The 72,089-nt window shown below is 38.9% G+C and overlaps 1 non-coding gene and 2 pseudogenes across 1 annotated transcript; 1 reads left to right on the top strand and 2 right to left on the bottom strand.

Moving 5' to 3' along the window:
* The first annotated feature begins 20,206 nt into the window (after positions 1 to 20,206).
* LOC126011771 (eukaryotic translation initiation factor 2 subunit 2-like) lies at positions 20,207 to 21,291 on the top strand (annotated as a pseudogene).
* A 23,439-nt stretch (positions 21,292 to 44,730) lies between these two features.
* On the bottom strand, positions 44,731 to 44,865 carry LOC126012589 (small nucleolar RNA SNORA51). Its single transcript, XR_007497043.1, has one exon. It is a non-coding gene; the product is annotated as a small nucleolar RNA SNORA51 (small nucleolar RNA).
* A 3,395-nt stretch (positions 44,866 to 48,260) lies between these two features.
* Positions 48,261 to 48,406, bottom strand: LOC126012788 (uncharacterized; annotated as a pseudogene).
* Positions 48,407 to 72,089: the final 23,683 nt, after the last annotated feature.

Here is a 72,089-nt window from a genome sequence, read left to right as displayed (position 1 = left end):
GACACACACACGCACACACACACACGCACACATGCACACAAGTTTGCACAGACCCTAGAAGCCTCGTGTCAGAGCATGGAGTCGTTAATAAATGCAAAGACTGCCAGCAGGCATTCCCAGAGACTCGCAAACTCACGCATCTAGGCAAGGTGTCCCTGCCCGGCCAAGGCGCCCAGCGAGGGAAGCTTTCTTGGGGGAAGCTCCGGCGCGCCTGGGAGCGAGAGAGCGAGCGAGAGAGCGAGCGCGGGGCTGCAGCTACCAGCCAGCCGGGCCAGGAGTCCCCGCGGGGCGGCCGGGGCGTAAACCCAGAAGCCCGAGGCACCTAGGCAACCTCCTCTTCCTGCGAAATCTTCGCGCCGCTTTAGCAGCGCCGCCCGGAGACGGGACGGGACGGGACGGGACCAGACGAGACGAGACGCGCCTTGCGGGACGGGCCGCCCGGGCGAGCACACACGCGGCGGGGCTTTGGTGGCCGCGCGTTTTCGACCCGAGCATCTTCTCTTTAGCATGCAAAAAAATCATAATTTGTCGGGGGGTGCGTTTTCGACCCCGGGATTTCTTAAGAAGTAAAACGTTCGGTTTTGCAGTTTTGCTCCCACACTTTTGTCTTGCGCGCGCGCACACACACACTCACACACGCACGCACACACACACACACACACACACACACACACACACACACAATTCAGAACTAGATATGTACAGGAAGGGAAAAGGAGGGTGCTCCGGGGTGCCTTGGTTCTTAATAATGATGATGATGATCTTAAATAGCCGATTTCAAATCTAACAGCAGCACCACCCCGGGTCATCCATCCATCGCCCTTCTTTGGGGGGTATAATCAGCAGTTTTCTCTTTTGGAAAGGAGGTCGGGTTGATGATTGTTGGCCCAGGAGGCGACGATGCTATTTCCCGACGGATTCATGAACCGCAGATTGTGGGGTGATGCGCGCCGCCTCCCAGGTAGCCAGCCAGTCGCCGCTGCTGCTGCGGTGTGGGAATATGGGACCGCGCCAGGGCAGTGCATGTTGGCACCAGATGCACAGCTCGCTCGGGTTCCCCAGGCATAAGCCGCTTCGCCGCCTGGGCTCGGCTCGGCGCGGTCTTCCCGGGCACCGCCTGGCCTGCGGCGCCCCCGCCTGGCACCGTCTGCAAAGGCAGCTGCGGGTGCGCGCACTGCGGAGGGCTCCAGCTGCACACAGTAGCCGCCTGCGCGTCGGGGTGGGAAACAGCTGGAGCGCCTGGGGAAGCTTGGATTGGGGTGGAAAGGAACCCAATAAGCAGGATTACGAGTCCAGCGACTCCCAGAGAGATTGCTGGCTTAGGAACAGAACCTGGTTTCCTGGGGCACAAATCTCTGAACCCCTGGGAACAGGCACAGAGAGAAAGGCTACTGAGATTCTGTTCCAGGACAAAGAAAAACTAAGAAACTAGCTTCCAAGGTTAAATAGGAATGTGAATCTGGGGGCTGGGGGCCTATTAGAATGTAGGTTCTGCTCTGCAGATCTGTGTGCGACCCTATGAGTCTGCATTCCTCACTGCTAGGTCAAGTGGTTGCTTCTCGAAGTGTGGTCCCAAGTATCAGCACCATGAGGCTTCATCTGGTCTTTGTTAGCGATACAAAAAACTCTCCAGTCCCAACCCAGTCTTGCTAAATCCAAACTGTCGTTTTTAACAATGGATCCACTTGAACATCTAGGTTTGAGAAGAAGCACTCCTCTCCAATATGCCTGTCCGGGTTTCCTTTCGTCTGTATGATCAGGATACTTCCATGACTAAACCTCTCTGCAAATCCTGCTTTCAGCCTCTCTGGAGAGAGTGGTGTCATGAACTTGTCTATCTATTTTCAAAGCTCTGCTGGCCCATCTCCAAAAGGCTTGCTTCCTTCATCATTGAACACAGCATCATAGGCCAAAGGCCCGGGAAACTTCCAAGAGCCTGGTCTGGTTGTCACCCCCTTCCCTCCCTAAGCTCATCAGCCTCCACCACTTCTATTATTTACTGACAAATCTCTGGCATTTATTTCCTTACATTAGATTGCTTTGTCCACTTGTCCTCCTTCTCTTCTCGTCTCTCTCGGGCTACCTGAAGGAATTGCCTTATACTCTCTAAACTTTTTAGCCTATACAGCATAGAAAAAGCTTAGTTTCTTCTCCCAAGGGAGTAATGCTTTTAAAATACTTTGTTACCTGTAATGCTAAAGTTATCATCTCTCTTTTTTTTTTCATACCTTAGCAAGTCTCCCCTAGGCCAGTTAAAATCTTTTTTACATTACTAGGCATTTAGTATACTCAATCTTGCAAGATTCTTAAACTCATCATACATTTGATTCAATTTAAAGCTCGTATGAACACTAGAATCCTAGTTGTAAGATCCCCACTAGCTCTATAAAATTCTCGAGAGAAACATCTTTAATTAGATTCAAAATAATCCAAGTAATTATGGATTATCAGCATATTCATTTTTGTTTGTTTGTTTGATTTAGGTTTTTGGGTCACACCTGATGGCACTCAGGGGTTACTCCTGGCTCTGCACTCAGAAGTCACTCCTGGCAGGCTCGAGGGACCATATGGGTTGCCGAGATTCAAACCAGGGTCCGTCATGTGTTGGCCACTTGCAAGGCAAACGCCTTACTATTGTGCTATCACTGAGGCCCTATCAGCATATTCTAATTTTGTGGCTCCAATAGTTGACCCTAGACTCTGAAAGCTACCAGCATTCTAAATGGTTTAAAAAAAAATGAGATCTTCAAGTTAAAAGTAAAATTCTAATAAGTAGAATTAATTGACCCCCTTTCAGGACCTGTAAAAGTAACAAAAACCTCCAAAAATTCTGAAAATCCTAATTGTTGTTGTTAGCTTTCATAGTTCAGGTCTATTATACTTTAAATTCCCTGGCAGAAAGGTACAATTAAAAAGGGTTCATTTTTTACCCAAGCTAAAGTCAATAACAATAGAATCAAGAGACCCAAACTGTAACAAGCTAAGCACAAAATGGATCTGTTACACTGGTAGACCCAGGGCTAAAGGTGGAGGTACGCCATTACGCGATGCATGCTGGGAACTCTGGTAGTGGGAGATAAACACTAGTGGTGGGAATGGCCCTAATTCACAGTCACTATATGCCTGAAATAAAACTGTGAAATACTTATAATTCACAATGGTCTCAATAAAATATTTAAAAAATTAAAAATTAATAAAAGCTTTATTTTTGAAAGACACCAAGTCAAAACTTTTGACATTCAAATTCCAAGTCTACCTTTTTTTTCAGCTGTATAACCACAAAAAAGTTACTGAATGTGTCTGGTTCCTCTCATCTTCCCACTCCTACTCCTCACCAGTACTCTTTTCTTTATTTCTATTATCAACGGAACCTAATCATCTTAATTTTATTATCAGTGTCTACTGATTTGTTTGGGGGAATATGCATATCTTACAAAAGTATTCTTTTTTTTTTTTTTTTTTTTTTGGTTTTTAGGTCACACCAGGCAGCGCTCAGGGGTTACTCGGCTCTATGCTCAGAAATTGTTCCTGGCAGGCTTGGGGAACCATAAGAAATGCTGGGATTCAAATCACCGACCTTCTGCATGCAAGACAAACTTCTTACCTCCATGCTATCTCTACAGCTTCCTACAAAAATATTTTTAAAGATGTATGTATATAGGGGCCAAAGTAATAGCACAGTGGATAAGGCATTTGCTTTACACACAGCCACCCCAAGTTCAATCCCCAGCATCCCATATGGTCCCTCAAGCCTGACAGGAATGATTTCTGAGTCCAGTCCTGAGTGCCACTAGGGGTGGCCTAAAATTAATTTTTAAAAAGATGTATGCATATAAAGATTTAATGTATATAAAATATAAGGTATATAGTGCCTTCTATATAGGAGATATCTGAGAAACAAAATTAGTAGAAGTCTAGGCTTTATATTTCTCTTAGTGTTTGGATTAGTGTAGTGGGGGGTAAGGGGATTTGAACACTTCCTTTTCAATTCTTGTTTGTAGTGAAATAGTTTTCCTTCTTGGTTGTCAAGAAGAAAAACTATTTTTACTCTGTGGAAAAATAGTTTTCCAACTATTTAGGAAATGGATCTTATTCCCAGACTTTTGTCTTCACGTACTAGATCTTAACATTGTGGTTTTAATGAGCACCAATATGTATGGATATGGTTGGGATTTTTAGCTATATATTTTAAGAAATTTTTGCATGCTTGTATCTACTTTCAAATTTTCCATAAGAATCAGGACCATATCCTGCTTATTCTCATACAAACAGGATCCTGGCAACATGAGGTAATAGGGCTTAGGCCCAGAGACTGAAGAAAGAAATATTACTCCTCCACTCACCACCTGATTGCAAGTCCTTCTGGTCAATTCATACAAAGTCATAAAATTAAGATACTTTATATATTTATTTCTCTTTACCATCATACCATCTTCTCTCCCATGCAACAGAAACCACACATACATAATGGTCCACCAATGCTCTACAACTTATCTTCTTGGTCCTAAGAAAGTGGTTTAGTGTGTGTTCTTTCTCTTTAAAATACATTTTTATTATAATCTCGCATTCCCCGAACTGTCTATGTAAGCCTGGTCTCTGGGCTGAGATCTTTGGAGCTTTGAAAACTGGGGGTAGACTAAGATCCTGCCCAGCTGAGAAGCCCAGCATGTCACCCACACCCACACCCACACCCACACTCAACATCCTCCAGCATTTAAACAGCCTAGCCTCACAGCCCCACAACAATTCTGGAAGAGATGCCAAGCTGCTGAATTGTCCCAGTTCCACAACTCCTGGAGCTATGGCCATGCAATTCCTCCTAATTTCACAGTTCTGAAAACTCAGTAGGAGCACAGCAAAGTAGATGGGAAATTGTGTAGAAGCCCACTAAGTTCAGTGATTGAAAACATTACAAAAAGCTCAACTAGCACCAAACAGCTCAATAAATCCTCAGACAATGACTTTAGTATCACTATTGTGTGATAAATATTGTAACAAGCAATGTAAAGTAAATTGTTTTGTGCTTGCTAAGAGGAAAGGTTTGGGGAAGAGGTGTGGGAAATTGAAGACATGGGTAGAGGGAGGATCACAATAGGGTGCGATTCGAGTTGGAACTAAATACCTGAAACAACTTCATTATGAACAAGTTTGTAAATCATGGCATTTAAGTAATTTTAACATAAAAATAAACATTTTTATTGTTTTATGTACATATTTGTTTATGTTGTGTTTTTAAAATAAATTTTGGATTTATGAATCTGGCTATTGTTGCCTTTACTTTTCAGAATATAAAATCATTGCATCTAGATTCCTGCCCAGACACAAAAGGTTTGTGTGTTAAGTATTTTAAAGTGCTTTCCTTGAACAAATGGATATGTTTTACATTTAAAAAATAGACAATATCAGGGCCCAGAGAGATAGCACAGCAGTGTTTGCCTTGCAAGCAGCCTATCCAGGACCAAAGGTGGTTGGTTCGAATCCCAGTGTCCCATATGGTCCCCTGTGCCTGCCAGGAGTAACCCCTGAGCACCGCCGGGTGTGGCCCAAAAACCAAAAAAAAAAAAAAAAAAAAAAAGACAATATCAGAGCAAATTAATTTTCTTGATGTTTCAAACTCCCAGATATTGCTGATTTTTCATATTTTTTTCAATGTAAAAAACTACAGAATCTGTGCTTAAATGGCTTATAAAAGAGAGGATCTTGTAACAAGGTCTTTGGGTGTCCAGTAACTTAATTTTCTTGACTTAGGTCCAAGGCAGACCTGGCTATCCTCAAACTCAGCTATAGAGTCAAGTACCATACCTTGACACAGGAGTGCCCTGCTTTATGAAAAGCCACATCATAACATGATTATTTGCTCCATGCTATTTTATTAAATAATGAGTTCCCATGGGACATTTAAAATATGATTTGACTTACAATGATTTGATTTATACTCACTTTTCCCAGAAAATGCCCATGAAGTTAAAGCTGTTTTTTCAAAGGATGATGCATGCCCCTTAGCTCATGTTTTATAAGCAGTCCCTTTCCAAAGGTTAAGACAAGGAAGCATACCACATTTCTAAAATTGAGAAGAAACCAATTTCTATACAGAAATCAAATATATTGCCTAAACACATATAAAAACTGTATGAATTAAACTATTAAATTATCTACTTTGAGGAATAAGGTAGATGTACAAAAATCTTGACACAATGTAAGCTTTGTACTTGAAATATTTTAAAAAATACAATGTGTTTGTTTAGAAAAAAATTAATCGATTAAAGTCAACAAAACTCTAATCAACTCTATAAACACTTTTAAAATGCTTTCAAAACTAAGGAATTTTCTTTTGCATAGAGAAACAAAAGAACAATTCAAAATTTGTCTGGACTTCATATCTCTTTAGAAATAATCATCAACGAGAAAAATTAGGCCTCTGACTCATATTCAGGCCTGTTGCCTAGGTAGTTGACATTTGAAAAGAGCTCTGAAATTGGATACTTTTAAGTCCTCAGGACATGCAGTATTCTTGATTTTGTTTATTTGTTTGTTTGGAGACACATCTGTCAGTGCTTAGGAATTTTAGATTGTGAGTTTGCCTTTAGAAAAAAATTTTCAGTGAGAATAATACTTAAAACTACTTGAGGTCATCTTTCCAGAGTGATTTTACATTTATATTTGTCAGATACCACAGATATATAATTGGTTCTAAAATATATTTATCAGTCTGGGTTTTTCCAAGCTGTGGTAGAAGTAATTTGATTAATATTAGGCTGTTGAAAAGATATATAAGGAGGAAAAGTTCTTTTTAATCTAGAGGCCAAGTGACATGTAAAGTTTCTTTTTATCTTCTGTATTCCTTTAATTTTACATTAGGCCAACCTAACCTAACAAGTTACTAGCCTAACATATAAGTCATTCACCAGAAGTTGATACTAGCTACTGCCCAGAGAGCCTGCAGCCTAATGAACAATTGTTTGAGAACCACTCAAAAACCCAGTCCAGGCTTGAATGCTAGTCAATCTTTGTCTCTCTGGACTTAATAATTTGCATTCTGGCCTCTCTTTAAAAGAGGCCAGCTCTTCATTCACTCCAGCTGTCCTATCCAAAGTGGCTCTTCTTAGAGGGATTGGTTAGGGAATAGCATCACTAGACTCGGCTTCTTCTCCCCCTTTTCTATTAAAAAAAATTACTTAAAAGATTACTTTAGGGGCCAGAGAGATAGCATGGAGGCAGGGTGTTTGCCTAGCATGCAGAAGGATGGTGGTTCAAACCCCAAGCCTGCCAGGAGTGATTTCTGAGCATAGAGCCAGGAGTAACCCCTGAGCGCTGCCGGGTGTGACCCAAAAACAAAACCAAAAAAACTATTTTATATAACCACTGTGGTTATAAGGTTGTTTAAAATACAGTTGGATTTTTTCCCTCATAGTCCCAAAATTTTTCATGATTGAGTTTCAGTCATATAGTCATATACTCTTCACCAGTGCACATTTCTCTCTCTCTATCACTATCTCTATCTCTATCACTATCACTATCTCTATCTCTATCTCTATCTCTCATGCCTCTTCCTTTTTGCACTTTTAGACACTGGTTTGCAATATTGTTACTAATGGGATGCCATGCATTTTGTTTTATCTCTTTTCAGCACCCAATTCTGTCCAGAGTGATCATTTCCAACTACCAATAGACAGCCTACTAATTGTATTTAATGTCCCCCAAGTTTTCTAATAGCAAACTGTTACAAAATACTCAGGCAGAATAAACAATGTGAAGCAGTAATTACCAGAAGGAAATCAGGGTTCTGGCCAAGACCAATGGCAAAGACCCCCCAGAACTCTGGGGCCTCTGTGCTGTTTTGTCTGTAATCTATACCAAGCCTCACATTGAGAAGTCAGCAGGGACAGTTAGTATTCTTGCTAGGTCAGTGCTGTGCTGTGCTATGGGGCTTCTGTTTTAGTTGTTATGTGAGGAATCCAAGCCTGGAACTTTGATTCTCCAGTGGATCTGGAAACTGCAAACCTTCTTTCTATACACCTTTTATGCTTAAACTAACTAGAGTAGATTACTCTAGCAAATTTAGCAAACAGAATTGCCCATACTCCAACATTTTGTGATCTTATCAGACAGAAAAGCCTAGCACCATTAGCAATGTCATTTTTTATAGATCCCAAAAGAGTACTATTAGATGTTGAATATCTACCATGAATTCTAGTAGAATTGTAGTAGAAAATTAATGTGTTCCAGGCAGTACTGTTAATACAAATACCAACCTGAGCCTGAAAGATGGCTCAATGGCTTAAGAGCTTGTGGTAAACTGAAAGTTCTGAATCCAAATCCCATTGTCAACTTACATGGCAGTTATCCTGACAATGTTTTTAGGCTACCTTTAGAAAAGATCCAGAAGATAACTTGGTAATCTAGAAAGCACCCAGCCAAAAAGTAGTCCTGAGATTAATCCCCAGAGCCATACATGTGCCAAGATAATGTTGGCCTCCTATAATTTGGGGGGGGGGCCACACCTGGCGGTGCTCAGGGGTTACTCCTGGCTGTCTGCTCAGAAATAGCTCCTGGCAGGCACGAGGGACCATATGGGACACCGGAATTCAAACCAACCACCTTTGGTCCTGGATCGGCTGCTTGCAAGGCAAACGCCGCTGTGCTATCTCTCCGGGCCCTGGTCTCCTATAATTTGGGATCTCTAAAGTAATACAAAAAAAAAAAAAAGCCCAGCACTGAATCAGATAGAATATATTTAAAGTGTTATTTTTATTAAAAGTAGTATTACTTTTACTAAGTAATAATGTAAAGCAATGAAAGTATTACTATGGTTAAGAAAGTGTTCATGGACCCAGAGAGATAGCACAGCGGTGTTTGCCTGGCAAGCAGCCAATCCAGAAACTAAGGTGGTTGGTTCGAATCCTGGTGTCCCATATGGTCCCCCGTACCTGCCAGGAGCTAATTCTGAGCAGACAGCCAGGAGTAACCGCTGAGCAAGGCCGGGTGTGACCCAAAAACCAAAAAAACAAAAGCATTCATTGTTAAAATATTAATATACTTTAAAAGTTTCACCTTTAGATCCCTTTTGATATTTTTAATTGGAGAAATGTTATATAATAGATATATTTTAGAGTAATATTCATTTTAATTTTGTGGGTATTCATTTTAGTATTAGATATTAAGTATCCATTTTAAATACAGGAAAAATTAGGATTTATTTGGTTTCAATTGAAAGCCACTGCTGTGAATTTCAATATTCCATTCTTAGAGATCTTCAAGCCATCTAATAGAGTAGTTTGTGAAAGTTTTTGATGGCAGAAATCTTTTTTTTTCTTTTTTTTTATTTAAACAACTTTATTACATACATGATTGGGTTTCAGTCATGTAAAGAACACCACACATCACCAGTGCAACATTCCCATCACCAATGTCCCAAATCTCCCTCCTCCCTACCCAACCCCTGCCTGTACTCTAGACAGGCTTTCTATTTCCCTCATACATTCTCTTTATTAGGATAGTTCAAAACGTAGTTATTTCTCTAACTAAACTCATCCCTGTTTGTGGTGAGCTTCATGAGGTGAGCTGTAACTTCCAGCTCTTTTCTCTTTTGTGTCTGAAAGTTATTATAGCAAGAATGTCTTTCATTTTTCTTAAAACCCATAGATGAGTGAGACCATTCTGCGTCTTTCTCTCTCTCTATGACTTATTTCACTCAACATAAAAGATTCTGTGTACATCCATGTATAGAAAAATTTCATGACTTCATGTCTCCTGGCAGCTGCATAATATTCCATTGTGTATATGTACCACAGTTTCTTTAGCCATTCATCTGTTGAAGGGTATCTTGGCTGTTTCCAGAATCTTGCTATGGTAAATAGTGCTGCAATGAATATAGGTGTAAGGAAAGGATTTTTGTATTGCATTTTTGTGTTCCTAGGGTATATTCCTAGGAGTGGTATAGCTGGATCGTATGGGAGCTCTATTTCCAGTTTTTGGAGGAATCTCCATATTGCTTTCCATAAAGGTTGAACTAGATGGCATTCCCACCAGCAGTGGATAAGAGTTCCTTTCTCTCCACATCCCCGCCAACACTGCTTGTTCTCTTTCTTTGTGATGTGTGCCAATCTCTGGGGTGTGAGGTAGTACCTCATAGTTGTCTTGATTTGCATCTCCCTGATGATTAGTGATGTGGAGCAATTTTTCATGTGTCTTTTGGCCATTTGTATTTTTTCTTTGTCGAAGTGTCTGTCCATTTCTTCTCCCCATTTTTTGATGGGATTGTATGTTTTTTTTTTCTTGTAAATTTCTGTCAGTGCCTTGTATATTTTGGAGATTAGTCCCTTGTCTGATGGTTGTTGGGTGAATAGTTTCTCCCACTCATTGGGGGCTCTTGTATCCTGGGCGCTATTTCTTTTGAGGTGCAGAAGCTTCTCAGTTTAATATATTTCCATCTGTTAATCTCTGCTTTCACTTGCCTGGAGAGTGCAGTTTCCTCCTTGAAGATGCCTTTAGGCTCAATGTCCTGGAGTGTTTTACCTACGTGTTGTTCTATATATCTTATGGTTTCGGGTCTGATATTGAGGTCTTTCATCCATTTGGATTTAACCTTTATACATATTGTTAGCTGGGGATCTAAGTTCAATTTTTTGCAAGTGGCTAGCCAGTTGTGCCAACACCACTTGTTGAAAGGCTTTCTTTGCTCCATTTTGGATTTCTTGCTCCTTTATCAAAAATTAGGTGATTGTATGTCTGGGGAACATTCTCTGAGTATTCAAGCCTATTCCACTGATCTGACAGCCTGTCTTTATTCCAATAACATGTTGTTTTGATAACTATTGCTTTGTAGTACAGTTTAAAGTTGAGGAAAGTAATTCCTCCCATATTCTTTATCCCAATGATTGCTTTAGCTATTCTAGGGTGTTTATTGTTCCATATAAATTTCAAAAGTGTCTGATCCACTTCTTTGAAGAATGTCATGTGTATCTTTAGAGGGATCACATTAAATCTGTACAATGCTTTGGGGAGTATTGACATTTTGAGTATGTTAATCCAGCCAATCCATGAGCAGGTATGTGCTTCCATTTCCATGTGTCCTCTCTTATTTCTTGGAGCAAAGTTTTATAGTTTTCTTTGTATAGGTCCTTCACATTTTTAGTCAAGTTGATTCCAAGATTTTTGAGTTTGTGTGGCACTATTGTGAATGGGGTTGTTTTCTTAATGTTCATTTCTTCCTTATTACTATTGGTGTATAGAAAGGCCATTGATTTTTGTGTGTTAATTTTGTAGCCTGCCACCTTGCTTATATGAGTCTATTGTTTCTAGAAGCTTTTTCGTAGAGACTTTAGGGTTTTCTAAGTAGAGTATCATGTTATCTGCAAACAGCGAGAGCTTGACTTCTTCCTTTCCTATCTGGATTCCCTTGATATCTTTTTCTTGCCTAATCGCTATAGCAAGTACTTCCAGTGCTATGTTGAATAGGAGTGGTGAGAGAGGACAGCCTTGTCTTGTGCCAGAATTTAGAGGGAAGGCTTTTAGTTTTTCTCCACTGAGGACAATATTTGCCTCTGGCTTGTGGTAGATGGCCTTAACTATATTGAGAAAGGTTCCTTCCATTCCCATTTTGCTGAGAGTTTTGATCAAGAATGGGTGTTGGACCTTATCAAATGCTTTCTCTGCATCTATTGATATGATCATGTGATTTTTATTTTTCTTGTTGTTGATTTGTTGTGTATTGTGTTGATAGTTTTACGGATGTTAAACCAGCCTTGCATTCCTGGGATGAAACCTACTTGATCGTAGTGGATGATCTTCTTAATGAGGCACTGAATCCGATTTGCCAGGATTTTGTTGAGGATCTTTGCATCTGTATTAATCAGCGATATTGGTCTGTAATTTTCTTTTTTGGTAGCATCTCTATCTGGTTTAGGTACCAAGGTGATGTTGGCTTCATAAAAGCTATTTGGAAGTGTTTCCGTTTGTTCAATATCATGAAAGAGTCTTACCAGGATTGGTAGTAGTTCCTCTTGGAAAGTTTGAAAGAATTCATTAGTGAATCCATCTGGGCCTGGGCTTTTGTTTTTGGGCAGACATTTTATTACTGTTTTGATTTCCTCAATAGTGATGGGGGTGTTTAGATATGCTACATCCTCTTCCTTCAACCGTGGAAGATTATAAGAGTCCAAGAATTTATTCATTTCTTCCAGGTTCTCATTTTTAGTGGCATAGAGTTTCTCAAATTAGTTTCTGATTACCCTTTGAATCTCTGCCATATCAGTAGTGATCTCTCTTTTTTCATTCCTAATATGAGTTATCAAGTTTCTCTCTCTCTTTCTTTGTTAGTTTTGCCAGTGGTCTATCAATCTTGTTTATTTTTTCAAAGAACCAACTTCTGCTTTCGTTGATCTTTTGGATTGTTTTTTGGGTTTCCACTTCATTGACTTCTGCTCTCAGCTTTGTTATTTCCTTCTGTCTCCCTATTTTTGGGTCCTTGTGTTGAGCACTTTCTAGTTCTATGAGCTGCGTCATTAAGCTACTCAGGTAAGCTCCTTCTTCCTTCCTGATGTGTGCTTGCAAAGCTATAAATTTTCCTCTCAGTACTGCTTTTGCTGTGTCCCATAAGTTCTGATAGTTTGTGTCTTTATTGTCATTTGTTTCCAGGAACCTTTTGATTTCCTCCTTGATTTCATCTCGGACCCACTGGTTATTGAGTATGAGGCTGTTTAACTTCCAGGTGTTAAGGTTTTTCTTCTGAGTCCCTTTGGAATTCACAAATAATTTCAGAGTCTTGTGGTCAGCGAAGGTAGCCTGCAATATTTCTATCCTCTTGATATTATGGAGGTATGTTTTATGTGCCAGCATGTAGTCTACCCTGGAGAATATCCCATATACATTGGAGAAGAATGTGTATCCAGGTTTCTGGGGATGGAGTGTCCTATATATATCCACTAGGCCTCTTTCTTCCATTTCTCTCCTCAGGTCTAGTATATTCTTGTTGGGTTTCAGTCTGGTTGACCTATCCAGTGTTGACAAAGCCGTGTTAAGGTCCCCCACAATTATTGTGTTGTTATTGATATTATTTTTCAGATTTTTCAACAATTATATTAAATATTTTGCTGGCCCTTCATTCGGTGCATATATGTTTAGGAGAGTTATTTCTTCCTGCTCTACATACCCTTTGATTAATATAAAATGTCCATCTTTGTCCCTTACAACCTTTCTGAGTATAAAGTTTGCATTATCTGATATTAGTATGGCCACTTCAGCTTTTTTATGGGTGTTGTTTGCTTGGATAATTTTTCTCCAGTCTTTTATTTTGAGTCTATGTTTGTTCTGACTATTCAGGTGTGTTTCTTGTAGCAGCAGAAGGTTGGATTGAGTTTTTTGATCCATTTAGCCACTCTGTGTCTCTTGACTGGTGCATTTAGTCCATTGACATTGAGAAAAAGAATTGTCCTGGGATTTAATATCATCTTTATATAGAAATTTGGTGTGTCTTTTGGTTAGTCTTGTCTTAAATTAGGTCTTTCAGTTTTTCTCTTAAGACTGGTTTTGTGTCTGTAAAGTTTCTGAGCTGTTGTTTGTCTTTGAAACCATGTATTCTTCTATCAAACCAGAAAGTAAGTTTTGCTGGGTACAGTATTCTAGTTGAAGCATTCATTTCATTCAGTCTTGTCACAATATCCCACCACTGCTTTCTGGCCTTGAGTGTTTCTGGTGACAGGTCTGCTGTAAATCTCAATGATGCTCCCTTGAATGTAATTTCCCTTATTGATCTTGCTGTTTTCAGAATTCTGTCTCTATCTGTGGGATTCGTCATTGTGACTAGGATGTGTCTTGGGGCATTTTTTTCTGAGGTCTCTTTCGGTTGGTACTCTTCGAGCATGCAGGATTTGATCACATAAATTCTTTAGCTCTGGAAGTTTCTCTTTAATGATATTCTTGACTGTTGATTTTTTTTGGAAATTTTCTTCCTGGGTCTCTGGGACTCTAATGATTCTTAAGTTGTTTCTGTTGATCTTATCATAGACTTCTATTTTCATCTGTTCCCATTCTTTGACTAATTTTTCCATTGTCTGTTCATTTGCTTTAAGTTTTTTTTTTTCAATCTCTCCCGCTGTATGGAATTGTTATTTATCTCACCTTCCACAGAACCAATTCTATTCTTAGCTTCTGTTACCTTGTCTCAGAGCTTATCCATTTTGTCATTCACTTTGTATACTGAGTTTTTCAGGCCTGTTAGTTGACATGTTATTTCAGTTTGGAGTTTTGTGATTTCTGTCTTCATATTTTCTTGGTTCTTGTTAGTGTTCTGTTCAACTCGATCCATGAGTTTCTTTGAGTTCTTTGAGCATCTTCCATATTACTTGTCTAAAGTCCTTATCTGAGAGGTTGATTAGTTGGTTGGTCATTATCTAGTCATCAGAATTGTCATCTTCATTCTCTATGTCTGATGCTGGCCTGCGTTGTTTCCCCCATTGTCACACTTGTATTGTGGGTTTTTCTACATGTTGTGGTTGTATTCATTGGTTAAATGATGTATGCAGCCACACTCCTCTGGCTCTATCCTTTCTGGGTGGCTTGACTTGCCTCCAAGGGAGGGGAGTCCTCCGTGGATGAAGCCTCACACAGGATCAAACCTTAGGCCCAAGCACGAAGCAGAGAAGACAGTCCGGAGAGAAATGCTGGGCTTCAGTGATCCAGCACAGTTCTTAGTGAGAATTTTTTCTTCTTGTTGCGGTGGTGTTCTTTCCTTAGAAAGAGCGCACGGCCACGTAGTGAAGCAGAGTGGCCATGCTCTTCTGGAGCCTCTTTTCAGCCCACTCCAAAGAGTTTCACATGACAGGACAGGAGACAGACACACACAGTCAGCACTCATGATTTTTCACAGTCGGGCCCCACTGGGCAGGCATAGTTTCGTAGATTTTTCCAGCCTGATGTCACAAACAGGGGGCCTGGCTTCTGCAAAGTACTGCTTATAGCCCGAAATAAATATTTTTAATAATATCTTTATTTAAACACCATGATTCCAAACATGATTGTAGTTAGGTTTCAGTCATAAAAATAATGCCCCCCTTCATCAGTGCAACATTCTCATCACCATGTCCCCATCTCCTCCCTCCCCCACCCCTGCCTGTATTTGAGACAGGCTTTCTATATCCCTCACTCACTGACATTGTTATGATAGTTCTCAGTGTAGTTATTTCTCTAACTGCACTCACCACTCTTTGTGGTGAGCTTCATAACTTGAGCCAGTCTTTCTGGCCCTCATCTCTGGGAATTATTTCAATGTCTTTAATTTTTCTTAAAACCCATAGATGAGTGAGACTATTCTGTGTCTCTCTCTCACTCTGACTAATTTCACTCAGAATAATAGATTCCATGTACATCCATGTATAGAAAAGTTTCTTGACTTCATCTCTTCTGACAGATGCATAATATTCCATTGTGTATTTGCACCACAGTTTCTTTAGCCATTCATCTGCTGCATCATGGTTGTTTCCAGAGTCTGGCTATTGTAAAAAGTGCTGCAATGAATATAGGTGTGAGGAAGAAATTTTTGTATTAGATTTTTGTGTTCCTAGGGTATATCCCTAGGAGTGGTATGGCTGGATCAAATGAAAGCTCAATTTCCAATCTTTTGAGGTATCTCCATATTGTGTTCCATAAAGGTTGGACTAGATGGCATTTCCACCAGCAGTGAATGAGAGTTCCTTTCTTTCCACATCCCCACCCACTGATTGTTCTTGTTCTTTGTGATGTATGCCAGTCTCTGTGGTGTGAGAAGGTACTTCATTGTAGTTTTGATTTGTATCTCCCTGCTGATTAGTGATGTGGAGAATTTTTTCATGTGCCTTTTGGCCATTTGTATTTCTTCTTTGAGTGTCTGTTCATTTCTTCTCCCCATTTTTTGATGGGGTTTTATGTTTTTTTCTTATTAAGTTCTGTCAGTACCTTGTATATTTTTAAGATTAGTCCCTGGTCTAATGAATATTAGGTAAATAGTTTCTCCCATTCTGTGGGTGGCTTTTGTATCTTAGGCGCTATTTCCTTTGAGGTGCAGAAGCTTCCTAACTTAAAATTTTTCCATTTGTATATCTCTTCTTCAACTTGTTTGGAGAATGCTGTTTATTCTTTGAAGATGTTTAAGAATGTTTAAGAACATTCAGGGGAGAAAAAAAAGCATATCTCTTAGGTGTTGTATATTCATTCACATGCAAAAAAGTGAAACCAGGCTATTCTTTTTTTTATGGATTTTTATTATAACCAAAGTGCATTACAAATCTTTCACTGCATCATTTATGGTACATAGTGATGATGAATGAGGGGCATTCCTACCACCAGTGCTGTCCTCCCTCCACCCCTGTTCCCAGCATGTATTCCATATCTCCCTCCGTTACCCCTCAGAATGCTAGTGCAACTGGTCTCCACTTTACAGCTTGTTGATTGAGCATCCATTCCACTGTCATTGGAAATAAAAAAAGGATAAGAAAAAAGGGAGAAAAAAAATTGGTAACAACTGCCAAAAAAAGAAAGAGAGAAATACAAGAAAAAAAGAAAGAAAAATGGAAGAAAAAAGAAAAATGCACCTGGTAAATAAAAATAAAAATAAATCACCAAATAATAACCACAAGAGTAAAAGAGAAAGAGAAAAGTGGAAGAAAAAAGAGAAGGAAAATAAAGTCAAAGACTAACAAATTGAAACAAAACAAGAAAAAGTAGGGGTGCTGAAGTGGCAGGGTTTGGCTTTCTCCCCACTTTTTTTTTTTTTTTTGCATAGTCACAGTAAACATTGGGGAAGAAAGGGAATTCCCATGGCCTAAGAGATTCAGGGTTTCTCCATCCTTGAAGCATACCATCATGGCTCCATATATACTCATTACCCCATCCCAAAGGCTTTTTTGTGGTGCCAGGAAACTTTCCTCTCAGTTGTGTGTGTGAGAAAATCAAGCCACTGTAGCTAGGGATCTTGGTATTTGCGCAGGTTATAGGTTAGGGTTTAGGATAGAATCTTTATGGTTCTAGAGGTTCCTATCCATCATTGTTGTTGTGTTCAGTCTTCTGTAACACTTGCTCCCTGTTTTCATTCAGTCCTTAAGCCGAAGCCTAGGATATTATGGATCCAAAGGTTCTGCTCAGTCTCTGTTGTTCAAGTTGGACCTCTGCAATAAGACATCTTATTGTTGTTGTTGGAGTCCTGGGCTACAGCCTAGGGTAGGGTTTTCCTTATTGGTCCCAAGGTAGGTTCTGTTCAGTCAAGGTTGTCAAAGTCAGTTTTGTGTTGTTGGTGCTCTTATTTTTCAAAGCTCAAAGGACAATACCTCTTCTGATTTCCATTTAGTGTTAGGTGATGTGATAGGGCAACCTGGTCTTAGGTCAAGTTGTCCATTCCTCGTTGTCATATCAAAACTGGCACAAGTTGGTGCCAGAGCAGTGTTATAAATCTCCCAATGGAGCTTAGTTCCTGGTGGTGTTGCCTGGAGCTGTATCAGTTCTACGCCTGGTATCTGGGGTTTGGGATTGGACTAACACTGCCCAATCTCCTGGAGACTGCGTTGTATCCACATGACACATGTTCAGCATGGGAGGAACCCTTCTGCTATAAAAAGTGTGAGTTCTTATCCCTAGAAGATAAGATCTTGTTTCTGTGTCTATGGTTTCCCCTTTTTTTTACTGTGCCCATACAAAAACGTATGGTATCATACTTTGTTGCTGGTGCTATTCTGGGTAAGGATGACAGGCTGGACACACAGTCTGTGATCTGGTTTTGATATGCGCTTTTATCCCAGTCAAGGCTTTTTGTACCAAGCAGTGCCAAAAATGGTAAGGATAGAGAATAAAATGTATATATTAAAATAGAACAAATAGGGCCAGCATGGTGGTGTTAGAGGTAAGGTGTCTGCCTTGCCAGCGCTAGCCTAGGACAGACCACAGTTCGATCCCCGGGTGTCCCATATGGTCCCCCAAGCCAGGAGCAACTGAGTGCATAGCCAGGAGTAACCCCTGAATATTACCGGGTGTGGCCCAAAAACCTAAAAATAAATAAATAAACAAATAGAACAAATAAATAAAACTGAGTTAAAAAGAAAAGAAAAGAAAACAAGTGGTGGAGGAGGCTACCTGTATATTTAAGAATACAAATCTTAAGATGTATTATTATACAGGTATTGAGCTTCCATAGGCAATATAAGACTCCCAATTAGGTCTTTTGATATATTCTTGTGGGGAGTAAAAGCCAAGGTACTTTTTGTATCACAGGCCTTGGAGTTCAGTTTGAGACATCCTTTGCGGCATTACAGAACCCTATAGTGTCCTTGAGCTGGGGGTTTTGCTGAAGCTGATTCCTGTATCATGCAATAGTCCACAATTTGGTGGGGGGTGACTCAAGCATGAGTCAGCAGGTGTGCTGGTTGTAGTTCTTTGCCGAGGCATGAGAACTGGGACCCAGAGGGTGTCTTTCACTGAGGAGCTGGAAGGTGGTCTTTTGGGGCAGGAGGTCAGTCTGGGTGCCTACAGAGTTAGGAACTAAGGGTAAAGAGGGTTAAATTAGGGGAAGATAATGGATCAGGATTGGGAGATGAGGGGGTAGAAGAGACACAGGGGTAGGAGAGAGGTAATACATGATAGGGGTATACACAATATATATATATATATATGAATTGTTTATGGAAACCAGGCTATTCTTTAATCCACATACAAAAATTACTTTTAGGGGCAGGAGAGATAGCACAGCAGTGTTTGCCTTGCAAGCAGCCAATCCAAGACCTAAGGTGGTTGGTTTGAATCCCAGCGTCCCATATGGTCCCCTGTGCCTGCCAGGAGCTATTCCTGAGCAGATAGCCAGGAGTAACCCCTGAGCACCACTGGGTGTGGCCCAAAACCCAAAAAAAAAATTACTTTTAAGTGTATTGAAGATTAGATAGGCCTCAAACCATAAAGCACAAAGAAAGCAACATAGAAGAATATGACATGATATTAGCATTAGAGATATTGTAATGGCATAAATGATATACAATGGTATAAATAGAGCAAAAAGACAATAGACTGAATAGGGAGATCTTGAACATCAGACTTCCCATAAGGGGAAATAAGCCAAGTTATATAAGGAGGCCACATTAACAGCAAACAACAAAACAAAATCAAACCCAAAAGTGAATAGAAATTTTGAAACAAACACTACTATAAAAAAAAAATATAAAGCTGCTGCCTTACACTGGAAAGCCCCTCATTCAGCCTGCTGGCAGAACCCAGGACAAATGCAAACACCAGTCTTTTTTGTCATGTAGGTGTGTGGAGGTTCTAATCCCAGCCCACTCACTGTCCCCACAACTTGTACCACTTCTCCTTGGCTCCCCTGCGTCTTGAAGCCTGCAAACCACCACCAGCCTCTCAAACCAAAACTACGAGGACACTAGGCTGTCTGCTAGACATTCTCCCCCCCCCTTCCACTCCACTAACTCCCAAGAGTTTCTGGTTCTGATCTCTTGCCTCAAATATGTCCACAATTGGGGCTGGAGAGATAGAATGGAGGTAAGGCATTTGCCTTGCATGCAGAAGGATGGTGGTTCGAATCCTGACATCCCATATGGTCCCTGGAACCTGCCAGGAGCAATTTCTGAGCATAGAGCCAAGAGTAACCACTCAGCGCAGCCTGGTGTGACCCCCCCCATCCCCAGAAAAACTATATATGTCCACAATTGTCCTCTAGGTAAACAGAATTACTTGTTATTCTCCTGAATGAATATTGTATGAAATGGAAGGTTAGGGCACTGACATTGTTAGATTAACAGATTACAGAGAGTAATTTTGTGCTTAAATATAAACAGTTCAGGTCTGGGAATCTAAATCTCAAATCATAGCACCCACAAAATTTTTTTGTTTTTGTTTTTCGGGCCACACCCGTTTGATGCTCAGGGGTTACTCCTGGCTAAGCACTCAGAAATTGCCTCTGGCTTAGGGGAACCATATGGGACACCAGCGGATCAAACAGCGGTCTGTCCTATGCTAGCGCTTGCAAGGCAAACACCTTACCTCTAGCGCCACCTCGCTGGCCCCATATCTTTAAAAATGATGAAGAAAAAAAATATTCACATGCTCTGGTAGACATGGTAGTGACCATGTCCTGCCAAGAAATAGAGCTCAAGCAAAGCCTGAGGAATTTAAAGCAATGCTCTACACAATGGTCATGAAAATAAGTCAATCATTAAAAAGAACAACTCAGCGGCGGCGGACGAGGTTGTTGACGGGCGGACCGACGGACCTTATGCCTGGACGAGGCCGCGCCGTGCCCGCTCGAGACGCAGCCATGTCGGGGGACGAGATGATTTTTGATCCTACTGTGAGCAAGAAGAAAAAGAAGAAGAAGCCTTTTATGTTAGATGAAGAAGGGGATGCCCAGACAGAAGAAACTCAGCCCTCAGAAACAAAAGAAGTGGAACCAGAGCCAGCTGAGGACAAAGATGTAGAAGCTGATGAAGAAGACAGTAGGAAAAAAGATGCTTCGGATGATCTAGATGACTTGAACTTCTTTAATCAGAAGAAAAAGAAGAAAAAAACAAAAAAGATATTTGATATTGATGAAGCTGAAGAAGGTATAAAGGATCTTAAGATTGAAAGTGATGTTCAAGAAACTGCTGAACCAGAGGATGACCTTGACATTATGCTTGGCAATAAAAAGAAGAAAAGGAAGAATGCCAAATTCCCAAATGAAGATGAAATATTAGAGAAAGATGAAGCTTTAGAGGATGAAGACAGCAAAAAAGATGATGGTATCTCATTCAGTAACCAGACAGGCCCTGCGTGGGCAGGCTCAGAAAGAGACTACACATATGAGGAGTTACTGAATCGAGTGTTTAACATCATGAGGGAAAAGAACCCTGACATGGTTGCTGGAGAGAGAAAAGAAAATTTGTGATGAAACCTCCGCAAGTGTTCGAGTAGGGGAACCAAGAAAACTTCTTTTGTCAACTTTACAGATATCTGTAAACTATACATTGGCAACCCAAACATCTCCTTGCATTTTTATTGGCTGAGTTGGGTACAAGTGGTTCTATAGACGGTAATAACCAGCTTGTAATCAAGGGAAGATTCCAGCAGAAACAGATAGAAAATGTTTTGAGAAGATATATCAAGGAATATGTCACCTGTCACACATGCCGATCACCAGGACACAATCCTGCAAAAGGACACCCGACTTTATTCTTACAGTGCGAAACTTGTTCATTCTCGATGCTCTGTTGCCAGCATCAAAACCGGCTTCCAGGCTGTCACAGCAAGCGAGCACAGCTCCGTGCCAAAGCTAACTTAATTTGCTGATCAACCACTGATTTTTCGAAGTGTGTTGTGAAGTTTTGGTGTCTGAACAGGTTTACCATCAGAGTGGAATACTTACCATTGTATTAAGGACAAGATAGAAATCTGCCAACTTCTTTGGCATGTGGCTGGTTGGTCCGATATCCTTGCAAGATGCCGATTTGCAAGCAGTTGACATACTCATTGCCTACTTTTAACAACTGTCAGAAACACGATGGGATAAGGAGGTGCTTTTTTAAAATCATTCGTTCATAGACTTCTGTAAGATGCAAAATAAATTAAAGTTATTATAACAGTGATTCTTTCAACAACAAAAAAAGAACAACTCAACCAAAAAGAGGAACTTAATCAGAGTATCAAAAAAGTTCATACAATATGGAGATTCCTCCAAAACTGGAAATCGAGCTCCCATACGATCCAGCTATACCACTTCCTACGAATATACCCTAGAACACAAAAAATACAATACAAAAACCCCTTCCTTACACCTATATTCATTGCAGCACTATATTACCTAGCAAGACCTCTGGAAACAACCAAGATGCCCTTCAACAGGCGAATGGGCTAAAGAAAACTGTGGTACATATACACAATGGAATATTATACAGCTGTCAGAGAGATGAAGTCATGAAATTTTCCTATACATGGATGTACACGGAATCTTTTATGCTGAGTGAAATAAGGTCAGAGAGAGAGAGAAAAACGCAGGAATGGTTCTCACTCATCTATGGGTTTTAAGAAAAATGAAAGACACCCTTTTGTAATTAATAATTTTCAGACACAAAAGAGAAAAGAGCTGGAAGTTTCCAGCTCACCTCAGGAAGCTCACCACAAAGAGTGATGAGTTTAGTTAGGGAAATACTACATTTTTGAACTGTCCTAATAATGAGAATGGTATTGAGGAAAATGGAGGAGCCTGTCTAGAGTTTACAGGCGGGGGGTCCGGTGGGGCGAAGGGAGACTTGGGACATTGGTGATGGGAATGTTGCACTGGTGATGGGTGGTGTTCTTTACATGAACTGAAACCCAAAACACAATCATGTATGTATTAAGGTGTTTAAATAAATTAAAAAAAATAAAAAATAAAAAAAATTAAAAAAAGAAATAAAATACTTAAATAAAAAAAAAAAGTTCATACAAATAGGAATTGAGGAATTAAAAAGGCCATAACAACAGAATTCAACATGCAGAGGACTATATCAGTAATATTGAAGGACAAAATACTGGCCATCATCAAGAAAAAAGTGACAAAAGAAAAGACATAAATAAAAGGAAGAGAATGTGAGATTTGTGATAGATAATAACAAGAGGAATAATCTTTGAGTCACAGGAATGCAAATATTGGTAAAAAGAGAAAGGGAAAATCAAGACAACAATGAGATATCATCTTATACATGTGAGGATGGCACCATACCAAAATTACTGGGAACAATCAGTTGTCAAGAATGCTGTGAGAAAGGAACTCTCAGGGCCGGTGTTGGTGGCACTAGAGGTAAGGTGTCTGCCTTGCCTAGGCGCTAGCCTAGGACATACCATGGTTCAATCCCCCCAGTGTTCCATATGGTTCCCCAAGCCAGGAGCAACTCTGAGTGGATAGCCAGGAGTAACCCCTGAGTGTCACCGGGTGTGGCCCAAAACCAGGAAAAAAAAAAGAGAGAGAGAGAGAGAAAGGAACTCTCCTCCACTGCTGGGGGAATGCTGTCTGGTCTAATCCTAAGGAAAACAGTATGGAGGGTACTCACTAAACTCACAATTGAGCAGCCATATGACCCAGCAACCCCCCTTTTGGGTACCTATCCCCAGGACAGAAAAATATTTATCTACAAGTATGTATGAACACTGTTATTCACTGTTGCACTTAGTATAATAGCTAAACCTTGGAATCAACCTAGATGTCCAACAACAGATAAATAGATCATGAAGATATGGTACACATATACAATGGAATACTACATAAGTGTAAGGAATGATGACATCATAATATTTTCAGCTATATGAATGGAACTAGAAGATATTATGTTAAGTAAAGTAAGTCAGAAGCAAGATAAATACAAAATGATATCACTTATATGTAATAGAATATCAGCAAGAAGAAACACAATAGCCTAAATGGTAGGTATCTTGAACACTGTAGGTGCCAGGGTATATGGAGGAGCAGGAAACAAATTGAATGAAAGGAGAAAAATACAAAATCCTTTATTCTCTTTTATACTTCAAAGAAACCTGAAGCAATGGATACAGCTGTTTAGACTTAACAGGTGTTCACTCAACTGCCCATTGTAGAGGTCTATAATAATGCTCTAATGCTTTTATTCACAGAAACAGGTGCAGAATCAGTTTGGAAGCCAGGGACTCCCACTACAGTGCTCATTGTAAGAATGTTTTAGTGTTGGGCAGGAGAGATAGCATGGAGGTAGGGCATTTGCCTTGCCTGCAGAAGGACAGTGGTTCGAATCCCAGGTCCTCCGAACCTGTCAGGAGTGACTTCTGAGTATAGAGCCAGAAGTAACCCCTAAATGCTGCTAAGTATAATCCAAAAACCAAAAAAAAATGTTTTAGTGTCATAACTTTAATATGTCTATAACAATTATTTAACTGCTTTATCCACAGTGGTTCTTGGAGATATAGAGATATAGGTTGGTCACCTTAGTTTTGTATTTCAGTGCTATATCATATTAGACTCCAATACAATGCTCAATATGGCAATGTCTTGACAAAATACTCCAACCTATCCATTTTTCTTTTGATTACTCCTACTATTATGATCTAATGTTTATGTACACAGAGACAATTGAAATAGGCAACTGCACACCATAGATTTTTGTTACAGTCCCCATTCATTGAGTATGTTTTTGCAAAATTTTTTTTCAATTCAAGCTAGTTTACTATCATATCATAATGCCCATGTTGTCAATTTTCTTTCAGAAAAAAAACCTGGACACACAGGATAGTGTAGACTATACTATATCGGGTATACTCTTCTTATAGTGCTTACAACCATATTGCTCTAATATTCTAGACATGAAAGTTATGCCTATCCTAAAATGCTCCATGAACAATCTAATCCCAGAAGCTTTTATTTAGCAAAGTTCACCCTCACCAATGATAATTTACCTAGAAACTGGAAAATCTTTCTCCCTAATGTGTCGGCCTCACATTTTTTAAGTGCACTGACCCATTCAATAAGGGTCAATTCTTCAACTGCAACGCATACAAATCAATCTTCAATGTCTGTCTATGTGGATGTGCATGAGTGTGTGTGTGGTGGACACCTATGTCTGTCTGTCTAATCTGTAATGTACATAATGCCTGTATATGTTGTACATAGTTCCTGATATATAACCCCTCTTTTTCCCCCTTCCTTGCCTACCACCTTAGAAATCCTCTTCTATCCTCTCATCCTCTCAACCCTGATCTGTCATCTCTACCTATTTAATCCTCTTTACACTCAGTTCTTAACTCCTCAGAACCAGAACATCCCCCCTGCCCCAGCAAACTATTAGCCAACTCCCAAAGTGAAAGGACAGCCTCCCAACCTGCCTTGTTTCAGCCCAGGAAGAAGCTGCTGCCACTGTTCCTACTGACTCATCCTATGCGGCCCCCTTTCTCCCACCTCCACTCACTGTGGCCTGTTGCTTACTATTATTGAATTCAGCTCTGGAGAGACCCTCAGATCAATGACACTACCTGATCCCTGACTTCTGCAAACCATTTCTCAGACTCCACAAGACCATGGCACAAACTGTGCTCTAATTTTATCCCCCACCCCAGACTATCTCAAACAACTTAAAGGGGATATCTATATTTCCTTTGTATATTTCTGTAGATGTATTTCCTTAATAGTTATAATTCTTAGTGTATATTTCCATATGTAGAGGTCATTTTCCCCATCTCTTTTTGTATCTGCTTATTAGGAAATTCTACTAGATAAGTGTTTCTTGGGATCTGAGTTCAGGTTAGAACCAGGTTATAAAGATTGTTTAGCTTGTTATATTTATCCCCATTTGCACCAGTAATATTATGTAGCATTGTTCATTTTTGTGTAGGCACATTAAAATGGGGAAATCTTATATGTAGAAAGAAGTTCTACATTGAGTGGGGGGAAAAAAGAGGTCAGATCTAAATACCCAAGCCAAGCCAAAGTTAATGACAACAGAATCAAGAGACCCAAACAATAACAAGTTAAACACAAAATGTACCTGTTGCACTAGTAGTCCAAGGAGCTAGGGGTGAAGGTTTGGGATTCATGAGAGAAACTATGGTGGAATGAGGTCAACAATGGTGGTGGGAATGACCCTAATTCACTGTCACTATGTGCCTGAAACACAACTGCAAAAGACTTGCGATTCACAATGTCCTCAATAAATAAAATTTAATAAAAAGAAAAAAGAAAGAAGTTCTTATCTAATAGGGATAGGAACTCTTAAATTCTATAGTGCAGAGATGCCTTTCACCCTGTTCACTGTCATAGTGACTCAACATAGACCTCGGCTGATGAGACATCTACCATTCAACCCTGAACCTTTGATCCCAACCTTGGCACCAACATGATTTTCTGCACCAGAACCAGGAATCAAACTTCCACAGGGGGAGACCCTAATGCCACCCTAGCACCAACTTGCTCCAGGGTGGGTTCATATAGCACCCTATGACCAGGGAAACAGCAACAACTTGCTCTAAGGGCAGGTTTCCCTGCCTTATTACCTAACAGTGAGATGAAACCAGAAGATGCTTCGTGACACCCTGGCTTCAACATAAGATCTGTGCAAAAATCCAAGATCTCTAACTTCAGAAGCTTGACTGCTACAACCACAATTGAATAGAACTTTTCCTGGGACCATGAAGAAAGACTTTGGGATTGGACAACTAGTATGCCTGGAGCATATAGTCAGTCTTTTGACAGTATGCTTCATGGGTAGAGACACCCTGTTATTTTTTCATACAAAGGGTATTGCCTTTCTTATTTCCCCAACGTTTGCTGTGCCTATGCAAAAAAAAGAGCACCCCTTTTATAAATTTTATTTGTATCTATGAAAAAGGGCCTTCCACCTTTTGCATAGAAACTTGGGACTTGAATTATTTTCTTTTACCTCATATTTCTGCATCTTTCTACAAATTGAGAAAAGAAAAAAGTGGATGCAGCCCAGGGGTCAAGTGGTCTCAGGTACATTGGTAAGAAAAAAAGGTCAGAACTAAATACCCAAGCCAAAGTCAATGACAATAGAATCAAGAGACCCAAATTATAACAATCTAAACTTAAAATGGACCTGTTACACTGGTAGGCCAGGGGGCTAAGGGTGGCAGTATGGATGCACACTGGGAATTTTGGAGGAGGGAGGTCAGCATTGGTGATGGGAATATGAAGAACTTGTAATTCACAATGGTCTCGATAAAAAAAAATAATAGAAAGGAAAAGGGGAATAATGGCTAACAGAAGAAATAATCACTGAGAACTGATCTCTAGAGAGAGAGGCTTCTGCACAGATTCAAGAGACTGAAAGAGTATGGAACAAAATAGACTCAAAACAACACCAATACCAACACCATAGTAATCAAAATGGTAAAATCTAAAGACAAAGACAGACTAACGTCAAATATAAGGGAAACAACATAAGAATAAATACAGATCTTTTATATGATATCTTACAAACCAGGAAAAGGTAGAATGACATATTTAAAGTATTGAATTAAAAAAAATTCCAGCCTAGAGTCACTACCCTGCAAAACTATCCTTTAGACACGAGGAAAGGATAAGGACCTTTTAGACAAACAAGAACTGGCAGTTTGTAACAACTAAAGGAATTCTCAAAGAATTACCAAAAGGTCGCCTATAAAAACAGACTCTTGCAAACTAGATTTCACACATATATACATTAAAATGGCAGCACAGCCCTATATATTATTAATTTCTCTCAATGTCAATGAAAACTCTCCTAAACTCTCCTATAAAAAGACAGAGTAGCTGGATGGATCAGGAAAGAAAATCCACAGATCTGCTGCCTTATGGGAAGCACACTTAAACCTAAAGGATAAATACAAAGTGAAAGTATGAAAAGCAATTATACAGCCAAAAGAATAAAGGAATAAAAAGCTGAAACAGCCATACTTATCCTACATAAACTACTATGTAGATTCAATGCAATCCTGGAATTCAAATAACATTCAAGGACCTAGAAAAGTCAATAATGAAGTGTGCATGGAATCAGAATAGACTACAAAATGTCCAAAGTCATATTGAAAATTAAAAAGTGCATAGGTAGGGCCAAAGAGATAGCACAGCGGTAGGGTGTTTGCCCTGCATGCGATCTGGGAGGGACCTAGTTAGATTCCTGGCATCCCATATGGTCCCCTAGCCTGCCAGGGGCGATTTCTGAGTGCAGATCCAGGAGTAACCCCTGAGTGCCACTGGGTGTGGACCAAAAGCCAACCAACCAATAAATAAATAAATAAAGTTTAAAAAAAATTTTAAATACAGAGGCATCTCATCACATAATTTGGAACTGTATTATAAAGCTATACTGATTTAGACTGCCTGGTAGTGGAATAAAATAGGCTTTTTCATCGACAGATTAGAATTGAACTCAATTGTAAAACTCCACATACATGGACAGTTAATTTTTGATAAAGGAGCTGAGAAACATTAAATGGAGTAAATATAGCCTCTTCAACAAATGGTGCTGGAAAAATTGGGTAAAGTTAATTCAAAGTGAATCAAAGACCTAGAGATCCAACTAATATAAATGGTAGGAGTAACCAACTACTTTGAGAAAAATATAGGCAAAACTCACTGAGATTTGTACCTCAAAAGCATCTTTAATAATTTAATACTCTAAAAAACAACAAATAAAAAATAAACAAATGGGACTACAGGAAATTAAAGAGTTTCTGCATGGGAAAAGAAACACAAGATAAAACTAAAAGACAGATAACTGAACAGGAAAAAAAATTCACATTCATCACTTCAGATAAGAGCTTGATATCCAGGATATATACAGTATTCACAAAGATAAACAAAAAACAAGTACAAAAATCTAAAAAGGGAGTGGAATTAAAGCAACACTTCTCAGAGGAAGACAAGCAGATTGTCAATAGGCACATGTAAAAGTTCTTATCATTAGGGAAAATAAATATGGCAACAATGAGGTATCATCTCACACCAGTGAAGATGGCACATATCAAAATAATAGAAATAACCTGTGCTAGAAGGAATGTAGTTAAAAAGGAAATCTTATCCCCTCGGCTGGTGAAAATATTGTCTGGTTTAATTCCTGTGAAAAATAAAATAGAGTCCTCAGTGCACTTAGAATTGAGCTTCCTTATAATCCAGCAATTCCAGTTTGGGGTATCTCTCCCCATCTTGAAAGTTCATTCAAAATGACATATGCACATTGTTATTCATTTCTGCACTGATTATAATAGAGACAATATGGAATCAACCTAGATGTTCAACAACAAATGGATGGATTATGAAGATGTAGTACAAATATACATGGAATACTATGCAGCTGCAGAGAACAATGAAATAATTAAATTTTCTGCAACCTGGTTGGAACTAGAAGGTATGATGTTGAGTGAACTACATCAAAAGAAAGACAATCACAGGATGATCTCTCTTACGTTGTACATATAATAACTGCCAGAGGAAATGTAATATAGTAAAGGGTATAACCTTTTTCTCTTTGAAACAAAATTAAGGAACACATGGGAATAATGCAAAGCAAAAGGAGTTATACAAGTGTGGATTCATTTGACCTGTGTGTACAATCTAAGACTATAAAATTGATGGGCAAACAAAATGAATTTTAAAATTTGTTGGGCCCAGAGAGATAGCACAGTGGCGTTTGCCTTGCAAGCAGCCGATCCAGAACCAAAGGTGGTTGGTTCGAATCCTGGTGTCCCATATGGTCCCCCGTGCCTGCCAGGAGTTATTTCTGAGCAGATAGCCAGGAGTAACCCCTGAGCACTGCCGGGTGTGGCCCAAAAAAAAAATTTGTTTCAAAATTTTAAAGTGATGAGAGATGGGCAATGTGATGAAAGGGATCAGAGAAATGGCTTAAAGGACTGATGTGCATTCATTGCTATGCACAGCGGAACCTTCGGCTCAGTCCCTAACACTGCATGGTTCCCTAAGCCCACTGGCCACTAGTGGGTTTGGACCCAAACGAAAACAAAAATATTAATAAAAGCAAAGTCAGTGAGTATTGATAATAGAACTGAGGTTACCTGAAGAGAAGAGGAGGTGGCTGGGAACACTAAACAATGAAACACCAAAATCATTGTCCTCAGTCATGTCTTAATCTATATCCAAATTCTTTTTTAAAATATTCAATATATATGATCCTGAGTGATAGCACAGTATATAGGACATTTGCTTTGAATACAGCCTACCTGCTTTCTATCCCAGCATCCTATATGGTCCCCCAAGCCTACCAAAAGTAATTTCTGAACACTGAGCCAACAGTAGCTCCTGAACACTTCCGAGTGTGGCCCCAAAACAAATAAATTTTAAATTTAGTATATTAATTTACCATAAATAAATATAATTTGAAATATAATCTATATAAATTACTAAGGAGATGTTTACATCTTTTTCATTTTTTTCTTCAATTGGACATGCATTTTGCACTAATGAATGTAAAAAAGGCACATTTCAATACCCAATAAATAATGTGGCTAATGATCATATTATATATTAAAACCATCAAAGTCCCAATTTAAAATTTTCAAGAGAGGAAGTAAAATGAAAAAAATTACTGTTTTCATTATTAAAATATAGAATATTATAATTAACAATTTCTTTTTTCTTTTATTTTTCCTGCCATATTTCTTCATTGAAAGTGTGGAGACCAGAACTCGAGACAGATAAAGAATATTAGATACCTGGCCTACAATGGCTGGGTTGCACTGGCCCTCCAGGACTTAAATATCCAAGGTCTTAATTGAGACCCATTTCTGAGTCCCATTTCTTTTTTTTTATTGAAATAATTTATTTAAGCACCATAATTATAAGCATGATTGTAGTCGAGTTTTAGTCTTAAACAAAACACTCACCTTCACTAGTGCAACATTCTCACCACCAATGCCCCTGATCTCCCTTCTGCCCCTCCCCTGCCTGTATTCAATACAGGCATTCTACTTCTCTCATTCATTAATATTGTCATGCTAGTTGTTCGGGTGGTTATTTCCCTATCAGCATTCAGCACTTTTTGTGGTGATCTGCATATTGTGAGCTGGTCCTTCAGCCCTTAACTCTATTGTCTCTGGAATTATTACAATAATGCTGAGATCCATTTCTAATGGCTTCAAATGATCATTTTGAGATCTTTTTGCTCCTCCCTTCTGTTATTAGCATGCCAGACAATTTGCATAATTAAAAGAAAAATAGGGGAGGAACTGGAGAGATAGAATGGAGGTAATGCTTTTGCCTTAGAAAGAAAGAAAGAAGAAAGAGAAGGAAAGAAAAAGTTTTTTTTTACAAAAAACTGCAAGTCATAGCTCTTTCGAAAATGTATTTATTTGGCCTTGTTGGCTTTGACTAGTGGAAAATTAAAATTTAATTAAGTGCACTGTCTGCACATGCAAGAGAAAAATAACTTTATAACCAGAAAAGGTATTAAACTACTCAATGCACAAAGCAAATTAGAAATCAAAAAACTAACATAAAGTAAATTAATAAAATAAAATAAAATCTAGCCTCTCAGACTTCTTTGGCCATTTTCCATTTCTCAGCTCCGAAGTCACATTTTTCCCAAACCATTCATTTTAAAATTTGCCACGAAACTTAGTCCTATGTTAAATTCTTCTCCACATGGAACATTTTCCTTCTTCTTTCTCCTCTACTTTAAATAATTTTTTCAATTTTTTTTAAAAAGTAATCACATTTCAATCACTTTCTATTATGTAACTCCATTAACTCTTTGGAATATTTTCTTCATAGCACTTGTTTAATAAACAAAGTGACTATAGTTGCTATCTCAGAAGTAGGTTAAATTTATTTAAAATATTCTCAAGGATGGGTTACAGTGATGGTACAGCATGGCTGTACTATCAGGGCACGTGTCGGACATGAAATCAGCCATACCACATATGGTCACAGGAGCCCAAAGCCCTTCCAAGAGTAATCTTTGAATGCAGAGCGAGTAATAAATCCTGAACACTGACCCCACCACTGCCACCAAAACAAACAAACAAACATACTCAAAGCACTCCTATTTATAAGGAAGAGTTTGGGTTATAAACTACAAGGAAATCTAAAAACAATATCTAGGTGGTATAGGATGCACTCTGGGTCCATTGGTGAAGGGAGGTTGACACTAGTGGTGGGCCTGACTCACTGTATATCTGAAATGCAGCTATGAAGGACTGTGTAGATCAAAATTGTTTCCATAAAATAAATTTTTTAAAAAAATTTATAAGGATAGAACTAAATAGCCAACCCAAAGTCAAACAAGAGAATCAAGGGACCTAAACTTTAACAATCTAAACGTACATGGGTCTGTTATACTGGCAGGTCAGGGGAAAAGGGTGTGCTTTAGGATGCACTCTGGGATAATGGGTGGAGGGAGATTGACACTATTGGTGGGAATGGCCCTAATCACTGAAAAATCTAAAATCCAACTATGAAGGGCTTTGTAGATCACAATTGTTCTAATAAAATAAAACTTAAAATAAATTAAAAAATAAAAATAAAAACAATATTTCATCTTTAAGCTGAATTGCACAGCTAAGTGGGGTTTTAGTTTGTTTTGGGGCCAAACCTAGTGGTGAGGTGCTTAGAGCAACTGCAAGCTTGGTACTTGTAATTACTCCTATCGATGTTAAGAAGTACATGAAGATGTTGGAGCTCAAACCGAGGGCTCCAGAATACAAAGCATATGCTCCAGTCCTTTGAACTAGTTCATTGGCCCCCACAGTTAAGTCTGACTGGCTTTCTCAATTGTCCTTTGAAAATGCTTGAAATGTGGTAACTATGGTCACTACTTCATTCTAGTTCTAGGATTCCATATTTTTTTTTCAAAAAACCTTAAAACATTTTAAATAATGTAGTTTATGTTTTTCTAACTCAGTAAGTTATTCATATTTTTTGTTTAGTTGGTTTTTTTTATTTTGTATTTTGCAAGTGCTTTACTGATCAAGAAATTGCTTCTATTACTTGGAGCAACTTTAATGATGATATAAATACCCTGTTCCATACTTTTCAATGTAAAAGTCCCATCATGACTAGTTTGTGTCCATTTAGGTAGTCATAGAGATAATGCAGGAGGTAAGGCTTTTTTCATGCATGTAACTAGCAAGGGGTTCACTCCTAAACAGAGTCAAGAATAGATTCTGAGGAATGGACTCTGGGGTGTGGTCACAGCATCCCGTCTCTAAATTAAAAAAAAAAAAAAAGTGACCATTTTTCACTAAGCTTCCTTTCTATAAGGAACATAGCTAATTTTGCCTCTTTACCACTGGCACTTTCAGAAATTTTAATTGGAAGATGCCTCTTTTGAAATCTTTGACACTTTTGATGAAGAGTAGGCAAAAAAAAACCAACATAGATTTGAAACCCAACTACAATCATATTTGTAATCAAGGTGTTTAAATAAAGATATTAATATAAAAACTTAAATTTCTCTTTCATTGCTAATGGGAGTTAAATAACATATATACTGTGGAGTAGTTTATTCTCTGCAATAGTAATTCTAGGTGACTTGGATTTTTTTTAATTCATAAATTATAAAATCAGTGTTCAGCCAACTGAAATTACTGCTTATTATAGTAATCATCACCATCCGCCTGATTGGTCTCCTGGGTAAAATCAGAGCCTAAAGAAATGCATTTTATCTAGAATGATGAAAAATTTTACCTGAAGCCAGGACAGTCCCTCAGGGAACCAAATTTGATGATTGATATTGGCAGCTGTTAATTCCTAAGACTTAAGTATTGTTTTAAATGTTTTCTGAATAAAATCATACTCAAAGGAATCTGAATTTTCAATCTCATTTTGAAGTTACTAAAGGTCCCATATATGAAAAAATGTAGACCAAATTTTAGAAGCATACTAAGCAAGGAAATAAATATCAACAAAAAAATAAAGATGGATCTCTGCTTCCTAATTTGAGGTTATCTTTAAATAAGCATGCTGAGGACCAAGAAAGGATCCACAATCTAGAACCAGACGTAAAACATCAACCTAAGAAAGAAGAATGCTAAGTTCAACAGTTTTACAGAACTTCAACTTTAAAATGGCACTCAGAACCCCCACCCATATCTATTTAAAAAAAAAAAGAATTCTGGCAAAAGGTGCTAGAGGAGGGAGTTGGGAGGCATTGGTGATAGGAATGTTGCATTGGTGAAGTGGGGTATTCTTTTTTATAACTTAAACCCAACTATAAACATATTTGTAATAGTGGTGCTTAAATAAAGATATTTAAGGGACTGGAGCAGTGGTGCAGCGGTAGGGCATTTGCCTTGCACACAGCTGATCTAGGACAGGTTTGATCCCCCGGCATCACATATGGTCCCCCAAGCCAGGAGCAATTTCTGAGCGCATAGCCAGAAATAACCCCTGAGTGTCACTGCATGTGTCCCTCCCTGGATTCAGAGTGATAGCACAGTGGATAAGGTGTTTACCTTGCACCCTGGCACCATAAACCCCCCCCCATCCCACCAGGAGTGACCTCTAAGTGCAGAGCCAGAAGTAAGACCTGAGTACTGTCCGACGTGGGGCACCCCCAAAAAAATTTTTTTAAGAAAAAAGAAGCCTGTTCTCAGAATATGCAGGAAACAAGACTGAGTGATCTATATTGATGCCAACTCTAGAAATTGAGTAACAAAAGACTGAGAGGTGTCATTAGGATATATTAGCAAGGAAGTATTTAGTGACCTTCACAAGACCATCTTCAGTACAGTCAAGCTGTCTCCTTCTTTACCTCTTTCCTCACATGGCATCCTTTTTAAAACATTAAATCAAAACCCCTGAATGGCTTCTTATTTTTCTTGGCAGGAAAGTCAAGCCCTTAAAAAGATTTACAAGTCAAAACTTAAAATAGGCCTATTATACTGGCAAGCTGGGGGTCAGGGGGTGGCAAGGGAAGCACTTGGGGAACATTGGTGGAGGGAATTGGACATTGGTGGGGATTGGCCCTGATACATTTTGTATTTCTGAAACCCAACTATGAATCGTTTCAATAAAATTATTTTTAAAAAAATGGCACTGAGAGTTGAAAACTTTAATCACATCTTGTTGAACCTACTCAATGCCACCTAGAGCAGCAATTCCTGAAGTGATCCCCACCCAACAGAGAAGGGATCTCAGCTTCACCTGCAACAGATACAGTCTTAGCCCCACCTATCGAGGTCACAGCTGACTTCCTGACACGTTTGTAGGTACAGCTAGCTTAGAACTAAAGGAAACCTTTCAAATGTGGAAATATGATACATGATCACCAACCTAAGATGTAAGACACCAAATATAAAGTCTCTCCATTTGTATTTAAACACATGTTGTCAGGAGACAGAGAACAAGCAGAACCAAACACAGATAGTATGTGATCATCGTAAGGTCCCCACAGATAGCTGCTGCTCCCCAAACCCATTATTGGGAAAGGCTAACCCAGAAACCACTGCAGGATGGGACCAGAGCAATAGCACAACAATAAGGGCTTTTGCCTTGCATGCAGCTGACCATATGGTCCCCTGACCATATAATTCTCCCCCACAGAGTCTGCCAGGAATAAACCCTAAGTGCAGCCACACATGGCTCAAAATTAAAAAAAAAAAAAAAGAAGAAGAAGAAGAAGAAAGAAAGAAAAGAAACCACAGCAGGGGTAAGATATCCTGAAGGTGAACCCTGGCCATCAACTCACATTTCAGAGTAGTTAGCCCCAAACTGGTACTAGCAAACACACACACACACACACACACACACACACACACACACACACACACAAATTCCCCAGTAGCTACAAAGATCAGGTAAGCTTGCTGAACATCTGTTATTCAATATACATAGCACAATATCCTGTCACTTTTCCACACAGTTGAACTGTGAAGTCAAATAAATGGGCAGAAATAGAAACTCTGAATCCTGGGTCAGAACCTAGGCCAGGCCAGATATTCCTTGTTGTTACAGCAACTGTAGGGAGTTGGTGACCACAAATTTCCTGGCTCATACAACTCAGAGCCAACATACACCGGTACAACTCAGAGCTACATACACCAATTCAACCTTGCAAATATTTTGTAAGTCCTCAAAAGGTGTCTATGGCTCTCGGAAATCAATAGTCACAGACACCAGATTGATATTACAAGCAGAATCAATAGATCACTGTTCACATGAAATATAATATGTAGCTCAATCCTCACTTTCCATAAAGTATCAGGAATAATGAATAGAAATGAAGGAATGCAGCTGCATCCACGGATGGAAACAGACATTTAAGAAAGTCATTGGCTACATCAGATTCCCTAAACTGCCGAGAATGACTTCGAAACAATAGTTCTATTTGCAATGAGCTCAGGAAATCATTGAAAGAGAAAATCAATAAATTGAAAAAATATTGATGGAAAACTGAAAGAAATCATATAAATAGAAATTAAGAAGTTAAAAATAGAATAACAAGGCTAAACTGCAGTATAGAAGCAAAAATTGAATCAATGACCTCAAAGACAAAGTATGCACATAATCAATAAAAAAGAGGCAATACTAGTTTGCCTGGAGCCTAGAGTTGGTCTTATGCCAGGAAACTTCAGGGGTAAGGTTTCCTTGTATTTAGGCCAAGGCTTTTCCTTTCCATGTCCCTCATATTTTGGTGGGCCTATGCAAGCAATAATTGCCACTCTAACACCATTTTTACTGTGCTCCTTTGACTCTAATCCAAAAAAAAAAAAACCCACTCAAAAGTTTACTTTTGAGGTTAACTTAAACAAATATGCATGTGCATGGAAATGTAAAAAAATACTATGCCTTTAATGTTTAAGGAGTTACATAAGTTTTATGGCTTTAGATTGCTGTGTGTGCTACTAAGAAATATTATAATGTATTACAATCTGGGGACTTGAGGGACAAAGTAATTGTACATGGGTTCTGTTTTATTTTTCTTAATGTTCTTTGGCCGAAAGTTCAAAGTTAAGATATCAGCAAGGGGACTTCTGAAAATTCTGTTTATGGGTAATTGTCCATCTATTGTAACTTTACCTTGTCTTCTTTCTTTGCACCTTTGTTCTCATAATTAAAAATAAAAAATTTTAAAAAAAGAGAGAGAAAATGCCAAAAAAAAAAGAGGCAATAGAGTTTGTTTCTTTGTAGCTGGTGGTTTTGGTTTTTGGTTTATTCTTTTATTATTTGTTTTGTACTTTTGTTGTTACTCCCTTATTGTTTTTTGTTTATTTGTTTTGTTACCTTTTTTTCTTTTTTCTTTACTTCTTTTAAATAACTATAACATCTAGATGGCCTCCTCCTACTTTTTCTCTTTTTTGTTTGCCTTTTTTCTTTCTTTGTTCTTTTCTTCTTCCATATCTTTTCTTATATCTCCAATAGAACCACATTACTGGAATCACTTTAGTGGTTAGACTAGTAATTTGAGGGGGAAAATGGATGGTACCAAGACCAGAGAGTCATATGTTCCTTTGGTAGATATAAAAAATAACCAGACTTGAATACCAAATCTAAAGTCAATGACAACAGAATTGATACTCAATCTACAATAAGCTGTACAAGGGAGGAACAGTTGCACTAGCATTATGGGGGGGGCGGGAGGAGGGAGAAGTGGGATGCTTGCTGGGAACAGGGGTGGAGGGAGGACAACACTGGTGGTGGGATTGCCCCTCATTCATTGTCACTATGTGCCTTAAATATTACTGTGAAAGATTTTTAATTCACATCGACCACAATAAAAATAAATATGAAAAGACAATAGAAAAAGACTTGTTTGTTTGTCTATTCCCTTTTATTTAAACACTGTGGTTACAAAGTTGTCAAGGTTGAGTTTCAGGCTTACAGTGGATACCATCCTTCACCTATTTCCTGCCACCAATATCCCAAGTTTCCCTCAGGCTTCCTGCTACCTGGTGCAGGCATTTTACTCTTCTCTCTCTATGTCTCTCTCTTTTTTTTATATATAATTTTTATTTTGATCATAGTGGCTGTCTCTCTCTATTTCTATCTTCATTTTTGACACTGTGGTTTGCACTATTGTTAATGAAGGGGTACCATACAAATTACTTTATCTCTGTTCCATACCCAGTTATTGTCCAGGGTGATCAGTTCCAATTATCATTGTAATAACGGTCCCTTCTCTACCCTAAATGCACCGCTACATTATTTATATTAAATTTCCTACCATGGACTTGTCCTCCTGCCCCTCATCTTTATTGTCTCTGGATATTATTAACATAATATCTCAAAAAGATTTTTATATGAAGAAAATGTAAGAGATACATTTGAAAATGTTAAAAGGAGCAACATCAGTCATATTCAGAATTCAGAATGAGAGGAAAGAACCTCAAATTAAGAAGTAGAGATTCATATTCTGCAATTCAGAATGAGAGGAAAGAAAACAAAATAGTGGTGGAAAAAAGAATAGCCAAGAACTTTCCCAATCTGAAGAAGGAAACTTGAACACTAATCCAGGAGAATTAAAGAGTGGCAAGTTTAGACACATTTAAACTTGTCTATACCCACATCATAGCACAGAGGTTAGGACATTTGCATTGCATGTGGTCAACCCAGGTTTGATCCTGGTATTTCATATGGTTCCCAGAGCCTACCGAGTGTAATTTCTGAGCTCAGAGCCAGGCATAACCTCTGAGCACCATAAAAAATAGACACATGGTAATAAAACTAGCAACAACCAAAGAGAGAGATTCCTAGCAGCAACAGAAAGATGTAGCTTCAAGAAAAATTCCATCAGATATACATCACATTTCTCAAATGAATCTTTAGAACCAAGAATGGAATAGAATCATTTATATTCAGATGACTGAATGCAAATAACCTCTAACTAAGAATACTTTGTCATGCAAGGTTATTCCTCAGACTTGAGGGAGTGGTATCTTAAACAATATCTATCTCAAACAATAGAGACATTTATTATAGCTAAACCAGCTCTACAAGGGATACTAAATGGCCTTCTATAAAAAGCAAATAGTACTTGGCAAAAAACAAAAAACTCAAAGTCATTATATAAAACGGAAAAATACATTCAATTCAATAATTTATCTAAGTACCAATGCATTGGACTGTCCTATCAAAAAGCGTAAAATGACAGGATGGATCAGGAAACAAAACCCAACCTTCTGGGGACAAACCGCAGTGTAGTGCTGAAAAATTAAAACTGAGGCCTCAAACATATAATGGGGACTATGCAGGTTTTGGGCCAAACTAGGGTATGCTTCTTGCATTTAAGAAGGTGATCAATTACATTCAGCTTTCTTTTGACCCCAGAAGTATAATTTTAAACCAATCTATCTGGAGTTTCCAGATTAGCTCTAATGACAAAATTTTTCTACATATCCTACTTTTCTTTGGGCAAAGGGAAAGGAGTTTTTTCTTTTTCCTCCATTATGAGGGAAGGTTGCTTAACCTAAAGTAATCTTTAGTTTTGTTCACAATTTTGTCCCATTCTCTTTTGTCTATATAAACCCTCTAATTTATGCAAGTCCATGCACAGTTTTCCTGATTGCCTGACATAAAACTGCCTAATATATGAATCATCTCATAAAGCCAAAGCTCTGAATCTTAGGTCAGAATTGTGTACATGGTCCCTCTACCTGCAAAGGATTCTGGAATGGAAAATATTTAAGGTAAGCATTTAACCACCCTAACAAAATAGGGACTATTGGAGAGAGAGAGAGAGAGAGAGAGAGAGAGAGAGAGAGAGAGAGAAAGAGAGAAAGAGAGAGAGAGAGAGAGAGAGAGAGAGAACAGATGACTATGCTGGAAGCAGACCCCAGCACAATTGGATGTGATCAAACATATAAAAAACAAAAGTACAAAATATAGGGGCTGGAAGGATAGCACAATGGTAGGGTGTTTGCCTTGCCACACAGTCAACCCAGGATGAATGGTGTTTTGAATCCCAACATCTCCTATGGTCCCCCAAGCCTGCCTGCCAGGAGTAATTTCTGAGCACAGAACCAGGAGTAATCCCTGGGTGCTGCTGGGTGTGACCCAAAAATAAAACAAAAAAAAGTACAAAGTATAATGATAATTGCACTATATGATTTGTATCATAAATTACTGCAGAATTCAGATTTTCTACATTCTGTTATGGGAGATGTCACAAAGAGCTTCAAAGAGAAAGTAACATTTGCATTGAATTTCAAGAAAAGAATGACACTGGCAATAGATGAGGTGAGAACTGCTCAGGAGAAGAACTTGGGCATTGAAAATGATTACTCAACAAAATGGTTTCAATTGACACAGGATTGCTACTTGAATAAAATCATACAGTCTAGGTTTCAGGTATGGATGATTTTAGTTCCTCAAACAATAACACCAAATTTTTTTGATTCTGCAATGACCAGAAAGCCTCTTAGCAGCAGCCCTGGCAATATCAATAGTTTGATTATGCACCTCATTGGGAAAAATTTTAAATGTGTGTCATAATAATAATCATAATCATAACTCATAATCATACTATGAAAATGGTATATGCTACTGGATTCTATGTTTATCTTAGAAACCCTATTCAAATCACTTAAAATGAAGTGTGGAGACAGTTTCTTAAAAAAACACTGGGAGTAAATAAAGTAGGCAGAAATAGCCAATGTCTCATAAAGAATAAGTTATCTTAGAGATATTCAGGTATAAGCACAAAATTGAGTGGCAGTTGGCTAGTGTTAGTGATGGCAATAAATGATGAAATAACACTTGTATTCAATCTTGGATGTGGGTATGATGTTGGTACTAAGAATGCTGGAGACCAGGTAGGGGAAAGGTATGGGAAAGTGAAGGAAGTTATAGTAATTATGCTCCCTAGAAATTCAAGAGGAAAATAACAGGTGTGGGCAGGAGAGATAGCACAGCGCTAGAGTGTTTGCCTTGCAGGCAGCTGACCCAAGATGAGTGATGGTTCAAATCCCAGCATCCCATAAGGTCCCGAGTCTGCCAGAAGTAATTTCTAAGTGCAGAGCCAAGAATAACCCCTGAGCACCACCGGTGTGACCTGCACTCCTATGTTCCTTGCAGCATTATTTACAATAGCCAGAATCTGGAAACAACCCAAATGTCCAATAGATGAGTGGCTAAAGAAACTGTGGTCTATTTACACAATGGAATATTATGCAGCTGTTAGAAAAATGTAGTCATAAAATTTGCCTATACATGGATGGCATGGAGACTACTATGCTGAGTGAAATAAATGAGAGGGAGATAGACACAGAATAGTCTCAATAATCTGTGGGATTTAAGAAAAAATAAAAGACAGTATAATAATGCTCAGAGGCAATAAAGATGAGGGTCAGAAGGACCAGCCCATGATATGAAGCTTACCATAAAGAGCAGTGAGCACAATTAGAGCACTAATCACACTGACAACTACCATGACAATGATAATGAGAGGTGGAATGCCTGTCCCAAAGACAGACAAGGGAGTGGGGCTAAAATGGAGAACATTGGTGGTGGGAAGGTGAAGGGGGGTGGTGAACATTCAATGACTGAAACCTAACTACAAACATTTCTGTAGCCACAGTGCTTAAATAAGGAAATTATTTTAAAAAAAAGTTTTAATGACAAAGTTTAATAAAAATATGATCTGTAGTAGACATTGTTGCTGCCTAACCCACAAACCATTCCTCACTTTTTTCTGTCTTAATAGAGAACTTTGGCTGCTTATAGATAAATGCTTTTAAGCCTTCTGAGACAGAGGTGGTTGTCCTGTCTCTGCCCCCAGAGAATGATCCTGAGTAGTTAAAGAAATAATTAATATTTTCATTTTCCCTCACAAGGACAGATCCAGGCATATTTTGATATGCCTTGAGGGGAAATCTGCTGAGAAGTAACAACAACAACAACAACAAAACAATAAAAATAATCTTTTGTTTTGTTTTTTGGGCCACATCTGTTTGTGGTTGTCTTATCTGTTGTACTGTCTCTATGACACCTCCCTCATTCTTGAAGCAGGACAGGAGGGAGTGATTATTTATTATCTTTTAGAAAGCCCACAATTTACCACCAGGAAGGAAGCTCGCACAAAGGTAGGCAAAATACTAAGATTAGTATCTTGAAAAGAACTCCAAAACCCTTGGTAGAATTCTCAGTCTTTGATACTGAATAAATCAATCCTGTTTTGTGAGAGGGACTCTAAACACAAATTGGATATTGTCCTTTCAAAACTAACATTTATAAGGGACAGTGGTTGAGCATATGTCTTACTGTATGACACATTAAATCCCCAGGATCAACCCCCTCCCTCCAAAAATAGAAAAAGACAATACATGTAACCTTCTCTCTGTAAGGATATAACCCTCACATACTAGGAAACCCTAATATGCTTATCTCATTTCAATACAGAGCATAACTTAAATCATGCATTTCCTGGTAACCTCCCAACTGACCTTCCTGTTCTTCCTACAGTCCACTGTCTTAGCTGAGACAGTAAAGATGGTGTCTAAAGCCATATGACTGAGTTCCTCAGTCTTTATAGGTCTCTCCCATGGACATGTTATGCTTGTTTAATTGTCCAGTTTCTAAAGAACACTGAGTAGTGCAGGATTATTTCTCCAATGCCATCTTACTATGAGATTTCTTTTTGGGGGGGCCACACCCGGTGTTGCTCAGGGGTTACTCCTGGCTGTCTGCTCAGAAATAGCTCCTGACAGGCACAGGGGATCATATGGGACACGGGGATTCAAACCAACCACCTTAGGTCCTGGATGGGCTGCTTGCAAGGCAAACACCGCTGTGCTATCTCTCCGGGCCCAGAGATTTTTCTTTAAGAAAACATTGATTTATTTATTTTATTAATTTATCTTTTAGTAACACAAGATAGTTTTATTAAACAAAATTTTCTCATTTCTTTTTTTCTCAGCCATACCCAGTGACGCTCAGGGGTCACTCCTGGCTATGTGCTCCTGGCTTGGGGGACCATATGAGACACCGGGGGATCGAACCTCGGTTCATCCTAGGCTAGCACGGGCAAGGCAGATCCTTTACCGCTTGCGCCACCACTCCAGCCCCTTATTAAATAAAATTTACTTTAAACAATGTGAGGGGAGAGACCAGAGATATAGTTCAGTAGGTGAGGCACTTGCCTTGCACATTGTCAATTGGGTTTGATCCTCAGCAGCCCATAGGGTTCCCAAGACCTTCAAGAGGTGATGCCTGAGTGATGAGTCAAGAGTAAATTCTGAGGACTGATAGTTGTGATTCAAAATGAAAAAAAAGTTTAAAAAACGAAAACATGGGGCCGGTGAGGTGGCGTTAGCGGTAAGGTGTCTGCCTTGCAAGCGCTAGCCAAGGAAGGACCACGGTTTGATTCCCTGGTGTCCCATATGGTCCCCCCCAAGCCAGGGGTGATTTCTGAGCGCTTAGCCAGGAGTAACCCCTGAGCATCAAATGGGTGTTGTCCCAAAAACAAAAAAAAAAAAAAACAAAAAAAAAACAAAAAAAAGGAAAACGTGAGGGGAGAGAAAGAGAGAAACTAAGTGCTCAAGTGTGAAAAACAAGCAAACAAAAAGAAATAGAAAAATCCATGTTCTAAAGGCTTGAAGACCAAGTCTTTGTTTTCCTTTTTTTTTTTTAAGTTATGAGGACTGTAACTCAGTGTTAGTGCACTTATCTTACAAGTTTAGGTACTGGGATTGAGTCCCCACAACATAGAAAAAGAAATTAACAAACAATTGTGGGATAGATTTTCTGTTACTCACTGCCAAAGGACCCTGATATATCATTTTTCTTTGAAAAATAAAAAGACTAAAATAGACTGAGAAAAACACTAGCAGAAATGGCTTGATCGAAAAAAATTAAATATATTTCATGGCTATAAATTGACTGCAGAAATACTCATGTCCCATGCAGAGATAGAGTAATGTTCAAGTTTGTTCATTGAAACATTATTTCAACAAAAGAATGAAACATAAATGTTCTGAGGCCTGAACAATAGCCCAGCGGGTAAGGTTTTTTTACCGTGCAAGTGGCCATCTTAGTTCTAATCTCTGGCATCCCATATGGTCTTCCCAGCCTGCCAGGAATGATTTCTGATGACAAAGTTAGGAGTACCCCTGAGTGCCACTGGACATAATCCCAAAACGCAAATATCTATCTATCTATCTATCTATCTATCTATCTATGTGTATACATATATATAAATGTGCCTAAAGAGACAAGTATTTAAATTATTTACAGTAAAACATACCCTTTCATGTGCCCAATCCCCCTGGGTGTCCTAATTGTTATCTAATAGTTGCCACAAATACTACAGGTATGAATTAATTTATCAAGAAAGCTGTCATGGCCTAATGCAGGGTGACTAGCATGGGTGTCAGTCATCATGACTAAGTACATGTTGTACTGTATGGTTTACTCTCTTGACTGACTTTAATCAAAGTCAGAACAAATCCTGTATATGCTTTAATATAATAAGATGCCAATCCTTTGGATATTAACTCTTTTATACAGCTCTCAACTTTTTTTCCTGGATTTCTCCAACTTTTGCTATCAACCATCTCATGTCTCCCAAACTCATCTCAACTTTTTCTCCAGATGATTCTAGCTGGAACGTGTGTGCTAGACCTCTCATTGCTTATCTACTTTATTTTACTGTGGTTGTTTTCTTTATAATAACACAAGAGGAACATGAATTACAAGCATAACCAGAATGTCAGTATAATTTGATGCAAATATTCTTGGCATTTGCCAAATTCTTATTTATCTTTGGTTAAACTTTCACTCAAAAAATATAAGTATTCTTTTTTTTTAAGTATTCTTGTTATTCTGTGTCATTACAGAATTGTGTTCTGGCAATTACATCTTTCTGAATTTAGTGACTTCACACATTATATTTTTCTTAATGTATCAGTGAGGGTAGACTAACATGACTAATAGATAAAAGTATGCAATAGATACTCAAACAATAAAATGCTTGTTCTTGTTCCTGAAACTGTCCTGTTAATGGAATTTAAGCCAGTGTATTGGCTTCCCTCCATATGGTAATACTGGGGTCTGCTCACTGCATCTCTGTTGTTCTTAAATGCATTGTTACTATCTCTATCCTCCCTGAAAAAATGAAAGACCAAAGAGAGCTCTGAGTAGCAGGTTTCGCCATTTCAATGTTATCACTTCTGAAAGATAGATACATTCCATATTGTGTATGGGTCAAATTTGTGTTCCTTAAGCCAAAGTTTAATTGCTGCAAATTAATTTTTCATATAAATATCAATATAGTTTCTGTTCCATATATTCAGAAGAGATAATGATTATGGATTTACTTTCTAGGCTGGGTTTTGTCTTTTTTTTTTTGTCCCCCAATTCACAATACAGACCAGGCCTAAAGGGCTTGGGTTGAGGTATATATGGGGTGCATTTACTGTACCTCCTCTTTCTATACAGTCAGTGTAAAGAACACAGCCTTTGGTAAGAATTGGGAGGCCTTATCTTTTCCTTTTTATTTTGATTATATATATATATATATATATATAAATAAAATCCTTCACCAGTGCAACATTCCCATGACCAATATCCCAAGTGTCCTTCCTCCCCACCCCACACTGGCCTGTACTCTAGAAAGGCTTTCTACTTCCCTCATTCAGTCACATTTTGTTATGATAGTTCTCAGTGTAATTAATTATGTGACTGCACTAAATGATCCCTGTGGTGAGTTTCATGTCAGGAGCTGGACCCTCTAGTCCTTCTCTATTTTGTCTCTGAGAATCATTACACAAATATTTTTCATTTTTCTCAAAAGCCATAGATGAGTGAGACCATTCTGTGTTTATCTCTCTCCCTCTGACTTATTTCACTCAGCATAATAGATTCCATATACATCCATGTATAGAAAAATTTCATGACTTCATCTCTTCTGATGGGTGCATAATATTCCATTGTATATATGTACCATAGTTTCTTTAACCATTCATCTACTGAGGGGCATCTAGACTGTTTCCAGACTCTAACTATTGTAAACAACGCTGCAATGAATATCGGTGTGAGAAAGGGATTTCTGTATTCTATTTTTGTGTTCCTAGGATATATCCCTAGGAGTGGTATAGCTGAATCATATGGAAGCTCAACTTCCAGCTTTTGGAGAACTCTCCATATCGCTTTCCACAAAGGTTGAATCAGACAGCATTCCCACCAGCAGTGAATAAGAGTTCCTTTCTCTCCACACCCCAGCCAGCACTGCTTGTTCTCATTCTTTCTGATGTGTGCCAATCTCTGTGGTGTGAGATGGTACCTCATAGTTGTTTTGATTTGCATCTCCCTGATAATTAGTGATGTAGAGCATTTTTTTCATGTGCCTTTTAGCCATTTGTATTTCTTTTTTGTCAAAGTGTATGTTCATTTCTTCTCCCTATTTTTTGATGGGGTTAGATTTTTTTTCTTGTAAAGTTCTGTCAGTGCCCTATATAATTTGTCTTCTCCTGAAATAGTCTCCTATAATTAGGCTTTTCTAAAGAAGAAAATTAGAGCCCTCTATTATTAAACCAAGGATTCAGTTATCTAGTCTAGGTTTACGTGTTGGATAAGATATCAATCAGTCTGCATGAATCACCCAGTTTATGTACTGTCCAAAGATACTGCCTATCTATCTAGTAAGAAGTCTCAAAAACTTGAAGGTCAAAAAGGAAAATTCAGTGAGAAAATGTTCATGGCCTAATTCCATACCCATATGTAACCCCTCGCCAAAAGAAAATTACAAAAGAATATCCTTCAAAGAAGAAATACAAATGGCCAAAAGACACATGAAAAAATGCTCCACATCACTAATCATCAGGGAGATGCAAATCAAAACAACTCTGAGGTACCACCTCACACCACAGAGATTGGCACACATCACAAAGAATGAGAACAAACAGTGTTGGCAGGGATGTGGAGAGAAAGTAACTCTTATCCACTGCTGGTGGGAATGCCGTCTAGTTCAACCTTTATGGAAAGCAATATGGAGATTCCTCCAAAAACTAGAAATAGAGCTCCCATACGACCCAGCTATACCATTCCTAGGAATATACCCTAGGAATACAAAAATACAATACAAAAATTCCTTCCTTACACCTATATTCATTGCAGCACTATTTACCATAGCAAGACTCTGGAAAACACCAAGATGTCCTTCAACAGACGAATGGCTAAAGAAATTGTGGTAATATACACAATGGAATATTATGCAGCTATCAGGAGAGATGAAGTCATGAAATTTTCCTATACATGGATGTACACAGAATCTATTATGCTGAGTGAAATGAGTCAGAGAGAGAAAGAGAGAAAAACGCAGAATGGTTTTACTCATCTATAGGTTTTAAGAAAAATGAAAGACTTTCTTGTAATAATAATTTTCAGACACAAAAGAGAGAAGGGCTGGAAGTTACAGCTCACCTTATGAATCTCACCATAAACAGGGATGAGTTTAGTTAAAGAAATAACTACATTTTGAACTATCCTAATAATGAGAATGTATGAGGGAAATAGAAAGCCTGTCTAGAGTACAGGCGGGGTTGGGTGGGGAGGAGGGAGATTTGGGACATTGGTGATAGGAATGTTGCACTGGTGATGGGTGTTGTTCTTTACATGATTGAAACCCAAACACAATCATGTATGTAATCAAGGTGTTTAAATAAAATATATAAAAAATGTAGGTAATGTAGTCAAAGAATGCTACATTAGCAAGGAAGTGGATGACAGTTTTACTCATTTTAGGATTATAAATAACCATAGCAAATGAATTCACAAAAATGCACAAAGTTAACTCCTAGACTCAGTAAAAACTATGGTAGTTACCAATTGGAAAGAATGAAAGTGGGAAGAATGAGAACTGAAAGTATCGGTTGGTGGCAGGTTGTCACCAGAACTTCAGAAATGGGTTTAGTGAATTCTGTACACATGTCATTTATAAACTTTAACTGAAATTCTATAGTAACGTAAGCACAAAATAAATCAATTTTAAGAAAAAAAAAGAATGTGCTTTCCACTGTTCCTGGCAACATCATCGGGTACAGACAATGGCATGTTTAATACATGGCTTTAGACAAGAAATAGCACAGGGTTTAAGGCAATTATACACATGACAGTTTATTTCCATCCCAGACACCAAGTATGTTCAGAGTCAAGAGTAAGTCTTGAGCACCACAAGGTATAGCCCAATCTTCTCCGAACAAAAAAAAATAATATGGCTTTAGAAAACAATAAACCAACAATTAGATGAACCTGAAAAGAAATTTGAAGGGCCAAAGCAACAGTGCAGTGAGTAGAACATTTAACTTGCATGCGGCTGACTTGGGTTTGATCTCCTGGCATCCCCATTGGGTTTCCCAAGCACTGCCAGGAGTGATTCCTGAACATTGATCCCAGGAATGACCCTTAGCACCTTCAGAGTATGTGCCCCTAAATCAAAAAAAAAATGTAATGTCCCTAAGGAGAGACATGCTTGGCTGGTTACATAGCAGGGGCTATTTTAAATGGTGGCATCACAAAGTCATCAAGGATTAGTTCAGTCCATGGGCCTTATACAAATTTTTAATATATATTATGCATATAAATAAACATACACTATATGTATGGGGGGTACATGGAACACTTCAGGAATTATAATGTCATCCTTCTATCAGAGGCCAGGCGAACATTCCCTATATGTTCCCAATTTTAGTATACGAAGCTACTGAAGTTCAACACCAGATTCTTAATCTTCACAGTGCATCAGAATTACCATGAGTCAAGAAATTTATTTCATGAAAACCAGACACACAGAGGTGGGTATTTATTTAATTTAAATAAGAAATAAGATGATAACACACAATCTAATTTTCATCTTGACCTGGTCAGTACTTTCCCTGAAAGCTGCTGATAATTTAAGTTGTATTATAAGCAAAGTGTTGTCAGTGAGCAGTGAAGAATTTGAACTAAGGAAATAGTTTTGTTTTAAACTAATAAGAACAGGATTACGTACACTTGATCTTAGCCAAAAGGCCGAGAAGCTATAGAGTAATTTGTTTTTATTTTCCTATAGTGTGGTGGTGACATTGGATTTTCATAATCTAATTCAGTCATTTTCCACTTCTACTTTATTAGCAACAGGACACAGTCTTAGGATTATAGTCTTCTAAGGATCATATACATATACAAATAAGTATAGAGATATCTCTGCTTCTCTTCAATGCTCAACCTATAACTTAAGCTATGCAATAGTCTGAAACCAGGTCAGGCAGAGAGGACGGAGAGACACAACCCAGGAATGGAATTAGCATCTGAGAGATACATATTGTATAGGAAGAATGTGGATCATTCTAGAAACTACAAGTGAGTCAATAAAATTGAAGTGGAGAGGATTTTGTAGGGATGGGGCAGAGATGAGACTAAAAAAGGGAAGTGGGAAACATAATGAAGAGAAGCGCCTTTAGCCTTTTCTAACTACACTTTGTTGAATATTTGGATCTTACACAATGAGTTATCAACAAACTCCAAATGATTTTTCAAATAGGAGTCATGACCAGGAAATGATCTCAATTTTAGAAAAAAGCATTCTGACCCAAAGATTAAAAAATTAATATGTGGGAGGGAATGATCTAGTTCAAGGAAAATAGAACTATATCACATTCCACTCCTACCTCACCTCAAGGACTTCCCTCTCCGCTTTCCAACTCATCATCACCTGCTGGAACTTACAGTGTTAGAGAATCCATGCTCCAGACATACCTTGACCCTGTGACAGGAGAGCTGCTGTGTAGCCCTGAAGTATAAATTGTTCCCAGGGGATTAAACTGTAGTTGCCCTAGACACAAATAGATGTCAACAGACCTTGTACTGCTTTTTTCTTTCTTGTCTTACTTCCTGTTTCTCCTCTCCTATTGTACATAACTTCCAAATAAAATATATAGACACAAGTATTTATTATCTGAGAGAACTCAAACTAAGAAAGGTCACTGAAGCTTAAAGATGGTGAAGACCTTCATGAACAGAAGATGTAAAGCTGGAGACAAAGGACAGAAATTGAAGAGACATTAAAGCTAAACAGGGAAAGTACAAGGAATTCCAGGATGGCACTATAGTTTCCTTTTGGGCATGTCAGGATGGCAAAGTCATTTACCAAGAGAAAAAAATCAGAAAAAAAGAATTTGGAGAAAAAATATAGGCTCAGAGTTGGAAATGCTGAATTTAAGATGTTTGAAGAACAGTCAAGTGAAGGTAGGACCAGGTCATGGGTTACAACAGCTGGATCTCAAAAGGTTGGCCTGAGTTGGATACAATTTTGGGTTCAGCAAATTTTTATCATTTTTGTATTTTATATCCAAATATTCTATCTATTTAAAGGAAAATACAAGATGAAAACAGGAGATACCTCTCTTCATATCAGGGTATTCAAGAACGTATTTCCTTTCCCAGCTGTATAGAGATCAAGAGTACAGATCTAGGTTTGGCTAACCAGATGCTACAACTCGGAATTTTTAATGTTGATGGGGAGTTTCACCAAAGCAAGGCAGTTGCTCTCACTAGAGTGGTTGGGACAGAATTGAGAGGTGTCTCTGTATGTTATGGTAGCCAATTTCTTACTTCTAAAACCTTTGCTAGTTGACAGGTATGGAAGCCAAGGATCCATACTAGTTTATCATACTGGTAAAAATGAAAATTTAACCATTGTGGTAAAAAATTGACACTTAAATTCCATTTTTCAATTTGGAAAGGGCTAAGTGTTCTACTTCTTTTTTTTAGTAAAGTAAATACATTTTATATGGGAAATATAGAGGGGATTTCTATGGAAAATATAGAGTGAAGAGTTAGGGAGGATAGAAAGAAATAGAAAGAAAAATAACATTTCAATGTAAGTGTGGTTTTCTCCAGTGAAGAGGGGGTGGAGGATGGAGAGAGGGATGTGAGGAACTATATACACCATATGTATAATTCTATAATTGTATAATTGGGATGTGTAAGAAAGATACCTAGAAAGTGTGTTCCATAAGGTGAAAGGAAACTATTGCATATTCAGAATAGTCAGATGTGAAAGATTGAGGGGAAATGGGAAGTAACCATGTCCTGACTCTAAGTTCAGGGATAACTCCTGATGGAGCTTAGGGTGGACCATATGGGATGCTGGAAATTTAACTCAGATTGGCCACATGCAAGGCAAGTGCCCTGCCCACTGTCTTATGTCTCAGGCCCCTATTTATTTGTTTGTTTGTTTGTTTGTTTTCAGTTTGGGGACCACAAGAATTACTTACTCCTTGCTCTGTGCTCAGAAATCACTCCTGACAGGCTCAGGGGCCATGTGGGTTTCCAGGGATCAGATCAGGGTCAGCGGAGTAAGAAATGGCTGACTGTAGGGACTGCCAGGTAAAGTGCAGATTGCTTCACCTGCCGAGTCTCCGCCCTGCTGTGCTTCTTCTGAGGAAACTGAGGACCTCAAGGGAGCCCTGTCCTGTGCTCTCTGTCTTTTCTGAATCCTTGAAGCTCTCCTCAGAGCCCTGGGAAGTGAACCCAAAAAAAACTGCATTCTGAATCTACCCAGCGAGCCAGTGAGTAAGAAATGGCTGACTGTGGGGACTGCCAGGTGAAGTGCTGATTGCTTCACCTGCCGAGTCTCCATCCTGCTGTGCTTCTTCTGAGGAAACTGAGGACCTCAAGAAAGCCCTGTCCTATGCCTCTCTGTCCTTTCTGAATCCTTGAAACTCTCCTCAGAGCCCTGGGAAGCGAACCCCAAAAAAAACTGCATTCTGAAGCTACCCAGCGAGCAAGTGAGTGGGTAAGAAATGGCTGACTTTACAAGCCCAGAAAGGGGAAGCCTCTGAACTCTGCTGGAACTCAGATGCCAGCACCCCTATCTGCCTGTCTTCTGTGCTGCGCTCCAAAGGTTTGAAAGAATTCATTAGTAAATCCATCTGGGCCTGGACTTTTGTTTTTGGGCAGACGTTGATTACTGTCTTAATTTCCTCAATAGTAATGGGTATGTTTAGATATGCTACATCCTCTTCATTCAACTGTGGAAGATTATAAGAGTCCAAAAATTTATCCATTTCTTCCAGGTTTTCATTTTTAGTGGCATAGAGTTTCTCAAAGTAGTTTCTGATTACCCTTTGGATCTCTACCATATCAGTAGTGATCTCTCCTTTTTCATTCCTAATACGAGTTATCAAGTTTCTCTCTCTCTCTTTCTTTGTTAGGTTTGCCAGTGGTCTATCAATCTTGTTTATTTTTTCAAAGAACCAACTTCTGCTTTCGTTGATCTTTCGGATTGTTTTCCGGGTTTCCACTTCATTGATTTCTGCTCTCAGCTTTGTTATTTCCTTCTGTCTCCCTATTTTTGGGTCTTTTTGTTGAGTACTTTCTAATTCTATGAGCTGCGTCATTAAGCTATTCAGGTATAGCTTAATACCTGAATTAAGTATTCTTCTTTTGAGGATAGATGCCAAGAAGAGACACCATTTCTATTTATATATGGTCATAATAATATATACAAATCATTTCTATTCACATATTCCTATTTTTGAGAGCTCTCCATATTATTTTCCTTGAAGGTTGAGCCAGATAACATCAGAACTGAATGAGTGTTCCTTCCTTACCATATTCCCATCAACACTGACTGTTTTAATATGTGCTGTTCTCACAGGTCTAAGATAATATCTCAATATTGTTTTGATTTGCATTTCCCTAATCATGAGTGATAATGACCACTTTTTTATCTTCTTAGATAAAGTGTCTATTCATCTCCTCACCCCACTTGTGGATCATGTCATTGGACTTCTTTGTTGATGAGTTTATGAGTGTTGTATAGATATTCACTACCAGTTCTTTATCCACTGCATTTCTCCCATTAGTAGTGTGTCTTTTAACAACAAGTTTGAGTTTCTTTCACTGTGAAATAATTTTTATTTAATGTAGACTCATTTGTTTATTTTTGTTGTCTTTGACATTATGACCATCTCATTGAAGTCCCCTCTGGTCAATTTCCAGAAGAACTCTGCCAGTGTTTTATTCAATGTATTCTGATTTAATATCAAGATACTTAATCAACTTTGAGTTTACTTTTGTGACAGGTGTGAGGTATGTTTCTAATTTTATCTTTTTACAAGTTTCTATCTAGATTTTTTTTTGTGGTTTTTGGGTCATACCTGGCAGTGCTCAGGGGTTACTCCTGGATCCATGCTCAGAAATTGCTTCTGGCAGGCACAGGGGACCATATGTACGCCCGGATTCGAACCGATGACCTTCTGCATGAAAGGCAAACGCCTTACCACCATGCTATCTCTCTGGCCCTGCTATCTAGTTTTTCTAACACCATTTGTTTAAGTTATTTTCTTTGCTACGCTTCATATACTTAACTCCTTTGTCATATCAATCTGGGGGTTTAACTTGGGACTCTCAATTTTGTTCCAATGGTCTTCAGATCTCTCTTTACTCCAGTATGATGCAGTTTTTATTAATATAGCTTTATAATATAGTTCCAAACTGGAAATATAATGCCTCCATATTCCTCCCCCATTAGGATTGCTTTGACTATTCAGTACTTTGTCATCTATACACCTTTTTTTTTTTTTTTTTTTTTTTTGGTTTTTGGGCCACACTCGGTGAAGCTCAGGGGTTACTCCTGGCTATGCACTCAGAAATCGCTCCTGGCTTAGGGGACCATATGAGATGCCCCGGGATCAAACCATGGTTTGTCCTAGGTTAGCACATGCAAGACAGACGCCCTACTGCTTGTGCCACTGCTCTGGACCCATGTGATCTATAAAAATTTTAATAAAATTTGTTCACTGTCTTTGGAAACATCACTGGAATTTTAATAGTATCACATTCAATCTGTATAGTTCTTTAGATTGAATGGTCAGATCATTTCAACAATGTTAATTCTTCAAATCCATAAACAATGAATGTTTCCATTTTTTGGTGTCTTCTTCTATTTCTCTTAGCATTGATATACAGGTTTCATTGTATAAGTCTTTCACCTTCATTGTTAAATTTATTCTAGGGTATTTTATGTTTAGGAACTTTTTTCTGAAGACCTGGTGGTCTTCAGAGGTTACTCCTGAATCTGTGCTCACAAATCAGTCCTGAAGGCTTGGAGACTATATGTGATGCTGGGGATCAAACCCAGGTCAGCCACATGCTAGACAAATGCTTTCCCCGCTGTGCTATCATGGGAAATTTTTTTAAGAGGATAGTCTTTTTAATTTATTTTTCTTCTAGTTTATTATCTGTGTTAAAAATGCCACAGATTTTGTGTATTAATTTTGCTACCTTGCTGTATTTGTTTATTATTTTAAATAGATTTTATGGAGTCCTTGAGATTTTCAATATACAATATGTCATCTACATATAGTGATAGTTTGACTTAATTTCCAATTCAGATTCCTTTGATACCTCTTTAATCTGATGGTTGTGGTGAGGATTTCTAAGACTATATTGAATGAGAGTGGTGACAATGGACATCTTTTCTGTGTGCCTGATCTCCAAAGGAAAGGCTTTCAATATTTTACCACTGAGTATAATTATTGGTTATGGGTTTTGTGTAGATGGTCACTACTATCCTGAGGTCTGTTCCATCTATTCCTATTTTGGGGAGTTGTTTTTTTTTTTATAAATGAGTGTTGGATCTGATTATATGTCCTCATTGCATCAATTGATATGACCTTAAGGTTTTATCTTTTTTATCATTGAATGGTATATTACATTGATTAATTTACATATGTTGAACCGTCCTTGCATCACTGACATAAACCTTACTTGATTACGGTATTTAGAGATTGCTAGATTTAGTTCACTAAGGTTTTGTTGGGAATCTTTACTGATGTTCATCAGCAATGTCAGTATATAATTTTCTTTTTTACTAGTGTCTCTGTTTAGGTGTCAGTGTAATATTGGCTTCATTGAAGCTATTAGGAATAATTTTTGTTTCCTCTGTATTTTAAAAGAATTTGATAAGTATAAGAACTAAATCTCTTTGGAAGTTTTGGTAGAACTCACTGGTGAATTCATCTGGTCAGGGGCTTTTGTTCTTGGGAAGATTTTACATTACTGTTAAACAGTATTTTTTCATTTTTATTTCACAATGAGAAATTTCAGAGAAACATGCTTTTTTGAAGAAAAGTGACAACATAGAAATTATGTTCAGAGTGAACATGACAATGTCTAAATTTTCCTTAAAATAAGGTAGAAAATAAAGAAGGTTGACAAAATATTAATCATTGTTAAAGCTAAGAAATGGATGCTTATAGAATTTTGGAATATTCTTTTTATAATTTAGTATGCTTGAAAAACCTTCCTAAGTTTGGACACAGTAATGGGATCTGGAGAAAAAATTAGGAGAGGACAGAGAAAAGAGGCAGACAGGTGCCTGAGACAATAAAAAGAGAATAAATCATTGGAATGCTCTAAAGGAAATCCAGAGTCTCACGCATTAAATATGACCAACATGTATTTGTTGATTGATCTCAGTCCAGAAAATTGGCTACTAAATAGAAATAGAACTAAATTTGATTCAATCAGAAAACTAAAAATTTAGTAATATCTGAATACTTAAATCACTAACAACACTAGTTTGTTGGGTGTCTATTCTAGAAATTGTGATTCCTCCCATCTCACCTAGGTGCCACCGGTGGCCACATTTTTCTTTTGTAAACTATAGACATTCTCTCTCTCTCTGGTTGCTATTGTCACTCTGCTTTCTTAGAAGCATTAGTTCTACTTTTCTTTCCCTCAAGCTAAAAAAAAAAAAAAAAAAAAGCCTTTCCCCCAAATGATTTGTGCTTTTTCCCAGCCTTAGGCAGCCATGATTTTAAGAATTAGTATATTTAATGCTTTGCTCTTTGTACTTTTAATGTTTTTCTCTTTGTATAAAACCATCTGCACTCCATCCCACCTCCCAACCCATCCTTAAAAAGAGAATTCTGAATGTGCTTCTCAATATATCTTATTAGATAGAGGGCATCTGAATGGCACCATTCTGGGCCACTAAAAGGAATCTCTCCCAGTGGAAGAATGAAAAAAAAACTGCCTTTCCAGGGACACCTGTGAATTCAAGGCAAATATGTTGCTTGTTTGCCTCTGATGGGAGAAGGATGGCAGAAAATCAAGAGCTATGGGAAGACTGTCCTCACAGCTCAGTTCCTCTGCTGTGGGCGTTTTTCCAGTTGGTGCAACAGGAGATCTGGGGCCTGTGTTTGCTTTTCTTGGCATTCACAGAAGTGGTGTCTGTAGCTGAAGACACTGGGGCAGTTGCCAGAGGCCCTGCTGGAGTTGACTGTGTGATTCCAGGTTCCAAGATCTCATCTGCTCCCAGCGATGGGGAACATTCTGATCTTGGCAAATATTCTCATGCAGGCACTCTATGTCCAGTGACTCTTCTCCCTACTTCTCTGACCCCAAGCAGAGCAACAAAATGACCTCTAGACACACAGGGCTCAGCAACACTGTTTTCTCTGGAATTCCGGGTAACTCCCTAGGGAACTCAACCCAATGGAGGCAAACATAATTACAAACTGTTAGTGAGTGACCTGGCAGCACCTACCGGAGGAAAGGAGAGCCAGCCTGCCATCCTCAGGAGCTGTCCCCACAGGTCCTTAAGACTCCAGCAGTGGATATCTCTGAGCAGGCTACCTCAGATATGAACTGCTTCTGCCAGGCACATGAGCAGAGCTGACAGAGTTAGAAAACAAAATGTGACATTCAATGAGACATGTGTTCCCCTTCTCCGGGCTATAGCTGGTCACTAACATAAGGGTGGGTGTTCTCCCAGTGCCTGAGTCAAAGCCCAGCTGTCATTTTTGACCCAGGGGAACTCTGAATGAGGTCAGGCTAAAGTCTTCCAAAGCCCAGTCTCCCCTACCTCCCATTTTCATGACCCTCCAGTCTGCTTCCTGTTATAATTACCTTCTTTTCCCCACACTGCAGGGGCCCTTCTCCTGCTCTGACACAACCATGCACAGCATCTCAATTCTGTCCTCCTCCACTCCTAAGGAAGGGCTCAGCAACCACCATCCCCGAGAGACTTGTAGCCAGTGTTGCTTAAGTCCAAGAGCAAGACAAAATCAAATCCCATGAATTCACTCTTTCTTGGTTCTTGCCTCCACAGAAATATTTCCAGCTCTTCTATTCCAATCTTGTAAATTTTTTTCCTGGATACAAAACAGACAGTTCAGAGATTTGGGTCACCATTATGGTTTTAGTTGAGAAACCGTCTCCATTTATATGATCTGATTTCTTAACTAATCATTATTCATCTTTACTACATACTAATGCCTGGTAAATATTATTCTAATCAACCACCCTGTTGAGAATGAAGAAATTGCAGTCCAGAGAGATTAAACTGCTGAAGGTGATCCAGCTATTAGATAGTAGAGCCAGAATTTTAAATTGAATATTCTCAACCCAGAGATCATGCTTTTAATCACACAATAGAGCATTTTCCAACACCTATCAGGAAGATCTCTTTTAAAAAACTTCTCGCCTTACTTTTGCACTTTCTTTAGATAAAGTTTGCCACCTATTCCATGATTAACAAAAAGTCTCTTTTCTTCCTTTTTTTTCTGCCCTCATTCTGGAGATCCCCTCAGGTTAATTCCTGATCATTCCTCTGCCATGCTTGTGTCAGTAAACTTTGAACTACAAGAAGCTAATCCCCCAACTCAGACATAATTACAAAAGTCTTACATAATAGTAATTGTTGATCAGACTGCAGGACAAGATAAATGAGCACCTTGACTATATCCTCAAGGATCTAAGAATCATGGTTCTACCCAACTCTGCAAAGTTTATCCAAAAATTGCTTCCATTTAACAGATGATGGTAGTCCAGGGATGTACCATTAGTGGTAGAGTGTGGGTCTCAACTTTTAGTTTTGCACAAGAGATCAGACAGTCATGGGAAAATAGTGTATTTCGGCCAGGGGATATTGAGCAGTTTCTTGAATCTTACTAAGCCAGCCAAACTTCTTTTTTCTCTGCTACTTTCCCTGCCGCTTTTATTAGCCAGAGTTGAACATAAATCACCTGAGGGTCAGGGTTGATGTAATTAAAGGTCTTTGTGTTGACTAATTTAGAAAATGTGAAAGGAAAAAGTAAAGTGACTTTCTTGGTGTAAGACAACAGGTGAGCACCCGTTTTGCTTCTGTGAGGCTTTAGGATTAATCCCTAATACTGTATGGCCCCTCAAAGACTGTCAGTGAGGCCCTAGTGACCCCCAAACACCTTTTGGTGTGATCTTCCCAACATCAGCCAAAAAAAATGTTTTGTAAGAGGTTAGGGCGCTTGCCAGGAGTAACTGACAACACATCCTCTCTCACTGTCCCCCAGTGCATGAGGCGGGGGAGGGAACTTTCCAGCAATCAGTTCTAATTGAACCAATCTAGGTTATAGGCACAATAACAGCACAAAGTAATCATGCTTTCTGAGGCAATCTCTGGCAAAAGGAATGGGATTACTGGAATTGTTTAGATTAGTCAGGGCCTGGGAAGAGATCACCTTCCCCTACAAAGAGAAAGGCATTTGTGTTCTGCAGCAAAGGAAGAATACATGGTAGAGATGCTCTAATATCAGTTTGTTCATCGGGGCACTGCTTAGCTCTGCAATTTGTGCATCTTCTAAGGTGCCTGAAGAGAAGAGTAAATGCAGTTTGTTCCACTTGTTAGGCTATATATCCTGGTGTAGAGGTCTCAGCCCAGATAATGGGATGTTTTCCTTCTCCAACATGGTCAGTGTCTTTATGTTCACCAAGTAACCCACTGGATAGTAAACTCCTAAATGAAGCACCTCTATCTAATGTTTAAAGGGGTATTTTAGTGATCACTCTCATGTTTTCCATAAATAATAAAGGAGGAGGGAGAGGTAGAAAGAAAGATAAAGAGAAGATAACTATAGAAAGAGAGGGGAAAGTGCAAGAAATACAAGGAGGGAAATGTGGAGAAGTACAATGGAGGAAGAAGAGATAAGATAAAGGAGGAAGGAGGACAAAAGAAAAGAAAGGAGGAAGGAAGACTGAAGGGAAGAAAAGGAGAAAGGAGGAAGAAAGGGAGGGAAGAAGGAAGAAAGGAAGGGAGAGGGAAAGAGGAAGGGAGGGAGGGAGGAAGGGAGGGAGGAGGGAGGGAGGAAGGAAGGGAGAGAAGAAGAGAGGGAGGGAAGAAGGGAGAGAGGAAGGAAGAAAGGAAGAGAGGGAGGGAGGAAGGGACAAAAGGAGAGAGGGAAAGAGGGAGGGAGGAAGAAAGGCAGAGAGAGAGGAAGGGAGGGACAGAGGAAGGTAAGAAGGTAAGAAGGAAGGGAGGGAGGTAAGAAGGAAGGGAGGGAGATAAGAAGGAAGGGAGGAAGGTAAGAAGGAAGGGAGGGAGGAAGGAAAGAAGGTAGATAGGGGAAGGGAGAGAGATATGGGAGGGAGGAAGAGAAGGAGGGAGGGAGGAAGGGAGGGAGAGAGGAAAGTAAGAAGAAAGGGAAGGAGGTAAGAAGGAAGGGAGGGAGGTATGAAGGAAGGGAGGAAGGGAGGAAGGAAAGGAGGGAGATAAGAGGAGGGAGGAAGAGAGGGAGGAGGTAAGAAGGAAGGGAGGGAAAAGAGTTTCAGTAGCTTGTACAGACTAAGAGATTAATGAGCGGAGGGACTTCAGAGCATAAAAACCGGCTAACCTTTGCAAAAGCTGGCTCCCTGTGTGTGACACCAGGCGGGGAAAATCCGCGAAAGTACACCGGCCCAGTGGGGCTCAGCTGTGAAAGACTGTGAGTGTGACCTGTCTATGTCTGTCTACTGTCCTCTTGCGTGAAACTCTTGCGAGTGGGGCAAAAAGAGGCTCAGAGGAGCACGGCCGCGTAGCTTCGCTACGCGGCCGTGCACTCTTTCTAAGGAAAGAACTCCATTGCAACAAGAAGGAAAAATCACACTAAGAACGGCGCTATATCACAGAAGCAAACATTTCTCTCTGGACTGTCTTCTCTGTTGCATGCTCGGGCCTAAGATTTGACCCAGTGTGAGGCTTCATCCACGGAGAACACCCCTCCCTTAGAGGCAAGTCAGCCCATCCAGAAAGGGAGGAGCCAGAGGAGTGTGCTGCCTACATCATATAGACAATGAATACCACCACAACACGTAGAAAAACCCACAATACAAGTGTGACAATGGGGAAACAACGCAGGCCAGCATCAGACATAGAGAATGAAGATGACAATTCTGAGGACCAGACTGAACAACTAATCAACCTCTCAGATAAGGACTTTAGACTAGCAATATGGAAGGTGCTCAACAGACTCCAAGAAACCATGGATCGAGTTGAACAGAACACTAATAAGAACCAAGAAAATATGAAGGCAGAAATGACAAAACTCCAAACTGAAATAACATGTCAACTAACAGGACTGAAAAAGTCAGTAAACGAAGTGAATGACAAAATGGATAAGCTCTGGGACAGGGTATCAGAAGCTGAGAATAGACTCGGTGCTGTGGAAGATGAGATACATAACAATTCCATACAGCAGGAGAGATTGGACAAAAAACTTAAAGCAAATGAGCAGACAATGGAAAAATTAGTCAAAGAATGGGAACAGACGAAAATAGAAGTCTATGATAAGATCAACAGAAACAACTTAAGAATCATTGGAGTCCCAGAGACCCAGGAAGAAAATTTCCAGGAAGAATCAATGGTCAAGAACATCATTAAAGAGAAACTTCCAGAGCTAAAGAATATATGTGATCAAATCCTGCATGCCCGAAGAGTACCAACCAAAAGAGACCCCAGAAAAACCACCCCAAGACACATCCTAGTCACAATGACAAATCCCACAGATAGAGACAGAATTCTGAAAACAGCAAGATCAAAAGGGGAAATCATGTTCAAGCAAGCTTCCCTGAGATTTACAGCAGACCTGTCACCAGAAACGCTCAATGCCAGAAAGCAGTGGTGGGATATTGTGACAAGACTGAATGAAATGAATGCTTCACCCAGAATACTATACCCAGCAAAACTCACTTTCCGGTTTGATGGAAGAATACATGGTTTCACAGACAAAAAAACAGCTCAGAAACTTCACAGACACAAAACCAGTCTTAAGAGAAAAACTGAAAGACCTAATCTAAGACAAGACTACCCAAAAGACACACCAAATTTTGAAATAAAGATGGCGTTAAATCCCAGGACAATTCTTTCTCTCAACGTCAATGGACTAAATGCACCAGTTAAGAGACACAGAGTGGTTAAATGGATCAAAAAAACTCAATCCAACCTTCTGCTGCCTACAAGAAACGCACCTGAATAGTCAGAACAAACATAGACTCAAAATAAAAGGCTGGAGAAAAATTATCCAAGCAAACAACACCCATAAAAAAGCTGGAGTGGCCATACTAATATCAGATAATGCAAACTTTATACTCAGGAAGGTTGTAAGGGACAAAGACGGACATTTTATATTAATCAAGGGGTACGTAGAGCAGGAAGAATTCACTCTCCTAAACATATATGCACCGAATGAGGGGCCAGCAAAATATTTAATACAACTGTTGACAAATCTGAAAAATAATATCAACAACAACACAATAATTGTGGGGGGACCTTAACACGGCTTTGTCAACACTGGACAGGTCAACCAGACTGAAACCCAACAAGAATATACTAGACCTGAGGAGAGAAATGGAAGAAAGAGGCTTAGTGGATATATATAGGACACTCCATCCCCAGAAACCTGGATACACATTCTTCTCCAATGTACATGGGACATTCTCCAGGATAGACTACATGCTGGCACATAAAACATACCTCCATAAGATCAAGAGGATAGAAATTTTGCAGACTACCTTCGCTGACCACAAGGCTCTGAAATTATTTGTGAACTCCAAAGGGACTCAGAAGAAACACTTTAATACCTGGAAGTTAAACAGCCTCATGCTCAATAACCAGTGGGTCCGAGATGAAATCAAGGAGGAAATAAAAAGGTTCCTGGAAACAAATGACAATAAAGACACAAACTCTCAGAACTTATGGGACACAGCAAAAGCAGTACTGAGAGGAAAATTTATAGCTTTGCAAGCACACATCAGGAAGGAAGAAGGAGCTTACCTGAGTAGCTTAATGACACAGCTAATAGAACTAGAAAATGCTCAACAAAAGGACCCAAGAATAGGAAGACAGAAGGAAATAACAAAGCTGAGAGCAGAAATTAACGAAGTGGAAACTCAAAAAACAATCCGAAAGATCAACGAAAGCAGAAGTTGGTTCTTTGAAAAAATAAACAAGATTGATAGACCACTGGCAAACCTAACAAAGAAAGAGAGAGAGAGAAACTTGATAACTCATATAAGGAATGAAAAAGGAGAGATCACTACTGATATGACAGAGATTCAAAGGGTAATCAGAAACTACTTTGAAAAACTCTACGCCACTAAAAATGAGAACCTGGAAGAAATGGATAAATTCTTGGACTCTTATAATCTTCCACGGTTGAAGGAAGAGGATGTAGCATATCTAAACACCCCCATCACCATTGATGAAATTACAACAGTAATCAAATGTCTGCCGAAAAACAAAAGCCCAGGTCCAGATGGATTCACTATGAATTCTATCAAACTTTCCCAGAGGAACTACTGCCAATCTTGGCAAGACACTTTCATGAAATTGAACAAACAGAAACACTTCCAAATAGCTTTTATGAAGCCAACATCACCTTGATACCTAAACCAGACAGAGACGCTACCAAAAAAGAAAATTACAGACCAATATCACTGATGAATGCAGATGCAAAGATCCTCAACAAAATCCTGGCAAATAGGATTCAATGCCTCGTTAAGAAGATCATCCACTACGATCAAGTAGGTTTCATCCCAGGAATGCAAGGCTGGTTTAACATCCGTAAATCTATCAACATAATACACAACATCAATAACAAGAAAACTAAAAACCACATGATCATATCAATAGATGCAGAGAAAGCATTTGATAAGTCCAACACCCATTCTTGATCAAAACTCTCAGCAAGATGGGAATGGAGGGAACCTTTCTCAATATAGTGAAGGCCATCTACCACAAGCCAGTGGCAAATATTATCCTCAATGGAGAAAAACTGAAAGCCTTCCCTCTAAATTCTGGCACAAGACAAGGCTGTCCTCTCTCACCACTCCTATTCAACATAGCACTGGAAGTACTTGCTATAGCGATTAGGCAAGAAAAGGATATCAAGGGAATCCAGATAGGAAAGGAAGAAGTCAAGCTCTCACTGTTTGCAGATGACATGATACCTACTTAGAAAACCCTAAAGACTCTATCAAAAAGCTTCTAGAAACAATAGACTCATATAGCAAGGTGGCAGGCTACAAAATTAACACACAAAAATCAATGGCCTTTCTATATACCAATAGTAATAAGGATGAAATGGACATTAAGAAAAAAAACCCCATTCACAATAGTACCACACAAACTCAAATATCTTGGAATCAACTTGACTAAATATGTGAAGGACCTATACAAAGAAAACTATAAAACTCTGCTCCAAGAAATAAGAGAGGACACACGGAAATGGAAACACATACCCTGCTCATGGATTGGCAGGATTAACATCATCAAAATGTCAATACTCCCCAAGGCATTATACAGATTTAATGCCATCCCTCTAAAGATACCCATGACATTCTTCAAAGAAGTGGATCAGACACTTTTGAAATTCATTTGGAACAATAAACTCCCTCGAATAGCTAAAGCAATCATTGAGAAAAAGAATATGGGAGGAATTACATTTCCCAACTTTAAACTGTACTACAAAGCAACAGTTATCAAAACAGCATGGTAATGGAATAAGGATAGGTCCTCAGATCAGTGGAATAGGCTTGAATACTCAGAAAATGTTCCCCAGAGATACAACCATCTAATTTTTGATAAAGGAGCAGAAATCCTAAATGGAGCAGGGAAAGCCTCTTCAACAAGTGGTGTTGGCACAATTGATAGCCACTTGCAAAAAATTAAACTTAGACCCCCAGCTAACATCATGTACAAAGGTAAAATCCAAAGTGGATTAAAGACCTCGATATCATGCCCAAAACCATAAGATATATAGAACAGCACATAGGCAATACACTCCAGGACATTACAGGCATCTTCAAGGAGGAAACTGCACTCTCCAAGCAAGTGAAAGCAGAGATTAACAGATGGGAATATAATAAGCTGAGAAGCTTCTGCACCTCAAAGGAAATAGTGCCCAGGATACAAGAGCCACCCACTGAGTGGGAGAAACTATTCACCCAATACCCATCAGATAAGGGGCTAATCTCCAAAATATACAAGGCACTGACAGAACTTTACAAGAAAAAAACATCTAACCCCATCAAAAAATGGGGAGAAGAAATGAACAGACACTTTGACAAGAAGAAATACGCATGGCCAAAAGACACATGAAAAAATGTTCCACATCACTAATCATCAGGGAGATGCACATCAAAACAACGATGAGATACCACCTCACACCCCAGAGATGGCACACATCACAAAGAATGAGAATAAACAGTGTTGGGGGGGATGTGGAGAGAAAGGAACTCTTATCCACTGCTGGTGGGAATGCCGTCTAAGTTCAACCTTTATGGAAAGCGATATGGAGATTCCTCCAAAAACTGGAAAACGAGCTCCCATACGATCCAGCTATACCACTCCTATGAATATACCCTAGGAACACAAAAATACAATACAAAAAACCCCTTCCTTACACCTATATTCATTGCAGCTCTATTTACCATAGCAAGACTCTGGAAACAACCAAGATGCCCTTCAACAGGCGAATGGCTAAAGAAACTGTGGTACATATACACAATGGAATATTATGCAGCTGTCAGGAGAGATGAAGTCATGAAATTTTCCTATACATGGATGTACATGGAATCTATTATGCTAGTGAAATAAGTCAGAGAGAGAGAGAAAAACGCAGAATGGTCTCACTCATCTATGGGTTTTAAGAAAAATGAAAGACACCCTTGTAATAATAATTTTCAGACACAAAAGAGAAAAGAGCTGGAAGTTCCAGCTCACCTCAGGAAGCTCACCACAAAGAGTGATGAGTTTAGTTAGAGAAATAACTACATTTTGAACTGTCCTAATATTGAGAATGTATGAGGGAAATGTAGAGCCTGTTTAGGGTACAGGCGGGGGTTGGGTGGGGAGGAGGGAGATTTGGGACTTGGGTGATGGGAATGTTGCACTGGTGATGGGTGGTGTTCCTTTTATGACTGAAACCCAAACACAATCATGTATGTAATCAAGGTGTTTAAATAAAAAAAAATTAAAAAAAAAAAGAAGGAAGGGAGGGAGGGAGGGAGGAAGAGAGGGAAGGGAGGGAGATAGGGAGGGAGATGGGGAGGGTGGGAGATAGGGAGAGAGGGATATAGGGAGGGAGGGGAAGGAAGGAAAGGAAGAGGGGAGAGTGGGAGGGAGGGAGAAGAGTTGTCTGTTATGGGGAGCATGTTTAGCTGAGAGCTGCTCCTTTTTTCAGAACCTTCTGAATCAACACTGTTGTGCTTTTTCCACATGGCTCCAAAGCCAATGATTTATCAAGGTTCAAGAATCCAACCATATCCACTCATGGTGCTAATGGGCATTTCTTGTCCTGGAAGGAAAAGAGTTTACAGGCCAGCAATATGAGCTAATCAAATCTGGCTAATTTCACTTCTTTCCCCTTTTACTTTCAAGTGTGTTATGACTCAGCAAGACTCTTACATTCCTAACTATCATCCCTAAGTATCTTGCACTTCCAGAAGACTTTTCCTTCATCTAAAGTACATGCTTGTCTGGTAAATTGACCTTTTAGGGGTCGGAGAGATAGTACAGTGAATACTGTAAGGTGAGGCACTTGTCTTGCACCTGGTTGCTCAGTTTCAATCCCAGGTATTTTATATGGTTCTCTGAGTCTCACCAAGAATGATCCCTGAGGATAGAACCAGGAGAAACTCCTGAAGACCAGCCCAGATGTGTCTACACACACACACACCCAAAATTACTATTTTATATACTTTGTGACTTGCAATCCTTTACCCTCTACCACTTTTAGAACATCAGTTACCACAAAGTTTCTTTCCTGTCATGCATCTCAACCATAACTTTGTTAGTGCCTGATTTCTGCCCACCTCAGGCCAATCCCCAAGCCTGGGAAAGTTGCCATAAAGTGTCCTTTCTTCCCTCCTGCTTTTAATCTTTGGAAAACCTGAAAATTCGTTTTCATGACTTCATGACAAATCCAAGCACACATTTAACTGAATTAAATCTGAAGAACTTCTGAGTACTTATTTTTCTAATAATCTCTCTACTTTCCTACTACAATGATGCCAAGTGTTTTCCTCTCTCTTTACTTCCTTAGGTCCCTTCATCCTAATTTCTCCTCACCCCTGAGAATAATTTGTTGACTTCATCATTTTCACACTGATAAAGTGTGTGGACTCTGAACTTTCCCCTTCCACTGGGCATATGTTGCTATTCCCTGCCCAGATCCATTTCAACCTACTCATCCATAGAAGCATTTCATCTAGTCCATTAGTGCAACTTCCCTGGGCTGGCTTCCAACTTTTGCAGATGTGGGTATGTGACCCACACCTAGTTGGAAATGCACAGCAAAAAAATATTGGGGTGAGCACGTGAACTGAGACAGGCCAATAAAGCCTTTCTCAGAACTATTTAGGAAAAATTAATTTCCTGTGCTTTGGGGGATTGCTTATCTGCAAAAAAAAGTGTCTGACTATAAAGAAATAATCTGTGGCCTGGAGTGATAGCACAGCAGGTAGAGCATTTGTCTTGCACACAGCCAACTCTGAGTTTGATCCCCAGTATCCCATATGAATTGTATATGTAATATATGTTATAATTCAAGTCTCAATATCTTTTTATGCAGCTTTAGGCTGTTTTGTGAACACAAAGCTAACTTGAAACATAAGATTTTGATATGGCATTTCCTTCCATTGAAGCTGAGAATTATATGAAATTTGTAGTATTTTCCATTACTAATTCTTATGGTGTTTGTTACTCTCCTACCAACCCTATTAAGAGTGATTTATATAGAACTATTGAAACTGACTTTCTTCTCTTGGTTAAAAGAACTATTTTTTTAAGATTGTTTAAAGGAAGTATGCTAAGAGTGCTAAAAGATAGTACAGCAGTGAAGTGCTCAACTTACATGCTCCTGACCTAGGTTTGATGGCCAGCACTGTATAAAGTCCCCTGAGCACCATCAGGAATGATCGCTGAGAAGAGACAAGAGAAAGTCCTGAGCAGTGCCTGGTGTGACCCATTCCCTCCCTAAAAAATGTGCCTTATGAAGAGATTATGCTGAGTGAAATGAGTCAGAGAGGAATAAATAAAGACTTATCTCACTCATGTGTGAGATATAAAAAAAATTTTTAAGATAGTATGCTAGTAAGATCCATACAAGAGACAATAGCTGGGAGAACTAGTCCATGATAGGAAGCTTGCCACAAATAGCAGAAGAATGTCATTAGGGGCAGAGAAGGCACCACTATAACAATGATAGTTGTAAATGATTGCTCTGGACAAGAAGAGTGATGAAAGGAGATAAAGTGATATGTATGATAATCTTTCAGTAACAATATTGCAAACCACAGTGTTTAAAGGATAAAAGGAGAGAAAGAGAGAGTGAGAGAGAATGAGAGAGAGAGAGAGAGAGAGAGAGAGAGAGAGAGAGAGAAGAAAATGTCTGCCATAGGATAGGTAAGCATGGGAGAAAGCAGGCAAAGGGTAGGAGGAAAACTGGGGACATTGGTGGCAGGAAATGTGCACCAGTATAGAGATGGATATTGTACTATATGAATGAAACTCAATCATAAATAACTTTGTGTGTATCTCATGATGATTCAATTAAAGAATTTATATAAAAATATTGGGGCAGGAGAGGTAGCACAGAGATAGGGCATTTGCCTTGCATGCAGCTGACAAGAGACGGATCTGGGTTCAATTCCCAATTTTCCATATGGTCCCCAACCCTGGTAGGAGTGATTTCTGAGCACAGAGCCAGGAGTAACTCCTGAGCACCATCAAGTGTGGTCAAAAAAAAAAAAAAAGTAAATGGAACTGAAACTACTATAGGAGGCAGAAAAGGACTAGAATGAGTGCAGTTACTTACCCAACAAAAAAGACAATCTGTCAGATCAGATGCATATAATAATATGTTATTACTTTGCTAATATTTCAGGTATGCAAACTATGGAATGTCTTAAGATATACAAACAGAAGACAGATATATAGAAGGTCATTTTGATAAATGTTTCCTTTTCTTTGTTAAATATGTACTTTGACTCTAGAATAAAGGGCATTTTTGGGGGGTTGGTGTTTTTTTGGGGGGCATACCCAATGACGCTCAGGGGTTACTCCTGGCTATGCACTCAGAAATCATTCCTGACTTGGGGGACCATATGGGAAGCCGGGGATTGAATTACAGTCCGTCTTAGGTCAGCGTGTGCAAGGCAGACACACTACTGCTTGTGCCACCACTCCAACCCCAATAAAGGGCACTTTTTAAAAATAAATTTATTCCTATTTTATTTTTTATTAAATAATTTTTTATTTAAATACCGTGATTACAAACATAATTGTAGTTGGGTTTCAGTCATAACAGGTACACCCCTCCTCACCGTGTAACCTTACCATCACCAATGCCCTCATCTCTTTCCTCTTCCACCCCCAGCTTGTATTTGAGATAGGCTTTCTACATCCCTCACTTACTGACATTGTTATGATAGTTCTAAACAAAGTTATTTCTCTAACTGTACTCACCACTCTTTGTGGTGAACTTCATATCTTGAGTCGGTCCTTCTGGCCCTCATCTCTGGGAATTATTTCAATGTCTTTAATTTTTCTTAAAACCCATAGATGAGTGAGACTATTCTGTGTGTCTCTCTCTCCCTCTGACTAATTTCACTCAGAATAATAGATTCCATGTACATCCATGTACAGGAAAATTTCATGACTTCATCTCTCCTGATGGCTGCTGCATAATATTCCATTGTGTATATGCACCACAGTTTCTTTAGCCATTCATCTGCTGAAGGGCATCTTGGTTGTTTTCAGAGCCTGGCTATTGTAAAAAGTGCTGCAATGAATATAGGTGTGAGGAAGGGATTTTTGTATTAGATGTTTGTGTTCCTAGGGTATATCCCTAGGAGCTGTATGGCTGGATCAAATGGAAGCTCAATTTCCAGTCTTTTGAAAAATCTCCATATTGTTTTCCATAAGGGCTGGACCAGATGGCATTTCCACCAGCAGTGAATGAGAGTTCCTTTCTTTCCACATCCCCCATCCCCGCCCACTGATCGTTCTTGTTCTTTGTGATGTGTGCCAATCTCTATGGTGTGAGATGGTACCTCATTGTTGTTTTGATTTGCATCTCCCTGATGATTAATGATGTGGAGTTTTTTTCATGTGTCTTTTGGCCATTTGTACTTTTTCTTTGAAAAATTGTCTGTTCATTTCTTCTCCCCACTTTTTGATGGGGTTAGATGTTTTTTCTTGTTAACTTCTGTCAGTACCTTGTATATCTTAGATATTAGCCCCAATAAAGGGCACTTTAAGTGGAAAAAAAAAAGTGCCATAGAGGAGTAGGGATGATAGTACAGCTAGTAAGGTACTTTCCTTGCATACAACATAGGTAATGCAATTTCAATCCCCAACACCAATTCTGGTCCTTCTAACTCCACCAAGAATGGCCTTTAAGAAGAGTTGCAAGTAAGCATTGAGAATAGCTAGGTGGGACCTCAAACCATAATAAAATAAAATTTGAATTGATTTTTAAAAGTATCTCCACTTTAGCTTATTTGAGTTTTTCCTTATTAGTCTGAATTGATTTAACTTTTATAGAGAAACTTCTTGTCTTTTTATAGCCTCTAAAAATAACAAATAAATTTGGTTCTTAGTTCACCAACTGCCTATTCAAATGTCTAGCTTATATGGTTCTAGACATCATTCAATTTAAAAAAAAAACTGGGACCAGAGCTACAGCATAGCGGTAGGGCGTCTGCCTCTCACGTGGCCAACCCTAGCCATACCTGGGTTCAATCCCCAGCATTCCATATAGTCCCCCAAAGCCTGACAAGGGCGATTTCTGAACTCAGAGCCAGGAGGAACCTCTGAGCCCCGCCAGGTGTGGCCCAAAAACTAAAAACAAAATATAAACAAACAAACAAACAAAAACTACCTGATACTGGAGTGTATGGGTTACCAGAGAACTTAGTGAATTAATTTACTTGGGAATTTCTTTTTTGTGTGTAGGGTGAGGTTGGAAGGCAAATCAGAATAGCCTCCACAGTAATATTCAGAGACTTCTGCACCACTCCCAGTGATGACCAGTCAGTGAGTCAATACTTCAGTGCCAGAGACCAAGAATGTGGTGTTGCTGGGGCTCTACAATGCTGGGGATCCCAAGGTCACACCCAGATATGGTATTTGGAGTGTCCAAGGAGCCATTCCCAGGATGCTGAGGTAGGGAATGAAACTGATGTATGGTCCCAGGCACCAAACCCAGGTAGGATGATCCCTGAATATCTCCCAGGATTTCTTTGGAGTTTTTAAGATAATTATTGGTCTATTCAAGATGGTTAGTTTAAGTATGGTTTTAAGTAGGAGTAGAGCATCTCATTTCTTAGTATTATGAGTTAGGTGAATTCTCAAGACTGATTAAATAAACTATGATACCACTAAACAAATCTAAAGCATCATTAAAACAGACCAAGTCTTAGCTAATCTAGTCTCTATCAAATTTTAGCTCTTTCACTCCATTGCAGTATACATGTTTAACATAATACATCAAACATACATTAACATCGAATGCCAAGGATCAAATTCTAATTGGGTACTTGCAAGGCAAGCACCATATCCGCTGAGCTATTTCTCCAGCCCCTGAGGGATCACTCTTGATGGACCATCATTCTTTGGGACCCATATATATATTTCTTGTGTGTTTTTCTAGAGCCTCATAAGTTTTGAATAGAAAATAAAAACCACAATGTCTAAAACACACACACACACACACACACACACAATGAGAAGTATCGTAACCTAATGATCACTTTCAAAATCTGCCTTTGTGTTTGGGGAAATGCTTTTAATCCAAGTTGACCCATATTTTTCCACAATGGTAAAGATAGTGAGGAAAAGAATAATGGATTAACTGGAATATGAATGTAGTTTTAGTCTTCTATGAGTAAATTCCTGATAAGTATAATTATCATAAATATAATTTACATAAAGTAGAATGAGGCTCACAAGATAAACATAACACATTCCTGATGGAATGCCAAATGCTTTTTAAAATATTTAAGTTGGGGCCAGAAAAATAGAACAGTAAGTGCTTGCCTTGGACATGGTAGTCCTGCGTACGATCCCTTGCACCTCAGAGCCCACTTAGGAGTGATTCCTGAATACAGAGTCAGGAATAAGTCCTAGGCAAAGCTGGATGGGGCCCAGAAAAAAGTAAGCCCTGAGAACCACAAAATGAGACCCAAAAAAGTACAATTTAATTTTAAAATTTCTCACCATTATTGGGATCAGAAAGTTAGTACTGGATTTTAGGCTCTTGTTCTGTTTCCTACCAACCCCTATTAAAATTCTTGGTACTATGTATGGTCACCTATTTGACACCAAAACAAAAATAAATAAATGTGCAAAATTTTAAGGAAATATAGCTAGCTTGCAGTTTCAGCATAGATATTTTTTCCTATGGGAGCGTTTATTTTTGGTTTTGGGACCACGTCTACCTATACTTAGGGATCAGTTTTATTTTATTTTATTGTTTTATTTATTTTATTTTATTTTGGAGGCTACACGTGGCAGTGTTCAGAGGCCACTCCTGGCTCTGCACTAAGAAATTATTCTTGGCAGTGCTCAAGGGACCACATCGGATGCCAAGGATCAAACTCCAATTGGGTACTTGCAAGGCAAGCACCTTATCCACTGAGCTATCTCTCAAGCACCTGAGGGATCACTCTTGATGGACCATTATTCTTTGGGACCCATAAATGATGCTGGGATCAAATCTGATTAGCTACATGCAAGGCAAACACATTGCTTTGCATACTATTTCTCTTGCCCCTTAACCTGAATTTATTTCCCTTTGTTGGATGTTTGATATTGACTAAATTGCCTGAGCTCCACTTTTCCGCAACTACAAAACTGGGAGAACAATAACTTGTTCTAGTGTGTCAGAATTCAATGCCTAATACAGGGCAAGAGATAATTAATGTCATAAACTGAATCCAAAATCAGCAAAGCTTTCAAGCAAGAGTTTAGGCATCGTTTAAAAGGATCTTTGGGAGAAATTTATCCTTAACCTTTATGTACTTTATAAATTGAACAGAAAAATTTCTGAAAAGCATCAGATAAGGCAAAAGATTATCTTCACTTTTTAAGAAATGTTCCTTTGGGGCCGGAGAGATAGCATGGAGGTAAGGTGTTTGCCTTTCATGCAGGAGGTCATCGGTTCGAATCCCGGCGTCCATATGATCCCCCATGCCTGCCAGGAGCAATTTCTGAGCCTGGAGCCAGGAATAACCCCTGAGCACTGCCGGGTGTGACCCAAAAACCACAAAAAAAAAGAAGAAAGAAAGAAAGAAAGAAAGAAAGAAAGAAAGAAAGAAAGAAAGAAAGAAAGAAAGAAAGAAAGAAAGAAAGAAAGAAAGAAAGAAAGAAAGAAAGAAAGAAAGAAAGAAAGAAAGAAAGAAAGAAAGAAAGAAAGAAAGA

The sequence above is a fragment of the Suncus etruscus genome, chromosome 6 (genome assembly GCF_024139225.1).
Source record: "Suncus etruscus isolate mSunEtr1 chromosome 6, mSunEtr1.pri.cur, whole genome shotgun sequence".
NCBI lineage: Eukaryota > Metazoa > Chordata > Mammalia > Eulipotyphla > Soricidae > Suncus > Suncus etruscus.
This window is presented reverse-complemented; position numbering and strand designations above follow the sequence as displayed.